The sequence below is a fragment of the Amborella trichopoda genome, chromosome 10 (assembly GCF_054954075.1).
Source record: "Amborella trichopoda isolate Santa Cruz 75 chromosome 10, AtrichopodaSantaCruz75HAP2 v2.0, whole genome shotgun sequence".
NCBI classification, from domain to species: domain Eukaryota; kingdom Viridiplantae; phylum Streptophyta; class Magnoliopsida; order Amborellales; family Amborellaceae; genus Amborella; species Amborella trichopoda.
This window is the reverse complement of record NC_142345.1, coordinates 43611186-43683274: the sequence shown is the minus strand read 5'-3', so window position 1 is coordinate 43683274 and position 72089 is coordinate 43611186. Positions and strand designations below refer to the sequence as shown.

The window sequence follows — 72089 nt, the reverse complement described above, 5'->3', positions numbered from 1 at the left end:
GAATAGGTCATTTTCTTCCCTAGCAACTGATTACTTTTTCGTATAAATACTGTATATTTAACTGCATCTATAAATCGTAGGTCTTCCCTATGAGTTCGAGTGTCAATAAGAATTCAGTTGGTGAGAAAAATGGAGCAATTAGTTGCTTCGGTCAGTTTGGAGGAAGATTTTAGATTTTTTTTTAAAAAAAAATCTAATGTAAAAAAATTAGATATTTTAGATATTTATATATACAAATAATGGAAAATTAAAAATAAAAATTTCAAAAAAATAAAAAATACTTTTATATAAATATTTCTTTTGTTAAGCTAAAGCTCCGATCAAATCCGACCGAAGTGGCCTGAAGCAAAGCGAAACGACAACACCAGACTTCACTTGGCTTCGGTCTAAGCCTAAAATCCAAAAGCTTTGGCCAAAACAAAACGAATTTGACAACACTTATTATTCTAATTCTTACTCATGAAGTGTTAGAAGTGGACAATGGGATTCATCTCCATCACTTGGTGTTAAAATTGAAGTGTTAGAAGTGGACAATGGGATTCATCTCCACCACTTGTGTTAAAAATGGAATGTGAATATGACATCTAGTAAGCAAAAGTGGAAGTAGCTCTATTGCATCATCAACATCATCATCATTTTGCTTTTTGCCCATTATACATGAATTTTGGTTCTCCATTATATTCTATCAAGATTCATGATGGGTTTTAGTAAAATTTTATATTAGCTATCTATCTAACACAATCTTACCCTTTTACCCAGGCATGGGATAGATTAAGTAAAAGTTTAAGGTCATCACCCTTATTAGACCGCAAAATAACTCTACTACATACTTCCATTAATTTTGTAAGACAAAAGGGGGAAAAAAGCATGGGAGAGCAATAACAACAATAACAATAGTCATGAAGTCCAAGATTTTTTTTTTTTTTTTTAAAAAAACTTTGTATCTAATCTATGACACTCTTACAACTACCCATTTTGAAATTTAAAGGACAAGAATGATTGTGACCTCTTTATATAAAAAAATAAGTAGTCTCTTTGTAGGTAATCCCAAAACAATAATAATAACAATAGTCGAAAATATCATTAATTGGTCAAGACGCCTCTAAAACTCAAGGACGTACTTGCTTAAATCGCACATTTTTTATTAATGAAAGCAGCTACTTTTTGGGAAATTTTATGAAGTTACCCATAAAAGATTAATAATTTAAAACTTTGCCTATTTTTTTATTTAATTTCAAAATACCCATAAAATAATTATAATACTTCTAAAAGGATAAATTGTTAAATAATCCATCTCTTGTGGGTATTTTGACGAACTTCCCTACTTTTTAAAAGTCATTTGACTTGGCGCTTAATATTTTGCTAAAAAATCCAAATTTCTCTTGCTTTATGTTTGTAACTAGACCAAGTCAGAGCACTTCGATAATTTTGCCCACTTAAGTCATTTGAGCTGGATGGTTAAGGGTAAGGTTTGCATAAGGTGTCAAATTTATACCATTGAAGTAAGTCGCAGTTCAAAACTATACTAAAAAATGCAATTTCGGTGCCAAAAAGCTCGATGACATAAAAATCTATAGTTATCTCTAATTATGAAATTTTGAGCCTAAAAATGATGCATATCATGCAACACTTAGTTTTTTTAAAAAAAATAGACTGTCCAAATAATGTGTTACAAGATATATTACTTTCATGACTTGAAATTTTTTTTTTCTTTTCATATTCTACGTTTTGAGCTTGATATGATCAATTTGAGGGTTTTTTAACACAAATATCTTTTTTTGTTATAGATTTTTAAAGTGTGCCTTCAATAGTATGAGGTTGCACCTTATATAAACTATTTCCAATAGTTAAAAGAAAAAAATTCATATAAGGTTGCAATCTTATATTGTAGAAGTAAGGTGTACTTCAAAAATTCAGTAAAAAGAGTGTTTCGGAGCTAAAAAACCTTACAATTGATCATTTCGACATCGAGATGTATGGATATAAAGAGAAAAAAAAAATTCAAGTCCAAAAAATAGTATATATTATAACAAATTATATGGATCGGTTTATTTCAAGATTTTCAAGTGCTTATAGATCTAATCGATCCGCAATATTTTTATAGTTTTAAATTTAATAATTAAGGTTGAGCATGGATTTTCAAGCCATTGTAGCGTTCCCAACACTAGAACTACATCTTCTAGCAAAATTGAAAGGTGCACCTTACTTTAATAGTATAAGGTGTATACCTTATATAAACCTCACCCAATTTTTAGGTATCCATTTGCTTCTAAATTAAAAATATTTATTTTTACTATAAATATTATAATGAACACAAAGATATTTTTTTTCTTATAGCATATTGGTTCTACTCCTGCTGTCCAAAGACCTCTTTGGGAGTATTTTTCTGTGTTTAAAATTTTAGGAACACTTAAGAGCTATTAGATGTTTATTCTCACATAAAAAAAGGTGTTTGAGTTTTTAACACTTAGATTTCACTATCTAAAAATTAGATGATCTCTATTCAATGTCGAGACAATATTTTTTTAAAATACATTATTGATATTTATTGAGGTTAATTTATGAGTTGGATATGTGACATCCCTAAAATTTATAATTCAAAAATTAATTCTATAAGAGTATTTTTTTTATTGGGTAAGTAAATGGGGATTTAGGCTCATACTCATTTAGTGAGAATAGAGTCCCGGCTCGTTGAACACTCTTTTCTTATAAAGAATTAATAATTTCAAATCCATAAGAAGTGGAGGGGTTCATTTAGCCCCTAATGATAATCATCAAATGCAATAATGTAGTGGTCAATTGACAACGAGATTTTTGACATTTCGAGTAAGTGGGGGGGATGTCTTTTCATTTTATTTTATTTATTTACAAGACGTCTTTTCATTCTTTTTGGGTGATAGACTTTTCAAAAGTGAGATAAGGTGCGTCACGATTAGGATTTGCCTCGAATCACATTTGTAGTTGATTCATTGCTTCCAACTCACAAATCCTCTCGAATTAAAGAAGGGTGTGGTTTGTATAAGGCCGCGGCCCTTAACTATCAAAGTAAGTCGTGCTTTTATATAGCGTTGAAAGATATATGATTTGAAATTTTATTTTTATATTTAATTATAAAATTTAAAATTTTAAAAAATAGAGTAGATTGATTAAATTTATAGTCACTTGAAAATCATGAAAATTGACGGCCCAAAAATGCATTATAAGATGTATTATTTCTAAAATTTATTTTTTGTCATGTCCATTAATCTTGAGCTTAAGATGATCAATTTGAGGATTTTTGGGCATTTAAACAACTTCTTCTAGTGCATTTTGAGATGCACTTTACTGTGATTGTTTAGGGCTTCTCCGTTATTTAAATTTTTTCCAATAAATTAAAAAGTTATTTGAAGGTACGTCTTAATTGGATTGTTTAAGGTTGCAACCTTCTAGAAACCACAACCTTTGTATTATGATTTTTGTGGTTTATAGATAAAAGAACAACAATTTGTAGACTGAATTTGCCACTAACGGCTATGCATCATTTTATTCCTTTGAATGGACAAAAAAGACGCCTAGTTTTGTTTCATATACGATGTGTACGATGAACTTTTCCTTGGATGAGGCCTTGGTCCTGGTTTATATTATTGGCATTGGGAATGGATATGCTATCGAATAAGTGATGGGTATAATCAAATTAAAATCACTCTAACTAAAATAGTCCTAAGAGTGTTTTACGTCAAATGAAAATAGTTAAATTAAAATTAAAATTAAAATCAATCTAACTAAAATAGTCCTAAGAATGTTTTAGGCCAAATGAAATTAGTCAAATTAAAATAGTCAAATAAAAATAGATTTTCAGATAATCTTAAGAATGTTTTACGCCAAAAATACATGTTATGATAAAACTTGGATGTACGTCTTAATTGGATTGTTTAAGGTTGCAACCTTATAGAAACCACAACCTTTGTTTTATGACTTTCCTAACTGGTTTATATAAAAAAGAACTAACAATTTGTAGACTGAATTTGTCACTAACGGCTAGGCATCATTTGATTCCTTTGATTGGACAAACGATGCTTAGTTTTGTACAATATACGATGTGTACGATGAACTTTTCCTTGGATGAGGTCTTGGTCATGGTTTATATTATTGGTATTGGGATGGTATCTGCTATCGACGAATAAGGGAGGAGTATAGTCCAATTAAAATCAGTTTAACTATTGGTCAAGTGGGTCAATTGAGTTTAAAATGATAAAATAATAAAAAAATTTATAAAATATAAAATATATTAAAAAAATTATTTAATTTTGTTTCACCAGTTTGATCAACCTCATCCAATTTGAATAACCAAAAGTGATCACATCTTGGTTTTAACTTGGTTTTTATAAACCAATTTGATTAAATTATGCAGGCGCTAGTTGGTTATCCAATTGAGTGGACCTGCAAGTCCAAACCAGTATTGGTAACAAGTATCGAATAACAATGTGAAGGCTTATAAATCCATTTCCCCTCCTTATTGTGGAATTTAGTGCTCTAAAAATGGTACAGATTTGGTCACTTCTCCTCCTTATTGTGGAATTTAGTGCTCTAAAAATTGGTACAGATTTGGTGAATATTTGATGATTTGAAATTGGCAGTCTTGAAGAGTGTGGCATGATAAACTACTCTTAGGGGCTGTAACTAATTCTTTTTGGATCCATATTTGTCGAGGAGGAAATTATGGATCCGTAGAGTTTTTGGTATCAAGACCAGTTTTTTCAATAAAATGTGGACCACAACCATATACAGTCATGGCCCTGTTACTTTTGTGTTGAGAACAGTGCTCGCATACTCGGCCGGTCCAATTCGGAACTAGCCGGTCAAACCGGAACTAGGCATTAGCCGATTCGGTTTTAGCCGATTTGGTGGCCTAGCTAGGTTTTTTAAAGTATTTTTTTTTTTAAAAAGGATTTATTTGTAATGTATTTTTAAATGTTCTTTCTATTCATTTTAGCGAGTATTGGAAAGTTTTTTGGCCATGCATATTTATTTTCATATTTTTTATCTTTTTTAAATTTTTTTGAAAATACTTCTAGACACAAATCGGTTTCTTAAAATTCATTTTTCAATGATTTTACAACTTCAATTGGATGTGCTTTGTTTAATCAAACCTTTCATTTTTTTTTTGTATTTTTTTATTTTTTTAACACCTTTTGGACCTGTCGGGACATAAACAAACAGTTTACCAATGACTCGGACCTGGTCCTTGGTCGGTTTCCAAGGCCGATTTGATTTTTCAAATACTGGTTAAAAAAGTACATGATCAATCTGATCACTTCAGGCACAAGGAAGCCACAAACACCCTAATACTTAGATGTGAAACCATATGACTAGGCTCATCCTTTGGTTATATATAAAGTTCAAGAAATTATTTATTGAAAATCGGTTATTGGTAACCATCAAATCGAATGGCTCAGAGTGACTGTACCTTCTTGGCAAATAGTCTCATGGTATACAAGCCCTTTTGTTTCCTAATGTTCAAAAGGAGATCACAATAATATATTCATAATGGGATATTCTGTGCGTCCCAAAGGCATGTCATAAACCCTTCACCAAAAAATCGAATGGATAAATGAATTTTGTATTCCTTAACATACGGCCCATGAAGGGCCCAATAGAGAAGCACACGTAACTTTGTCAACAAATCATGCCAAAAGTAAATCAACCAAACACGATAATGAAGACTTATGCCAGTATCGCTTTCAAATTGATTCAATCCCTTATTGTATATGACCCACCTATTGGTATAAGAATATAAGATTATTCACTTGGCATACATGGACTGAGTATAAGAAAGAGTCAGGGGAATGATAGCTTAACTCAGTGTTTAAAAACTCAGAACCGATCGATCACCCACCGGTCCAGGTCGACCAGCCGTGTCGTCTAGACCAGATCCAAACGCCCGCCTGCCGCCCAGGCCCATTATCAGCCCTATTAGAGATTGAAGATGCATTGACTTAAACAGAGTTAAAAAACCAATGACATTGAATGCATGAAGTAAAATAAGCAATGAATAAATAATAATATAATGGATTTGTACACAATAACATCATCTATTTTTGCTATATGGAAGTCACCATCACTTTTAATTGGAGATATGATTTAATGACTTGAAAATGTCTTTTGGCGATCAGAAATTTGGTTGCTAGATACAGAGTTTTTTTAAAACTGCAGTATTTCCCATTTTGGCGACCGAAAATGCTACATTGTAAGGAAGTCCACATTTTTCATAAAGGAGAAATGTGGACTTCCACAGCCCCACATGAAAGAGTAAATTGCTCAAAAATGGGAAATGTGGATTTAGATTTTTTGGATTATTTTGTCAGTTTTTAAATGTATACTAAACTTCAAATTTTCTTATTTTGAAATCAGATTGAGATAAACTTTAGAAGATAGGTGCGCCTAATTGAGTAGTTTTATAAAAAAAATATAAAAATATATTTATTTAAAATAAAATGACCAAACTACCTCTTGACGTTTCAAGGGAAAATTAGTGACTTTATTTTTAGGAAAAAAAATTATGGGTGCAAATTATGTAGATGTATGGAGCACACAATTTCAGATCTATCAAATTTATAAAAATAAATAAAATTGAACTACTCTGAACAATCCAATCAAGATCTAAATATTGCGATCGAAAAAGTTTAGATAGGGAGTTTCATATTGCTTCAGTTATTCTATTTTTCTAGAAAATATTTTACATTTTTTACAACTTTATGCGGGGGAGAATCATAGACACCCAAATTTTTAGCCCAATCCCATGCATAGAAAATAAAATAAAATGGAAATACTCAGATGTGCTGTTGACCGTTAGGATATCTGAACCATTGTAAATTTTCCAAATCATTTTTATATTATTTTTGGCTGTTGGGTGGTAAAAAAGTACATAATCCAATCTGATGTATAGAAAAAAAAAAAAAAAAAAAAAAAAATTCACTTAAACCTAGAAAGGAGAGAAATTATCTAAAACAGCTAATGATAAAACTACACAAACGTCATATGGTATGGGAACGATAAAATTTAAATGGAAAATTATAAAAAAACACCTTAAAATATACTATTTATGTAACTTACCCCCACTTTAATCTTTTCCCTTACGTTTTCTCCCAAAACAACCTTTTTTCGTAAAAACCCCCAAGATAAGAAGTTGTTATTTATTTTTTTGACGAAAATACCCTTCCCGTACAAACCAAATCAATTCACGGGTCCCAAGTAGCGTACTGCTGAAGCACGTATTTGCACTGCCGGAGTGCGTTCTATAATGCTGGAGCGCTGTGGCTCAGACTTGCATTGCTGGAGCATACATTCAAAATGCCAGAACGCTTGTTTAAACTACTGGAGCGCGGTCTTCCATTGTTGGAGCGCTGTGGCTCTAGATACTTCATTGTTGGAGCATGTCTTTGCACTACTGAAGTGAGTTTTTATACTGCCGGAGCGTTGTGGCTCAAACCTGCATTGCCGGAGCACACATTCAGACTGTCGAAGCACGTGTTTATACTGCCGGAGCACATGTGAAAACTGGAGAGAGAAGGCCGTGTGAAAACAAGCAAGGATAGTTTAGTCTTATTTCATGCTACTTTTAGATTTGGGGGTTATTTGCGAGGAAAGATTGTTTGGAGAATAAAAGTGAGAGAAAAGATTGAGTTGGGGGTAAGTTGCATGGATAGTCCATTTTAACGTATTTTTTACGATTTTTCCAAATTTAAACATCATTGAGCACATATAACTCATTTCAGCTGGCCAAACTTTTTATGTATCATTATGAATATCATTTCCTATGTATTGGTAGTAATGCCGAGCCTTGGGGTAACCTCCTCGATTTCTTAGCATGGTTGTCTCCCCCACTTCTAAATCCTCCCATTCAAACAAATAAGAACACGTATATATATACTGTGTTCCCCTCGGGCATATAGTTTACTTCTACTGAGTTTTTTTTTCAATCTGAATTTGGGAACTACTTAAGAATTAGTAGATGATTATTCTAAAAAAAAGAAAAGAAATTGAAGTTTGAATTTTCTAACACTTAGATATTACCATCTATGACTTGGATGGTCTTTATTCAATCTCGAGATATTATTATTTCAAGTGCACAGAGAGTACAATTAGGAAATTGTTTTTGAGGTTAATCTATGTGTTGAAGAAATTACATCCCCAAATGTTGGCGTCCTCAAATTAATTCAAGTTGGGGTTTTACCAGAGCGAGTAAATGGACATCCAACTTAGATGGTCTTTGAAGTTTGGGGAAGCTACTTAGGCTACATTGTCAAATTCCTCAGGTCTTTAATAATGTTTGAATCACCTCGTATGTATCCTAATGTTTGGATGTTCGGACTCCCAATTCCATTTGGAATCCTTAAAACCATTCCTAATTCCGTCAGAAGAATACTTAGATACACTTAAATACGTAAAACATTTTTTATTTTAGGAAAATTATAAATACCCCCATGAGCATAGATATGTTACCCCTAATACTTTTTAAATCACACTACCAACCCCGATCATATTTTTGAACCGTCCCATAAGTTAAAAAGTAGGTTTTTAAAGGATAAAAATACCCCCAATTTAAATCTATATTCCTCTCCATCCCTTCATTCACTCTCAAGACTTTCATATTTTTAGAGAATTTGTCTCCCTAAAAACTTGAAATTTGAGATACTTTCACTAATTTTTTTTAGTTTCTCTTTAAAATTCGAAATTTGTGATACTTTATCTCTTTAGAAAATTTTTGATATTGTTTCTCTCTAAAACTTTTGAGATAGTTCTCTCTCTAAATTTTTTTTCGATGATTTTGAAATTTCAAATTTGAAGTTTTTAGAGAGAGAAACTATCTTAAATACATTAAAGGTACTTTTTTAAAAAAAAAAATATTTTTTTTATCAAGGGGAATATCTAAAATTGTCCCTTTATTTTTTGAGATTTCACTGAGTTCTCCTGTAAATTTTCCCTTGTCCACTGTTTACAAGCTTCTTAAGTCCAAAGATCAGGAACCTTCTATACCCATGTATCTCTTGGGAAAGGTTTCTATATTTCTCCTCCGATTCAGCTGTTCAATTTAGATCAAGTGAGTCAGTTACCGTTTGATCGAGATCCAATGCCTCAAAATATTTTAATTTAATTTTTTTTACAAATTATATAAAAATAAAATTTGGTACATGCTATATTCTCAATTGGTCGCACCTAAAAACGATATTAAAAATGAATTTTTGATAAAATATAATGACCAAAATACCCCTAAAGATTTCAGGGGTATTTTGGCCATTTTATTTTATTGGGGATATTTTTTATATTTTACAAGTGCAAGTTTAAGAGAGTTGTGGCCGCTCAAAATTTGGTGTCAAAATAATTTGTATAAAAAATTAAAAATAAAATAGTGTAGAGACGTAACATTATGATTGGGGCCATATCAGCCGTCCATTCAGAATGGGTGGTTGGATAGCGGGAATTATATAAGTTTTATGCATCAAGGGAAGCATAGAAAGCTTGCCCGTATCTCTTAATCCAAGATACCTAAGATTAATAAGGTGACCCACTTCATTGGGTCAACACTCTTAACATAAATGCCTTCTAGGTCCAAGGCCCTTAGAAATGTGGAGTCAGAGAACAAGTGAGCCAACCATAATGGTTGCAAATCGTTTATACTGAAGGCACACAGTAAAACGGCGATCGAGACTGCTAATTCACCAATCCAAACGAGTTTTTGGGGTGCTCGATTAAAGTAACAAATCCATTTTTTAAATCACTGTGCTCGACAGTAAAATGCATGATGCAACATTTTCATTTCTACGTGCATATATGACATCTTTTTGGACTGAGACATGCTGGCGTCTATTAACGAATTTGCTATTTTTGCTATCATGAAATGCCTTGATAGTCTATTTTTCCAAACTAAGAGACCAAGCTTTGCTGCACAACATGCATTGACATGCCTCTTCGACCAATATTTTCTATGTAAATCGAACTTCAATCTAATGGTTTTTCTAAAACAAACCCAAGTAACTTCCTCTTTTTTTTTTTTTTTTTTGAATGTTCCAAGTTACTTCCCCCTTTGCCCTACCGACCTTTTATGAATATCTGTGAAACCCATAACCTAATCAATTTCGAACGAGAAATTTCATAGTCCTCTAAAAATAACGAGCACAAAAAAAAAAAAAAAAAAACAAAGATACCTTGGAGAGGCGACACACCCATAAAGTTTAGTGCCAAGACAGCTCTCACTGCTTCATGGTGGGCATTTGCCGAAGTAGATATTGTTCGGGGTTGTTTAGACATCATACCACCTACAATAAGAGTTGCAAACAAAAAACTAGAGTTGGCAATGGGTTGAGTGGCATGACCCAATGTTAAAAGGTACGGTGGCCTGAGGGCCAGACAAAGACCGGACCACCATAGCCCAAAGTGGCAGGGTGGGGGTGTCTGTGTCCGCCCTGCCCCGACCGCTCAAGCCTGACCCACAAATTATTGCCTTAGTTCTGCCTAGGCCTGGTAGTGGGGGCAGCACCTAGTCGAGGCCCGGGCCAAGGGTGTCTGAGTCAGCCTAGGGCCTAGTCGAGGCCAGGGCTGACCCAAACATGCTTCCCCCGCCCCAAGCATAGCCTCGCCCTATGCTTTTCTTTGTTTTTATTAATTTATTTATTAGGCCAATCTCGTTCTCACCCTTAGGGAATACTATGACAATCTTAAACAAGGAGTCTTGCTTCTTGTTTCATGTCTGAAGGAGAAGTGTCTCCATCTGCCATCCAAAATGCTTCCTTGCAGAGTAGGATTATGCATCATATTCTTAACTCATAAATTGGTGAAGAGACATCCCCTTTGCATTCCTTAAAGCTGGAAATGAATAATCGACCACTTTCCACACTTCTTCATCCCATGCATCATCCAACATTGCAATGCACTTCTTATCACCTAAATTCATGTGGAGCATTTCTTGTAGTTTTTTATCTTCCATCTCCTTCTCATGTCTTTGAGAAACCCTGCTAGGATATTACTTAAAATCTCTTTCACTGTTGATGAATATGAAAAACTAAGCCAAACATGAGAATCAAAGTGTTCATTAATGGTGTGTCCATTAAGGGTAGTCTTCCACCATCTGTCCGTGCCCAAGATCGTGATTACCTTTAGTCCGAGGAAATGATGATGGAAGATCGTGATTACCTTTCAAAGGGAAGAAGATGACGGGACCTGCTCGAATGTCATGGCTCAAAGAGGAAATGATGATGGAGATTCCCTTGTAGCCATGGCATTCGAGCAGGTCCCGTCATCTTCTTCCCTTTGAAAGCTCGGCCGATTCTTTCTCTTAGCAGGGTCATCAGCATGTTCTGTGTCTTGGTTCCAAAGTGATGGTTGAGTTTAGAGTTCCCCAACCAAGTGAGCTAGCAGGATCAAGCACTCTTCGCATCCGGTTTGCCATTGTGTATTCTCCATTTACGAAGTGAATTCGTTGAGGGTATCCTCAGCATCATAGGCTGGCCAATATGCTATACAAGCACATTTCTTTTTCTAGTATTTGTTCCTTCACATGAAAAACATCATTTAAAAGCGGTCACAACCCTTCACAAAATCTTTAATGGGTAAAAGATATCCCAATAATCTTTAATGGGTAAAAGATTTCCCAATTACCAGTATTGGGCTTACCTTCTACTTATTATTTCAATATGGTTTATCTTCAAAAAATACCTCTAAATAATGCCTTAAATGCCAATCTTCAGGTTTAGGGCTTGGAATTTAGGGTTTTAAGAATTTTAAAAATTAACCAATCTCAAATTGGTTGTCTACGTATCTTATTCATGCCATCACTTATTCCATTCCTATTTGCACGCAAGCATAATTATAGTTGAGCCCCCCAAAACAAGTCATTGTAAACATCAAGTTAACAAATTAAAATAAAGATTGTTTCAAACCGTTTTAAGCACTCTAGTACTTATTCAACTATTCTGTTAGCTGCTCAAAATGATTATATTTTGCATTTAAAACCTGAACAAACAATCCTATTGTAATATAATTTAGTACATTAATAGTTCCAACAGGCCCGTACCGAAAGATATAACCACCCTGTCTAATTTCAGGTCCGAACTAAAAATGTGTTCTTTTTTTAATTGAAATCTCTTGATCCATACTTCTTATTGGTTAATTCAGTGGTAGGAATTGAATTTGATATATCAATGCTAACATCAACAGCTAACAACTCAAGCTCAACTGGCAACAACTCAAGCTCAAACCCGATTCAAGCCAAACTCAATCCCTAAAAATTCTCAAATTGGACTAATAAAAAATCTATCAAAACAGAAAAACAAAACAAAAGAAAAGAATCTACAGGAACTAAAAAGGAATTTTGGAGTTTAAGAAACATGAAATATCATGAAAAAAAAAATACTTCAGGAAAAAAGTGGTTTTAGGATTGAATAAGGCCGATTCCCTATATTTTTTGAAAACCGGTCCCCCCACCACTGATTTCCAATTCGGATAAGCAATTCTCAATCCAAACCTGTGATTTTTTAATAATCCAATGTGACGGAACTATGATTCACTCAGCACCATGACTTCATGTAACCATCACACAATACTAAGCTAAAGAGTTTGAGAGAGAGAGAGAGAGAGAGAGAGAGAGAGAGAGAGAGAGAGCAGTAGCAAGTTGAGGCCAAATCAGAATTCATTGAAATTCAAAAAAAGAAAAGCACTGAAAAAAAATTTAACAGCTAAAACTCATGCAACCTCCCTTTCAAAGTTTCAGGTGTCGGTCATATTACAATTTTCTCATCCTCAATTTATCATATAGAAGAAATTCTATCTTTACAAAAACCCCATAGAATTTCCACAAAAAAAGAACAACAAAACCAGCGGACAATGATTCTGCATCTTCCACTGAATTTGGTATTAACACCACCCTCCCAACAACCATAAAACAAAAAAATACCAACAAAACCGAGATAAAGGAAAAAAAAATATTATTAGAGTTACAAGAAATAACCAGGCCTTCTTGAGTCTCCATTAAAGAAGGGATGGGAAAGGGCCTCCCTTGCCTTGAGCCTCTGTGTGGGTTCATAGCGAAGGAGGCCCTGCAAAAGATCGATGAGATCTCCTGCAGAGTGGTCGACATGCTGCATAACCAGATTCTGCATATGCATTTTAGAATTCAGTTATCAGACCAACAATATTTGAAAGAGAGAGAGAGAGAGAGAGGTTTCCTATAAAGAGATCCTCCTAGTAACTTCAATTTATACGTATACTAGCAATAGAACATGCAACTTTAATCCATGTGCTATTTTTACAGATAAAAAATAATATACTGTTAAGAATTTATTGTTAAAAAGAGACTCGTGATTTATTCATTGTTTGAATACTCATGTTCTATCAATGTAAAAATTTTGATGAACACTTTTGGTTTAACTATTCCATGTACGTGCAAATATTTTACAAATGCAAATTTGAAGTTCTCAATGTAAGCTCGTAAGTTGCTAAAAGTAAAAAAAAAATTGACAATGTCTTTCCTTTTCTCTCGAGTCTCAAGTGATCATCTCTCCCTCTCTTTGCTTTCATCTCTATTTGTTTATTCAATGGTGAACAACGTGTCGACTGCTAAATTTCCATTTATCTAAGGGTGGCAACAGGTCGAGTAGCGTCCACGTCGACCCCGACCCCTACCCTACCCCTACCCCAACCCCAACCCTAACCCCAACCCCAACCCCAACCCCGATCTGGACCTGCAAACCCAAGACTAGAAATTTTAAAAAAAAATTAAGAATTCTTTTACGTATTATTTAATAGGGTGTGGTTAGTATAAAGTGAGGCTCAAAACAATCACATTAGAGCCGACATTTAAATAGTGTTGAAAAATGTGGTTTCAATACTGGAAATTTTTGTGATAGGCTTAAAATATATTTTTATCTTTAATTATAAAATTTAAAGCTTCAAAAATAATGTCGATAGTGCAGATCTATAAAAACTTGATAATTGACGGTCCAAAATGGGTTACAATATGCACTATTTCCAAAACTTGAAATCCTTTTTTGTCTCATGTCCATGCATCTTGATGTTGGATGATCAATTTGAGGATATTTGGACATCAAAACAACCTCTTCTAATGAAAATTTTGAGGTAGGCTCAATTTGATTGTTTAGAGCCTTGGCTCTATATAAACTTTTTTCTATTTAATATATATCTTTATATATTTTATATATTTAAAGCTAGGTCAGGATAGGTTGGGTCAACCCGGACCGCACTGGGCCCAACCCGATAGGGGTCCATACGAACCACAGACCCAGATCCGAAACCAACCAGCCAGGTCCAAAACATGGACCCGGACGCACGTCGATCCAATCCCATCAGGTCCACGGGTCAACTTGGCCCAATTGCCACCCCCACTTTCATCTCTCTTCTTTTGGTCTTTGTTTTTTATTTCTCCTCTCTCCCTCTCTTTGCAGATTTTTGTTTGCTCAATAAATCTACCCTTTTTTTCTAAATTTAAGTTTCATAAATAAAACTTAAGCGCATTCCTTTGGTAGCACATTTCAAACACCTAAAAGCTTTATTTTTTTTGGTAGCAAGTTGAGAGAGCATGACAGTCAATTTCTTGAAGGCTTAGAGAGTTCCATGAGAAAGAGTGGGTACTTAAAAGCTAGAAGTTACGCCTACCTGCTTTATATGTGTGTAAAAATCAATAATAAAATCAAACATATACTGTGTATGTGCATGGAAAAATAACAACCTAATATTGAATAGAGACCTGCCAACTTTTGAATAGTCAAATATAAAAGATGAATTAAAGAAAAAGGGATACAAATGTATATGCAAGATAAGATTACACAAAGAGCCAGTTTGGCTTTTCCTACTTCGATGTAACCTACGCTGAAGTACACTTGTAAGGTGATACAGCCAAGCATGCTAATATTCTAAGAAACTATAGGAATGGCATGAGATAAAAAAGCCCATACCCAAATTCACACATCTCTCTATGCCCTAAATCCTCTCTCTCTCTCTCATAATATTACTTTCTAAAATTAACAAAGATAGATGAACAAAAAAGATCACCACAAAGAGGAAAAATAAAATAAAATCTCTCGGTTAGGCAACTCATTTCTCTAACCCCACTTCTTATCTCGTTCTCATTCAAAAGAGTGTACTTCAACTCTCCCTATAAACCATTGTACTATGTTCTCCCTTCGAAACTCATATTTCTCTCTTTGTTAAGAGTGGACTTCAACTCTCACTATAAACCACTGCCCTATGTTCTCCTCTCCTCATATTTCTCTCTCTTTGTTAAGAGTGGACTTCAACTCTCCCTATAAACCACTGTCCTATGTTCCCCCCTTGAAACTCATAATTCTCTCTTTGTTTGTATATGTAGAGTCTATCCCAAGAGGTAAATTTAAATCCTCTCTCTTTAGTCAGATAAAACAATTTCTCTCTTTGTTTGTATGTGTATGTAGAGTATATCCCAAGAGGTAAATTTAAATCCTCCCTCTCTTTACTTCAGATAAAACAATTTGATGGGACAATGAAAATCCATGACAATGGGTCGTACCCCTTGTGGACTCATACCCGGACCCGGACCTGAGGGGTCCAAAAATATAATACCCGGACCTGAGGGGTCCAAAAATATAATACCCGTACCCGAGAGGGTTCTAAGGACCCGGGAAGCGGACCCGACATGCATTTTTTATGTATTAGATTTTAAACCTCCCCCACCCCTTTTATAGTTCTCATACCTCTATGAATTTGTTCACTTCTTCGATGTAGAATTAATCCCACCCACGTATTCTCTCTCTCTACACTTTTTTGAAGCGTATTAAAATCTTTTAAAAGCTGGGAACCATGCCACCCACCGTGCATGTGAAAACTGAAAAGCTTCCAAGAAAAAAACAAAGCATTAAGATAAAGACAACTAGCCTATTGCAAGAAAATGCGCATATAGCCCCATACATCTATACCCATATATGGCTGGCACGTGAAAACTGAAAAAACAACATTTGAGTCATTTTCAAGAAAAGTGCATTGGCCACACGTGGCAGTGAAATCCATACATATAGGTCTCTCTTGTTAAGAGGTCCTCTATTATATATAATAAATACTGGTCTGGGTACCCGCTAGGTCGGGTATAGCCATACCCGTACCCGAAATTGTTCGGGTATCACTTATTGGACCCGAACCCTACTTGTAGATCCAAAACTTGGATCCATACCCGGACCCATGTCGGGTATACTCGTCAGGTCTTGGGTCGGGTCCAGGTACCAGACCTAATATAGTATATACAATAGCTCATAAGAATTCCTACAAGCATTTTACTAAATCTTATGTCTCCAAACACTCATAATATACTGGACCTGAACCCGATTGAGACAAGACGAGTATACCCAACATGGGTCTAGGTTATGGATCCAAGTTTTGAACCCGCGGGTAAGGTCCGGGTCCAACAAGTGATACCCGAACAATTTTGGGTACCAAGATTACAGGTATGGCTATACCCGACCCAGCGGATACCCAGACCCGTATTTATTATATATAATAGATGACCCTCGTAACCAGAGAGACCTATATGTATGGACTTCACAGCCTTCCCCCGCCCCATTTATAGAGGTTACACCCCAATAACTATATACAACTTTTCAATGTGGGATTAATCCCATGGTAGCTTTATAAGAGACTTCACAGCCACGTACGGCCACTGCAAGAGAGAGGTTAGTTGTATCTCTAACATTTTTTCTTGGAAATGACTCAAATGTTGCTTTTTCAGATTTCACGTGCCGACCACATATGGGTATAGCCGTATGGGGCTAAAGGCATTCTCTTGCAATAGGCCGGCTGTCTTTATCTCAATGTGTTTTTCTTGAAAGCTTTTTCAGTTTTCACGTGCACGGTGGGTGAGATGGTTCCCAGCTTTTAAAAGATTTCAATGCATCCCAAAAAAAGTCTAGAGAGAGAGAGAATGTGTGGGTGGGATTAATCCCACATCCAAGAAGTGAACAAATTCATGGGGGTGTGAGAACTATAAAACGGGTGGGGGATGTTCAAAATCTAATACATAAAAAAAAGCTTGTCGGGCACGGGTTTGGGTCCTAGGTCCTTAGTACCCTCTCGGGTACGGGTATTGTATTTTTGGACTCGTCGGGTATGGGTCCACAAGTCTGACTCATCGGGGCACTTCGGGTACGAGTCCGAGTTCAATGGGATCCAACCCATTGCCACCGCTAGTGGTAAGAGATCATGTACCTTTTAGTTCTATGTTATATTATTGATATTAGTTCAATTATATTATTCTTTACCTTATAATATGGACTTTTATATATGAGTGTGGTTTGTATAAGGTTGAGGCCCTAAACAATCAAAGTAAGGGGCAACTTCAAATAGAGTCGAAATATGTGGTTTTAGTATCAAAAGTCTTTATGATGACCTGAAATTTTATTTTCATCTCTATTTATAAACTTTAAATATTAAAAAATAATGTAGATCGAGCAGATCTACGAACACTAGAAAATTGACGGTCTAGATAATACATTACAAGATGCACAATTTCCAAGACTTGAAATCTATTTTTTGTCATGTCCATAAATCTTGAGGTTGAGATGATCAAATTGAACGTTTTCAGCATCGAAACAACCTCATCTTGTGAATTTTTAAGGCAAGCCTTAATTTGATTGTTTAGGGTCTCACCTTTATATAAACAAATTCCTTTAGGTATATGCAATAACCGAACCTACTCCCGAAGCAATAACCAAACCTAGAAAACTTTTAAAGAATGACATATGTGCATGAACCTAACTCAGGCTATATATATATATATATATATGATGCTAGGATCAACCCATTAGCTGATGGAATAAGATAAGCCCAACGGCCCAGATTGTAATTTATAACTCAAAATCCAGTACTATAATTTTAAAATAAGCATTTGGTAATTTTAAAATAGATCCCTCAATTTTTAATTTAAACAACTTCTCAATCAGTCTTTTACTCAAGCGCACAATCATGACGGACATGTCATAAAACTAACTTTTGGCATTTCTCTTACTCACCAAGTAACTCTGGAACAGGTAAGGGCAATAAAAGCTTACACAGTTAATGATTGCATTTTAGTTTCTAATTTCACTAATTTTATGTTAAAAGACCATGAGATCCATTTTTTTAGAATAATAAAATGTTTCGCTAATTTTATATTTTCTTATAATTGTAGGTTATTTAATAAATATAGTGTTTTAACAAAATCCACTAAATTATTTTACAACTATTTAAAAATCCTTTTCAAAAATTTAATAAAAATTTCAATATTTGTGATTTTTTATATAAAACATTAATTTTTTTAAAAAAAATCATAATTAAAATAATTTCATTTATGAGCAATTTTTTAAAAGTTATGTTATTTAAGAAAATATAAGAATAAGATTTTAATATAAAAATTTTGATTTCTCTTAAAAAGAATCAAATTTAATTAAATATTAACTTTAAATCTTAATCAATTATTTATAACTTTATAAGTATAATATTACTTTACCAATAAAATTATAAAATTTTAGTTTTATTTGTTCTGATTCAAAATAAGCTTTTTACCTGATGTTACAGTTGAAAATTTTCAATATTACTTTTCCCTAAGTATCTCTAGAACCACGTTGACACCTAAACTCATGATACAAGTTGAGACACCTAAACTCATTATACAAGTTGAGTACATGGTGGTAAATTACCACCACAGACATAAGACATTGCATGCTCTAAGGAGCAATTTACATAAGATTACTATAAAAAAGGGTTATGTTAGGGTGCTCACACTATGGAGTAATTTATCATTCTACTCAATAATTTTTGATACTTTTATACCCTTGTTTTGTACATGGAGCATTTTTATAATAAAAGTATTTTTGGTCATTAAGAGGGGTGTGATTTCATCCACATGGGGTATGGCATCACCCACATGGAGCATTAAATACCACTAGTGTGCTCTATGTGGGTGATGTCACACCCTATATAGATGATGCCACATCCCTCATAATGACCAAAACTACCCTTATTAAAAAAATGATCCATATACAAAACAAGGGTATAAAAGTGTCTAAAACTTGTTGAGTAGAATAATAAATTACTCCATAGTGTGAACATCTAAACATAACCCATATATATATATATATATATATATATATATATATATATATATAGCGAGAGAGAGAGAGAAAGAATATAATTGGAAGTAGTGAGAAAAGATATGCGGATTTATAGCCTCACTGAAGGTATAACCCTTTACAAAGCAGAATAGAGGATTACGATTCATGTAGCCAACTCAAATAGTTCAGAAAAGGCTATGATGATATATATATGGGAAAGCTTTCTATGTTCTCCTACAACATAGAAGTTCTATCCTCCCCTTATCCAACCGTCCATTTTTTAATGGAGGGCTAAGATCGGCCCAATCACAATGTCACGTCTCTACATTGTTTTATTTTTATTTTCTTTTTCTATAAACTGTTTTGACACCAAATTTTGGACGTCCATTCTTCTATTAAACTCGCACTATCAAAAAATATAAAAAATATATTTTCAATAAAATAAAATGACCAAAATACCCCTGAAAGTTTCAAGGGGTATTTTGGTCATTATTTTTTATTGAAAAATTATTGTTAATATTTTTTATAGGTGCGCCCCAATGAGAAGATGGCACGTGCCAAATTTCATATTCAGCAAAATTGTTTTAAAAAATTAAAAATAAATACTTTGAGACGACGGATCTAAGATCAAACGGTTAGTGCCTCTCTTGATAAAAAATGGACGGCTGGATGATAAAGGGAGGATAGAACTTCTATGTTGTAGGGGCGACATAGAAAGCTTTCCCTCTCTCTCTCTCTCTCTCTCTATATATATATATATATAGGGTGCAATTTGTATAGAGCTGGGGTTCTAAACAATCAAAGTAAAGCCCACATTCAAATAGTGTCGAGAAATGTGGTTTCAATACTGGAAATCTTTCTGATAGCCTTAAAATATATTTTCTTCTTTAATTAAAAAATTTGAAGTTTAAAAAATAGTGTAGATCGAGCAGATCTATGAAAACTTGAAAAATTTAAAAAATTGACGGTCCAAAAATGCGTTACAAGATGAACTATTTTCAAAACTTGAAATTCATTTTTTCTCTCATGCACATGCATCTTGATGTCAAGATAATCAATTTGAGGATATTTGAGCATCAAAACAACCTCTTCTAGTGAACTTTTTGAGGTGGGCTCTAATTTGTTTGTTTAGAGCCTTGGCTCTATATAAACTTTTTCTATAAGTATATACAGGGAAAAGCTTGGGTTAGTCCACCAGCTTACAGCTACATATGAGCCCAACAGTCTAAATTCAATCTGGGCCAATCTGATAGTTACGACCTCATTTTGTATTTTAATTTTAATTTTTTTTTACAACTCCACATAAGTTGAAATTTTAAGCGTTCATTCTTCTCATCAAGGCAAACCTAATAATAATATTAAAAAATAATTCAAAAAAATAAATTAACCAAAATACCCCTGAAAATTTTAGTGATATTTTTATCCATTTAGTTTTTGCAAATTATTTTTTGATATTTTTCTTAGATTCTACTACTTTTACAGAATACACACCCAAAATTTCAAGTGATTTGAATTTTTTTAAAAAAATTAAATTTCAAATACGAAATGAGGTCATGATTGACCCAGATTAAATCTGAGCTGTTGGGCTCATATGTAGCTGTGAGCCAGTGGGCTAACCTCAACCTTTCCCATATATTATATATATAGATGGGTTTTGTTACACTACACCATGTTTGGTGTAAACACTTATCCTGCATACCAAAAAGTTGACCAAAATATACAAAAGGCCCAATATTTTATGTATTGTTTGTGAAGGCATTTTAGTCCTTTTCTACAATTAAAATATTGAGTTGAAAACCTTCTCCAAATCTCCATGCCACGTGGGAGGGGCAATTATAATAACCATTAAAATATTGGGGGCTCTTTTACTCTATAACCATTAAAATATTGGGGGCTATTTTTCTGTTTTAATGATAAAAATACTAAAATGCCCTCACAAACAATACATAAAGGGTGCGGTTTCTATAATAAACAATTCAATTAAGGCACACCTCCAAATTTACCATAATATGCAATTTTGGTGTAAAAATTCTTAGGATTATCACAGAATCTATTTTCATATCAAATTCTAAAATTGTAAGCTCAAAAAATGGTTAAAATCAAGTAGAACTATAAAGATATGAAAATCTTGAAAATGGACAGTCTAGATAATGTGTTGCAAGATGCACTATTTCTATGACTCAATCTTTTTTTTTTTCATATTCATACATCTCGATGTCAAGATGATCAATTAGAGGGTTTTTCAACATCTAAACAACCTTTTCCAATGGATTTTTATCAACTTTTGTTGTGCAGGATAAGCGTTTACACCAAACGTGGTGTAGCGTAACAAAACCATATATATATATATATATATATATATATATATATATATATATATGGCCAATGTTGTTCATGCAACAGTCGTATAATAATATAATGCAACAAACTTCAAAAACCATGCTAGGGCCATTTGTTTGATCTAAAATTTAAAATATACACTCTTTTCAATGTAATGAACAACCACAAAAAAGAAAAATTTGAAAATGCAACCTAGTCTAGTATCTTTTTAGCCCAATTTGGTGAGATATTGAGATGTTTATATCTAGGCCTTAGAATGATCCTTTTTTGTTCTAAATTTTTTAGATAATTTTATTATCATTAGATTAACAATATTAAGGAAGAAAAAAATGATTTTGAATTCAAAAAGGCCTAGATCTTGAAATTTATCCAATAGACAGTCTAAATTCATTGTTGGAGGGGACTCATTTTGACCATATATAGGGTGCAATTTTTATTTTTTTTAACTTATTTTTTTTTATATTGATTATTGAGATGAAGAGAGTGAATGTGCAAAATTTTGGATCATACAAATACCACAAACATGGTTTTTTAGAAGTGTGGTTGCATTATATTATGATACAATCGTTGCATGAAATCACTGCCTTATATATATATATGAAAAAAGTATACAATGAACCATTTATCTTTGGTACAAGGCGGTCATAATTAATCTTGACCATTGGATGTGAAATTGGATGGTTGCATTTATGCTATTAACTAAGCTCGAAGTTCAAAAAGAATTTTTTCGAACTTTGTAACACACTCAAGCTATCAAATTTCATATTGGATGGTTATAAGTAATTGTGACCTCCTTGTATCAAAAGCAAATACGTCTCATTGTATACATTTTCATATATATATATATATATATATATATATATATATATATATAATATGGTTATATTAGAGTGCTCACACTATCGAGTAATTTATCATTGTACTCAACAATTTTGGATACTTATATATCCTTATTTATACATGGAGTATTTTATTAGTAAGAGTATTTTTTGTCATTTGGTAAGGTGTGATTCATCCATGTAGAATGTGATATACCTACATGGACACACTAGTGGCATTTAATGCTCGATGTGGTGATGTCATACTCATGTGGATGATGTCACACCCCTCCAAGTGATCAAAAATACCCCTGTAAAAAAATTCTCCATATATAAAACAAGAGTATATAAGTGTCCAAAATTGTTGCGTACGATGACAAATTACTTCATAGTGTGAACACCTTAACATATATATATATATATAGGATTAGCCCATTAGCTCATATGAACATATGAACCAACGTCCCAGATTGAATTTGGGCCGAACTGACGATCACGGATGTTCTGTAGTGTTTGAATTTTAGTTTTTTTTCTACAAATCCAATTCACTTGAAATTTTAGGCGTATGTTCATAAAAAATAAGTGAATCTTTGAAAAATATCAAAAAAATATTTTACATATATAAATTAACCAAAATGCCCTTGAAAAGTTTTGGGGGGTATTTTGGTCATTTTGTTTTTCGCGAATAATTTTTTTTATATTTTTATTAGGTGTGCCTTGATGAGAATAACACACACCTAAAATTTCTAGTGGTTTGGATTTGTATAAAATAAAATAAAATTCAAGCACTACCGGACATCTACGATCCTCAGATCGGCTCAGATTCAATCTGGGTCATTGAGCTCATATGTTTATATGAGTTAGTGGGCTGATCCCATCTTTTTCCTATATATATATACATATATATATATATGGAAATGAGTACAAATATATATGAAAATGTATACAATGAGACCATTTGCTTTTGATACAAGGTCACAGTAACTATTGTTGATTGCTAGATGTGAAATTGGGTGATTGAGGATATGTTATTGATTGGGCACAAAGTCCAAAATAAAATTTCTTGAATATTGTGATACATTTCAATGTATCGGATTTTACATCCAATGGCTAAAAATGATTGTGACCTCGTGCTAAAGGTAAATGGTCTCGTAGTATATAACCCTGCATATATATATATATATATATATATATATATATATATATATATATGAGATTGTGTACTATGAGACCATTTATTTTTAGTACATAGAGGTCACAATCATTTTAAGCCATTGGATGTGAAATCCAATAGATTGAAGTGTCTCACAAAATTCAAGAAATTTTATTTTGTACTTTGTGCCCAACCAATGCCATCTTCCCAACCATCCAATTTCATATCTCATGAACAACAATAATTGTGAGCTCCTTGTATCTACTGTAAATAGTCTCATAGTATACAATTTCTATATATATATATATATATATATATATATATATATATAGGGAAAAGATGGGATTAGCCCACTAGCTCATATGAACATATAAGCGCAACGGCCCAAATTGAATCTGGGCTGATCTGACGATCACGGATGTCCGATAGTGCTTGAATATTTTTTTTATACATATCCAAATCACTTGAAATTTTAGGTGTGTGTTCTTCTCATCAAGGCGCACCTAATAAAAATATAAAAAAAAGTATTTGCCAAAAATAAAATGATCAAAATACCCCCCGAAACTTTTCGGGGGTATTTTGGTCAATTTATTTCATGTAAAATATTTTTTTGATATTTTTCAAAGATTCACCTATTTTTGATGAACACATGCCTAAAATTTCAAGTGATTTGGATTAGTAGAAAGAAAACTAAAATTCAAACACTACTAGACATCCATGATCGTTAGATCGGCCCAGAATCAATTTGAAACGTTGGGCTCATATGTTCATATGAGCTAGTGGGCTAATCCCATCTTTTGCCATATATATATATATATATATATATATATATGAAAGAGACTATGCAACGCCTATGGGTGAAAATGAACAGTATTTTTGCCCATAGGCTTGGCATTGTCCGATTTTTTCGGACGGTGTGGACTAAAAAACCACCACAACGGTATTTTTTCATGCAAAAAAATATGGGCAACGGCCACGGCTCCTGTAGATCTGTGGCAGTTTTTAAAGCAAAACCACCACAGATTAAGAATTAATAATGTTGCAGGCAAACACTATTCAATTTTGCCTATAGGCATTTTTAAGAGTTTTACTATATATATATATATATATATATATATATATATATATATATAGAGAGAGAGAGAGAGAGATCTCATATAAAAAGAATCTTGTGCCTTATCTATAATAACGTTCTGCAAACCAATCTCATTTTGGAAATTTTCAGCCTCAGTGACATTCTGATTTCATAAACCGGCAACCAATCCTATTTTATTCAGTTGTCCAATGACATTTTATTGAAAGCCAAGAGGGCTTTCATTTTACAAGCATTATCATTAGAAAGAGAAAATACCACTCTTGAAAGAAAATGTAGGATTAATATCTCGAAGTAATATTTTTGTGAAGTATAAAGAGTAGCAGACAGTAATTACTTACCACTCAGAATATTAAATTGGAAACTTCAACTATAAATTACCTGAAGGCGAGGCAACTTCCAGACTGCTCTCATACTTTCTCTCGAAGCAGCTCCTTCAGGCCAGTCTAGTCTCATTCCTTGTCTGAAGTACTTCTCTGCCCGTCGACTGTATAACCACCCACATAGAAGGAGTCATGTCTCTCTCTCTCTCTCTCTCTCTCTCTCTCTCTCTCTCAAACACACACACACATACACACACACAAATGCACACACACAAAGGAACAAGCAAACATACACACCCACAGAGCAAGGTAATAACTCAATAGTCATAAATGATAATAGAAGTGAGAAGTTCCACTAAAACACAAAGGACATCAACCCAGAGAGTTATAATCAGGTACAGTTGAAGCACCAACTCCCTCCCTCCCTCGCAAATACACACACTAGTACACATGCAAAGAGATAGAGATGATAATTTGACATTCAATTGCAGCTAGAGGCAATAAGAACGCTCCACACCAAAAGGTAAAGGGGATAAATCCCATAAAGAGAGTTAAACAAGAACATAGGAATAAGTGTAGTATCAATTTTCAGTCATGTTTCTTATTTCTCTTGAGATGTATACTTTTTTTTGCTAATGGAAACTTGAACGTACTCAGCTCTGATCAACATGTGCTGTGGAAGTGGTCCTAATACCCTTTCCATCATGGCCAAATGTTCCAAGTTTTCATGAGTTTGAAACAGTGCTTCGCCCTGCAAATAAAATAATATAACATAAGAAATGGAGCCAAAAAATTATATATACCAAATAGAATGCAAATGCTGTAACTTTTGTCAATATTTCATTGATGTGGAGGATTGGACAAGATGGCAGCTCAAGGGTAATATGATTGCCTGATTCTTAAAGGGACTTAAGTGAGATACATTCCAATAATACAAAAAGAGTCAGCAAGGAATGAAAAGAACAATTTTAAATAAGTTAACCTATATCAAAATTCCATAAATTCCTAATATACAAAGCATACACCCCAATATTTTTATTCTCTGGGATGATCAATAAAAGAACAAGACAAAAGGTTCTTCAAATTATGGGTAGTCAAACTTCAATAAGTATCACTAAATAGGCGCAAAATAAATTCAGAGACACGCCTTTCAATTAGAATGGAAAAAAGTTCTCTTCTTTTTTTATAAGACAAAGAAACTTATGCTCCTCACAGAGCAACCTAATTAATTATTTTTATAAGATAAAGAAACTCCATTAGATGCAAATATTTAAACTCACTGAGCAAAGCTCCACCAATATACAGCCAACACTCCACATGTCACAAGGGTAACTCCATCCCAACCCTAAAAATCAAGTAAAACAACACATTAATAACATGCACAAAGAAACAAGTTCTAAAAACTTGAAAATAAATGTTCCAAAAGCCCGGAATTAACATTTCACTTGCTTTCAACAAGTCAGGAGAAAGTTACCCAGAATAACCTCAGGTGCACGATAATGCCTAGTAGACACCACATAGCTGTGATCTTGATGTTCATATGTTGTACTGCCAAAGTCAATGAGCTTGATTGCACTTGATCTAGGCAATTTCTTAAAATAGGAACCCTCCCTTGCAGTTCGAGAGGAATACTTAATCACCCAAAGAAGATGGGGGGAAACAAAACACAAGGGAACATCAGCCAACCTTTCACGCTCACAGATGATTTTGAAGATAAGGAAAAACATTCTACTTAATACCCAACATTTCAAGCTTAAATGTTTGTCGTACACGATAACCCGCATTTCAAGCTTAAATGCTTATATCTTCAGGTTTAAGAAGGGTGATAAAAAATATTCAGGGTTCATTTTCATGCCACCCCAAAACATGCTTTGGAGCTGTTGGGTGGCTTCTTAGGTCACGATGTGGTTCAAGTGGTTCCTTTGGCTGCCATATTTGAACACCGTACCGATATGGTTCAAGTGGTTCCTTTGGCTGCCATCTTTGAACCCCGAGTACGGTGTTAGCTCACTCACAAAACACTTCCATTTTGTGAGAGATGAAAATTGCAAATGCCAGTTTTCATCCCACTTGCAGAATGCTGTCATTTTTAGGTTCAATGGATACTGCTAGACCAACATGTACATCGAGAACCAAACTGGGTGTCAGATTTTGAACCAAACTATGGTCCAAAACTCCAAATAAGTTGTATACCATATATTCATTTGAGATTTAGAAAATCATAATTTATTGAGCTTCATAGTTTACGCCAAAATTAACTAAATTTTCAGCTTCAATTCACCCAGAATTCTGGGAGAAAAGAAAAAGGTAGCCATCAATAAAAATGTTAGAAAATTAACTTCAAATTTTTCTTATCAATTTCAGCCAAAATATAGAGAAAGGCATTTAGAAACCTTGTCATACTCAACATATTCACCTGATATACGCCTAATTTCATAAACATGCTTTAAATAGCTTGGAGGCAAAAATAGTATACCTTATATTCTGGCACCTTAACATAATCCGGAGAAACAAGGAGGACATTTTCCGGCTTCAAGTCAGTGTGAATAAGCCGTAGCTCATGCATGACTGTGAACAAGTCCAATAAGATATGAGAAGCACAAAGGGGATATGGTAAGGAGATTAACCAACAAGAACGATAAAATGTCAAAGCTCTAAATATTGGGAGATCCTAGTAAAAGATCGTCTCAACTTCAAAGTAAAATATAGAGAAATAGTTGAAGTATTGTCCACACACATGCTACACACTCCAACATTTGTCTGCCAAGGTCTCGCACTAGATCAATGGGAAATGATTGGTAACTGTTTTTCCGTAGAAAATCGTATAAGCTTGGCCCAAGCTTCTCAAATACCTGTTAAACCATTTACAATTCATCCAAGTTTTAACTCCAAGTAAATGGGGAGTGAGTATACATTGCCATCACAAATTAATAAAAAAACACAAATACTTACAATACAGATATGATTACGATAGTCAAACCAATTCCGTATTTGCACACAACTGCAAAGAGTGAAATTCCTTACACGAAATCCATTTAAAAGAGCTTCCGACCAACAGGTAGCAACAACCATTGGAGAAAGGAAAAATTTTAAACAAAGTACATCTTAAGTCGAAACCCCTACCGAGTGCCTCCTGGATCATGTCTTGCAAGCTGCTGAAGGACATCTATTTCAATCATGGCAGCTTCACGATACTTCTGCATAGAACGCACAATTTTGATGGCCACCATTTCTCTCTTTTCCTGGTCCCAGCATTCCAAAACTTGCCCAAATGTGCCTACAATATTAGCAAAACAGGAAAAGAAAACCATCCAATGAATAAATAATTTCATCGCAAAGTATGGAAGTTATAAAACTTATGCAATTTCGTCATAACTGAACGAGTTTAAAAATAGAAAAGAATAGAGACATAATTCTATTTCCATTTTGACTACAATTCTATTTCCAATTTGATTGCAAATCTAAAGCAGGTAAAGTAACAGTGAATGATGGTTACACCACCCTGTGGTTCAAATATTAAAGTTTTCAACAGTATAACAGGGGGTTCAAAGTGCAGCACAGAGCACCACAAATCAGACAAATTTTACAAAGCAGATGCCCTAAGGTAATAGGAAAAATATTATAAATCCAGCTAAATTCAGTATAATTTGGCCAGTTTTCTCAAAGGCCCATTCTTTTGGGGGTGGGGGAATTTTAAAATATATATGTGTGCATTTTAAATGCATTATGAAGTTTGAGCAAGTTTGGCTAATTTCGGGATAAAGATCCATTTCTAGATAATGAGGATTGGCCAGACTGTTGAACATTAGAAACACCCCAATAATTTTCCATCAATCTAGAAACACCCAAACAGTTCTGAATGCCAGAAGCTGGTTTCATCAGATTTCCATCCAAACAAAGACCCCGCACATAGGAGGATACTTTTGTTGAAAGTAACCGAATTTTTCATATCTGAATGAAACAATACTTAACTAAGGGTCATAGCTATACAGAATTCAGCTGAAGATCGATTATGGTGATCAAGCATAGTAGTAATCAGAGCATGGATGCAAACAAAGATGAAAACAACTAAAAAAGAACTCAATATCTTTGCTTAACAAACAAGAGAATCAGAGCAGTAATCCCACATATAGATATGGAATGGAAGCTAACAACCAGAAAGAACAATTTAAGAAGATGCTAACCTTCACCCATCTTGCTGTGGATCCTATCTGCAATGACACAAAAGAAGCAAGGTATAAGTGAAAAACTAAAAACTATATCAATTGCGATGCAAAAAGAAGAAAATAGAGGGAGATAGATTCCCAAACGAAGAGAAAGAAAATCAGTCTGCACTCTTACTTTTTTAAAGGTATAGAGGAAAGTACATAACTTTTCACTATGAAGGACAAATAGAGAAATTCAAAACTTCAAAATTTTGGCACAAGTGTAATTCGTATAAAAATGCCATGTCAATCTCCAGACCACCCATGGAAACAGGGAATAAGAAGCATTTTTAGAACTAACAAAAGCACTGTAATGCATGCTTCCGATCAGATATGCCAAATTAATGCAACATGCAACAAGAAGTAAATGCAATGCCCTAGCAACTCGCTCTTGACTCAGCTAAAATCCTTCATTAAAGCTAAAATATGGCTAAAATTTTGAAGTATCTTCTAGTCTACACCAGGCAAGAAAATAGATACTAACATGGGTACACAAAACATAAAAACTGAAACAACAGGACAATAAATACACCACACTAAAAGAAAGGGAAAACAATGGGATTATCACGGGGAAAATATTGCAATAGATAATGGGGCCATCACCATTCAATGAGATGATGGACGATGATGGAGAGAGTAGGCACCATGGTTGGGCTCATGGCCCTTTCTGGTGGATTCCATTTTCTGCCCATCACTGTTAATCATTTCAAAGGATGGTGAAAACCAAATGGACCATGATATTTCCATGGTGATTCGGATCGATCATATAATGTATGCTGTAAATGCAAGAATAGCATCAAAATATGGTGATAAAACGTAATTACAGCGTGAGGTTAGGTTATCCCCAATTGCAAAAACGTAATGGCCGTCCTTATCATCAGGTCGCCGAGGAGGGGAAACATTACGAGCCACTCCCTTGAAATATAAAGAAGAATAGATATCGTCTAAGACTGGCCCATGCCCAACTTCTTGCCGACAATATAAACCTGGATACGCCTACACACAACCATTTCAACCCATTTTTCTATAGATCAAATGTCAAGGTAATCACCTTATATTTCACCCTCGTGGTATAAAATGAGGCATTAACAACAATAAGTCTTCAAAAGCATACAATGAATATTCCAAGTTTTTGCCATATAGCCCTTCCGTTTCAAAAAGAAATATGAGAAATAGAAGTTGCAATGACCAGAGTTCAGACCAGTTAGGTTATCAGTTGAGCTCAATTTGGTCAAACGTCCATTTAAAACAGTCAAGATAAGACTCTACTACTGCTCATAACAGGGTATCTAATCAAGGTCATCAAAAAAGAGAATGTACAATCATAGCCCACGAAAAAATAGAGGTCCAAGGTAAACAGAAACAGGAAACAGGTCCTGAATAAATATAATGCATTTTTTAGCCACTTACAAGAGGAATAAATGGGAAATCAATCGATTTATAATGAATTTAACAAGATCTATCGGCATTCGTTGAGAAACCACAATCATATGTCAGTGAGAGAGAGATAGAGATGTCAAGAAGAGATTGAACACAGTGCACCGGCCATGACAATTTCAGGAGAACAAGATATGATACCTGAATGACGAAAATATTGCTATTTTAGCAAAACGAAAAACATTATCAAGAGAATAGCAAAAGATGTTATGAATGGCTCAAAAATCTCCTGTTAATATCAGTTGATGTATTATTTCCAGAAGGTATAAAACTATCCTAATATAAAAACTTAAAGAGAAAGAAAAAAAGCGTGACATCTTCGCAACTTTAGTTATCATTTATCAATTAAAACCATTTGTAATCGGGTGAAAAAAGGATCAAGAAATCAGGGAATAGGTTACTACATGAATTTTCAACCACGACCCAATAAAATAATTAAAATAGATCAAAATGTTCTTTAAAAAGTAAAAATTGGAGTTTCTGGATGAAAAATAAACGCAAACATCAACAAAATACAGATGGAAAACTTTCAATATAAAAATGTAACTCTAACAAAAAAAAATGAAAAAGAAAAAGCAATAAAATAGATTTCTCGGAAATCAAATTGTAATCCCCTGATAAAATGAGATACTTGATCAAACATTCCAATATGCCTCATAAAGGGCAGATCTAAATATACTTTATGCCAATACAATGTGCAAAAAAAAATATTAACACGAGGAGAGGGACTTGGATCTACCTTTAAGGAAGGAGGAGGAACGTCCCAAGTTAACCTAGGCCTTTTCCTAGGGCGCCTGTCCATGTTCGTGTGTGGAAACTCTGTAATCCATTGGGTCTCCATTTAAAGACCGATTCTTGTTGAAAAAGATTGAACAGAGAGAAAAAAATAGTGAGAATTGCGGAGAGATGATAAGGAAAGAGAAAGGAATGGGAGAAAGATAAAAGTTATAGAGATTCTTGAGGGAGGTAATTGAGGCAGGGTGAGAAAAAAGTTAAGAGATTTGCAGAGAGCTGCTAAAGAGAGAATGAACACGACCAATTCTAGAGAGAGAAATAAGAAAAAGAGAGAGAGATTCCGATTGAGAATTTACATAGAGGTACTCCTCTTGAGAACTTAGAGGGAGAGGAGATCAAAAGAGATGCTAATTGAGAGAGAGAGGAGAGAGAAAGAAGAATAAAAGAGGAGCTAATGGAGAGAGAGACCAGGATAGGGAGAGGAAAGAATACAAAAATCATAACGCTACACATTCTAAAGCAAGCCCGGAACGATAAAGGTTTCGTCTCACATTTCTCCCCGGAACTAATTTCTATACAAACACACCCCCAGAAAAAAAACGCTTTTGGGCGAAAATGCTGTTATCGTACACAAAAAACAATTCCCCCAAGAAAAAAAGCTTTTTAGCCGAAAATACTCTTCTAGTATACAAAAATCATTTTACCATGTTCACTTTTGGACCCAATGGTACAATGCTGAAGTGCACAATCACATTGCCAAGAGTGCACAAGTCTTGGGCTACACTACGATAACTACCAAATTGAAACTGAGTACGGCTATACAGTCTGTGTCAGAACCCTGAAATTCAATAACATTTAGTGCTATAGTGCTACTGCTGTACCACACTTTACAAAGTGTCGGAGCACACTTACACAATACTAGAGCACTACTCATTGATCGTATTTACACAGTGCCGGAGCCCCTATTTTAGTGAGATAGATGAAAGAAAAGTGGGAGTAAAGTAAAGGTAAGGCAGGGTAGTGTACATATTTTTAATTTTTTATTTGATTGGGGTATTTGCGTTGAAAGTATATTATGGAAAAAAATGAAAGAGAAAGTTAGGTTGAGAGTAAGTTGTATAGAACATGTAGTTTATGGGGTTTTTTTTTTTTTTTGTTATTTTTCAAAAAGGTGCTAAAGAAATATGCACTAAATTTATAAAAACCAACCTAAAAGGACTATATGCAACTTACCCCATCCCAATCTTTTCTCTCGCTTTTTTTTTCCAAATAACTTTTCATCGCAAATAACCCCCAACCTAAAAATAGCATGAAATAAGACCAAACTACCCTTGTTTGTTTTCATACGGCCTTCTCTCATGTTTTTACTTGTATTTTGGCAGTACAAACATGCGCTCCGGTATTTTGAATGTACGTTATGGCAATGCATGTCTGAGCCATAGCGCTCCGGCATTATGAGAACTCACTCGGGTAGTGCAAATACGTGCTCCAGCATTCCACTCCGACAATAAAGTCTATAGAGCCACAGCGCTCTGGCAATGGAGGACCGCATTCTGGCAGTATAAACAAGCACTCCCGCATTCTGAATGTGCGTTATAGTAATGCAAGTCAGAGCCACAACGCTCCAGCCTTATGACAATGGCGCTCGGGCACTATGCTACTTGGGCCCCGTGAATTGATTTGGTTTAATTGTGACTAAGTTTTGGTCTTCGTATGCACCAAAAAAAAAAAGTTGGAAAAAGGTTGTACGAGGCTCTAAACAACTAAATGAAAGTGCATCTAAAAAATTCATTAGAAAAAGTTGTTTTGATGCTGAAAAACTGTCGAATTTGATCATCTAGACCTTGAGATACATGAACATAAAAAAAGACTTCAACCCTTAAAATAGTGCATCTTGTAATATATTTCAAGATTTTTAAGTATTCACATATATGCTTGATATACACTATTTTTGAAGCTTGAAATTTCATAATTACTTATGAAAATAAATTTTCAAGCCATCAATAAAGATTTTTGGTGCTGAAACATCATCTTTAAATGCTAGTTGAAGATGTGTTTACTTTGATTCTTTAAGGCCTCGGCCTTGTACAAATCACACCCAAAAATAGTTTGGTCTTTGCCATTTTCGCTTTTTTCTCCCTGTTTTTTTTGGTGGGACTTTTAACCTAATTTATCAATTTTGAGTTAAAATGTCGTAAAGGCGCGTTCGCATTGCGAGTGTCGAAATCTGGTGTTGCCCAAACGCTGATTTTTTTGGTCGTTTGAAGTTTTGGACTTTGGAGTTGCCAAACGCTAATTTTTTTTTGTGTTTTGGAGATGCTGGAGTTGGATGCCCAAAAATACTACTGTTTTGTGTTTTTAAGCTGGATGTTGAATCTATTTGAAAATTATGCTTTTATTTTTTCTGGGCTATTCAAATGTTGAATTAATTTGTGTTGAATTTATATGAAAATTATGCTTTTATTTTTTTTGGGCTATTCAAATGTTGAATTAGTTTGAGGGTAAAATAAAACTAAAAACCTTGATGTTCTAGGACATCAATTTAAAAACTCTGATCCGGATCGACAATCCAAACTAAAAAACCAATCATTAAATTTTTTTTTTTTTTAAGAAGGTGGGGCTGGTTCTGAGCAGTTATATGACTGAATTTACTACTTATGTCAAAAAACTTACCATGACCAGCCATTTAATGGGGAAACAAGTCCGTTCCTGATTTTTAGCAAGAGCCAATTTGGCCCCTATAATTCTTGATATAGATTAGACTATTTTAAATTATATGAGTGCTTTTTAAAAAAGTGCCGGTTGTATAGAGCCTAGATTCTAAACAATTAAATTAGAACCTACTTTCAAATTATGTGGAGTAATGTGGTTCCAATATTATAATCTTTGTGGTAGCCTTAAAACAAAATTTCGTCTTTACTTATAAAATTTAAAGCTATGAAAATAGTATAGATTGACAGACCTATGAAAACTATAAAATATTGAAAATTGACAATAAAAAAATGCCTCATAAAATACACTATTTTCAAAACTTGAAATCCATTTTTTTCTATGTCCATATATCTTGCCGTCGAGATGATCAATTTAAGGATATTGGGCATCAAAATAACTTATTTTAGTGAAATTTTTGTAGTAGATTCCAATTTAATTGTTTAGAGCCTCGGCTCTATATAATCTTTTCCCTTTTTAAAATATGCTTTAGATAAAATAATTAATGTCAAGTATCTATAAACATATAAAAATCTTGAAAATAAACTATTTAAATAATATATTGCAATATCTATTATTTTTGAGACTCAAAATATTTTTTCTTTTTATATTCAGAGATGATTAATCAGAGGATTTTCCATCGTAAAAAACAACTGATAGATTTTTGAGGTTCACCTTAATTTTATATTTTTAGGTTGCAACCTCGTATAAACATTTCCTATTTTGAATTCCTATGCAAATTTCACCAAAAGGTCCAAAACGTATTGCAGTAACCGCGGGAGCACGTGGACAATGTCATCTCGTGGAGGAATAGTGTACACGCTATTCGTCGACTACCTTGATTTTTGTTCGGTAAGGTTGAGTAAGGGCTAGTGCCAAAGAGGCCTGCGTGTAAAATCTCCGGACTCCAAAGAAGCAGCTCGCAAAAGTGCAAAACAAGGTGCTTTTCTTGTTCTTGGTTTTTTTTCCTTAAATAAAAGATTCTTTTTATTCTTGCGGTTTTTGGGATTGATTATTGTTCTGGTGAATTAGGGGATCCTTTGTTTGATATGCCTCCATTTAGATTATGCTGTTTTTCTATAGCTTTTGAATGTTTACTATCAATTTTTCGTAAATAGCTTTAGCTATGAAATAATCCTTTATTCCATTTGATCTATAGATTCTGTATCCTATGTTTTTTTTTTCCTATTCCTTTCTCCCTCACTTCTGGTATAATATCTCATGGTTATGTAAGAAATGATTTTGAATCTGGTTACTTTATTTTTGCTGAAATATTTATTGATTTATGTTAGGGTTTCTTGTTTCTTTGGATCAAGGATTATTTTTCTTAGAATTTTTCTTTCAGAATGATTTTTTATTGTGCTTTTTTGTTCTTTCAGAATGATTTTCATGGATTGAATATCTTATTGTATTGGTTATTTGTAAGAAAATACTGTACCGAATTGATTATTGTATTCTGTGATTTATTTGCTATCGCTCTTTTTTCCATCCCTTATGTCATTTCTGATCTATTTGAAACCTTTCTTGGCTTTCAGACCCTTCAAATGCTCTTTAGCTATTATTAAAATTAGCTATTTTTTTAGTTAAGTATATTTCTTGGCTATTTTTACTTTCTGTAACGATTGCTTAATTTCCATTTGCTATAATGATTCTTCAGTGTTCCTGCATGGGTCTCTGAATAAAAACTGTGTAGGCTGAAATTTCTCTGTTTATTGTATGCTTGTTTTGACACTAGCATTCGTGCCCAGTAGTGTGAGTCTAGGTTCTCTTTTTAGGGTCCATTGGACTCTTTCTTCAAAGTTTAATTTCTAACGAGTTTAGGAAGCAACTTTGGAATATAAAGAAGGAATGGATTAAACAACCGAGTTCTACATGAATGGCAAATATAGTGGTCGACTATTCATGATGGCTACCTTTTTTTGTATAGGATTGTTGTAAATGGTTTTTGCATTGTGAGATTCTTGTCTTCCTGGCTGGAAAGATCAAAACTGGTAAGTTGCTTCGATATGTTCTTTTAGTATGATTGGGAAAACAAATTGATTCATTGTGATTGTGTGAGTTATTACAAATATCTGGAAAGAAATTGTTGTTTATGGATCAAACTACCCTTGTATTTGCTACATGTATCAAAACTTTTATTTACAGAAAGAAGGGCTAAAGAAACAGCTTAGTTGCAGCTTTATCCTTTGACATCGTGCCCTTCACTATTGGAGATCCATGGATATGCTTAGATTCATCTTTGATAAAATGGTCTGTCATACACTTTTTATGTGCACGTGAGAGATCTAAAAGTGTTTTAGGTTTAATCAGCTTGACTTATGTTATTTGGATGGTCATCCTGAAATTACGAAGTGTTTTATTGGTGAAGGGGCTATTAACCAGACAACAACCACTACAAGTGAAGCTAGCAAAGCACCACTTTAGCTACAACTACTGAAGCTACCAAACCCAAGATAATCATAGCAACCTAGAGTTCTCGAAACTACAAACAGTTATTGGTCTTCAGACCAATATCTAGATAATCGTATCTACCTAGACTTCATTTAGCTACCTAGTGCCAGCTACCTATTATACCTCCTTTAGCTATAGCTAGAGAAACTATATAGCTCAATAGTAAGGGTGCACATATAGAGCTACCCCTATGAAAGTTACCTATAGCTACTTGCCTACCATACCTTTCCTATAGCTACCTATAATTAAGCAAGCTCCCTTTACGTATAGCTAGAAGAAGTATAGAGAAAAATTACCCGTACTTTCTTATAACTACCTATAATTAAGCTGGCTGCCTTTACATATAGGTAGCCGCCACATCGATCCTTCCCTGCTGGCTGTGAGCTTAGATGTGCTCTTTCTCGTCAGCTGCGGTGAGCGGAGTGTGGCGTATTGCTCTGCTTGTGTTTGAGTGGGTGAGCGCTTGTCTTGCATCTATCTCTGTCTGCTGTGGAGAGTGAGCGGAGTGTAGCGTATCAATCGAGGTACAGCTCCGGGATGCATTGCTTCCTCCTGATCTAATCTCGCTCTGTGGCGAAGAAGCATTCTGCTTGTCTTGGCTTGCGTTGTGCTGTCCGGCCGCACCCTAGGAATTCCCATCCTCATTCAATCCCTCTCTTGATCCTTTTGTGCCTTCGCTTCATTGGTTGGTTGCTTTCCTCGCTTTGCTTAGCCTAGCTTCTCTTGGCCCGGGATTGATTGAAGAACAAATGCCTGCCTTGGCTGGCTTTGGATCAAGGCATATTTGCTTGGTCAAGTTTTTGTTACTTTTTGAAAATGCAAATGTTTCACTACTTACCACAACGATGCTGCTCTTCGTTTTGCATTCTTCAAAGAAATTTGATGCGTTTTTCCTTCCTATCCCTAACGTATTTACGTTAATGTGGGGAGTTAGATTAATATTCTTGTCTAATATTTACATAAAACATTATCAGCACAATCTCCTCCATTTTGTTGCAAAGACATTCTTGGGTCTCTGTCTTTAACCAGATCAACCTCTCTGCTAAACTCGTCCATGAGTTTTTGGCCCAAGTTCTCAATAAAACCCTAAATCACTCCCAAATTCCCTTGGTTTCTTCAATTGGGCCAAGACCCATCAAAGGCTTTGTCATGATTTGAGATCTTACTTCCTCATGTTCCAAATTCTAACAAGGTCAGGAGTCATAGAACCGGCAAGTTCTCTTTTGTTTCACACCATCCGTTTATGGCCAGCTTCTTTGGTATTCAGAACCATTGTTGAAGCATTTAATAAGTTACAAGAGTTCTTCATCCTTAGCCCTTTCTCTTCTTTTAGATGCTTACTCCAGGAAACGAAGGAGTACTGACACTATTGAGATTTGGGAACATGGGACTGCTGTTCGAGTTCTTAGAATTGTGCTAGAGAAGAGATTGTTGCCAACTGTTGGTGGTGAATTTAGTCCAAATGATTGTGTCGCATTAAATGATAACAATTGCATTGTTGTAACCATTAATTATTTAGACTATGGTGTTTTCATTCGCAGACTCTGTAAATTGGGAATGACCGATGCTGCAGAATTGGTTTTTGGGATAGCCCATAATGCTCTAGTTTTCTTGCAAAATGCTTCTTATATTGCTTTATTGAAGGGCTTTTCTAGAGATAAAAGGATTAAGGAAGCCGTGAGAATGTACTTTTTGTTACTGCAAAGAGATATAGCTCTGAATATTTGTGAATGCAATGTTCTCCTGAATGCACTTTTCAAGGAAGAACAATCAGAAGAAGTCAATAAGGTAATTAAAAGTGTGATTAGAAAGGGATTTTATCCAGACCCATTGGCTATTTCTTCACATATATCTTCTCAGTGTAGCAAAGGTGGGTGGCAGGAAGCAAATGAACTTTTGTGGGTCATGTTGGAAAGAGGAGTGATGCCTAATGGGTTTGCTTGTGGTTCATTCATCAGGCATTACTGTGAAGATGGCGGTCTTGATTATGCTCTGTCATTGCATGAAAAGTTGGTGAAATTGGGAAATGTTCTCAATGCACCTTCTTACAACATCCTTTTGGACCAACTCTATAATGGAGGGAAATTAGAGGAGGCAAGCGAGATGTTTGATCATATGAGAAATAAAAATGTGACGAGTAGTGCAAGTTTCATTACTATGATAAGTTGGTTTTGTTGGGAAAAGAAATTTAGCGAGGCCAGAAAGATGCATGATGAAATGTTGAAGAAGGGACTCAAGCCTGATGAAGCTACTTACAAACGTCTCATATCTGTGTTTCCTTGACAAGGCAGTGGCACCCTTTATCTGCCTTTCTTAACAAGGCAGGGGCACCCTTTGATACCATCCTGTTCTGCTAAAGGCAAAGAAAGGGGCTTAAACCTTGATCCCCATGGCATATTTCGAAAAGCGCACAACTTCATGACCTTTAGCCAGGTGGTGCAGATTTGTAAAGGATTGCTCAGTTGGCATTTCTAGTGATTGGATTCTTGTGGAGCTAAGAAAATGGACCTTTATTGTCAATTTCAGAGATCAGGGATCTCTCAATAGGGTGGGTTTTTGGTGATTCTATGTGCACACATATTGGATGAGGGTCCAGAGCTTTCAAGTGCTTATGGCCAGAACTTGCCCAATCATATTAAGCATGTTATGGCATATGAATGAAGTTCATGCTCCCAGCATCAGAAGCAGACACATGATATGACCCAACATGTGGAAATAACGATATAGTATCTGAATAAATCATCCTACATCCTTAGGGGATGCTGTAACACAAATTGGAAATAATTTTGTTGAGTAATTGGTAATCTTAAAGCAATATTTCTCTCTGACTGTACAAATGATGTTAGTCGTGTCTTGCTTTGCTGCTTGACTCTGCCTGAGATCAGTTTTTTGCATTATAACTGATGTTATACTATCTTTATTTTATCATTTATTTTGAGAATATATATACTTTTTTAGTAAAAACAATTGTTAAAAAAAGTATTTACATATCACCCTGTCTTTTTGTTCATGTTCAGTCGCCTTTTATGGTCGATGAGGATCATAGCATAAGAATATTCATTGCAAACTTACAACACTCAAGAATTTTCACACGGTGTTGACTGTGAGTTCTATCTGTCCAATTTATTGCTCTGTAATTTTTGTAATTTTAATTTCATTTTGATAGGTGTAGGTAATCTATTCTTCTTGAAGGTTGATTTGCATAATAGATTGTTGTTGATTTGTTAATTGGAGTCGATGGTTTTTGCATCCAAAAAGCTTTTAACAAAACAAGCATCAATTGATGCATGTGAAACTCTCAAGGCAATTGTGATTATGAATACACCATTTTCCCAATAACAATACAAAATTGTAATAGTGAAATGTTGGAATATTTGACTTGTATTAACTATTATCTACTAGGTTGTTCTTTACATATATCAGAAAATGGCAGCCCACAACCCAGGTGCTCTACATAAAAACAAAAAATGGGATCGGTGGCTCGGTACCATCCCCTAACATCACAAAGGTTGGCCCTTAAGCTCATCACAGAGGGAGAAGTAGATGGGGTGTACAGTCCCATGGCTACAACAAATGTCGGAGCTCAAGAGCCAAGGCTAGGTGACAGGTGACCTCATGGGTCCTTTTTGCAGTACCACTTTAGCGAGAGATTCCACAATACGGTTGGCCTCACTCATGGTGTGTGTGAAGCTGATATGAAGGTGTCTGCAAAGGTAAAATAAGTAGTAAAACAAAGGGACAACTCTCATTACCCATTGAATAGTGTTTTGGTCTCCCTTAATTATGAGGCCAATGGAGTTGCTCCTCATATCGGAGGTCTCTTTTCAAACCTTTGAGTAATGTGATGGATTTGGCCATTGTTTAATCGACAGTGGCAATGTATCGTGACGAGAGAAGAGTATTCTTTACTATCTAAGGATTCCAATTACCACCAAAATTGGGCATTCCAGGGTGGTCGAGGATGCAGTCATTGACATTTAATTTGATGTGTCCCTGGTCCAGGGTTGTCCATAGGGGTGATATTGGAATTGTTGAAGGCCAGAAATAGAGAATCTCTCTCAAATTGGTAGTGAAGTTTCTGGCAGAGCAAGTGTTAGAGGCCTTTTGTAACTTTTGGCCCAAAGGATAGCTGACGATTTGATACTACTGTCTTCAATGAATTGGAGGGTGTATTCGTTACCTTTGAAGTTTTGACTATTCCTCCCCCTTGACGCTCTGCACAAGGATAGGCTAGCCCTTGGCTATGGGTTGGAGAACAAGCCTTAGAAGAGCTGTAGGATTGAATAGGGAAAATGTTATATATATATATATATATATATATATATATATATATAAAAGTTTTCCCAACGCCTATAGGCGAAAATGAATAGTGATTTCGCATACTCTCATCACCGTCCAAATTTTATCGCGCAGTCACGATTGTCCGATTGTGTTTTATTTTTTATTTATTTTTCTAAAAATTGGAATGATCTGAAATTTGAAGGGTATGTACATCTTACTTAGGCGCATCTAATAAAAATATAAAAAAAATTATCCATGAAAGTTTTTTGACCATAATACCCTCGTCAATTTTTTTCATGTAAAATATTTTCTTTTATATTTTTCGAAGATTCCCCTATTTTTGGTGAATACACTCTCCAAATTTTAGGTCATTTTGATTTGTAGAAAAAAAAATGAAAAATGAAACATTACCGGACAATAGTGATCACGCGATGAACTTTAAACGGTGATGGGGGTAGGCGAAATCACTGTTCATTTCGCCTATAGGCGTTGCGTAGTGTTTTCCATATATATATATATGTGTGTGTGTGTATATATATATATGTATGTATGTATGTATCATCATCATCATCATTTTCCCAATTAATTCGGGTCGGCTACATGAATCCTAGTTCTCCATTATGCTCTTCTTCCAACCACGTCCTTTTGGGCCTACCCCTTGCCTTTTTTAGTCATTTCGCTTGAACTAACTCGCACCTCCTAACAGGTGTTGTACTTGGTCGTCGCCACATATGGCCAGCCCACCTAAGTCTACTCTCTCTCATTTTATCTCCTATTGGTGCCATACCTAAATTGTCTCGAATAGATTCATTTCAAATTCTATCTGTTCTTGTCTTGCTATTCAATCTCAACATCCTCATCTTCGCTACACTCATTCTATGAGTATATTGTTTTTTGTCCGCCCAACATTCTGCCCCATAGAGTAAAGTTGGTCTCACAACTGTCCTATAGAACTTGCTCTTCAATCTCATTGGTATGCTGCGACCACATAAAATTCCAGTTGCACATCTCCACTTCTTCCACCCAGTTCTAATTTTGTGTGTGACATCTTCTTCAATCTCTCCATTTTCCTAGATTATCGACCCAAGATATCAAAAGTGAGGTCTTCTTGTACTTCTTGGCCGTCAATCTTGATTACTTCCTCGTTTCTACTCCTATTATTACTAAACTTGCATTCCATATACTCTGTCTTACTTCGATTAATTTTAAAACCTTTGAATTCTAGAGCATCCCTCCAAAGTTCTAACTTTGTGTTGACGATGTTTTGGGTCTCATCAATCAAAACTATGTCATCTGCAAACAACATGTTGTTAAGTTGTCCATAACTAAGACAAAGAGGTACGGGCTCAATGCTGACCCTTGATGTAGAAATATAAGTTTATCAAGATTCATGATGAGTGTTGGGAAAATTTTATGTTGGCTGCCTACCTAACACAACCATGCCCCTTTAATCAGGCATGGGATGGGTTAAGGGAAAGTTTTAGGTCCTCACCCTTCTTAGACCAACTGTTGTGTGTGTATATATATATATATGGGCTGTGATTTCATGCAACTGTTGTATCATAGTATAGTCATGGTGGTAGCACCCTGACACCATAGTTACCACATTGTGGTTTCCATTCCCACCATTAACACCACCCTACTAACACCTTCAAAGAAGATAATTCCTAATCTACTTGAAAAAACGGGTAGGGCCTGTCTTCCCTACTGAATTACCCCCCCAAAAAAAAAAAACCCACACTTCTAGAAAACCATGTTTGTGGTATTTGTATGACCCAAAATTTCGGACACACTCTCTTCTCCTCAATAATCAATCCATAAAAAAAAAACTAATTTGCACCCTATATATGGTCAAAATGAGTTCCCTCCAATAATGAATCTAGACCGTGTATTTGATGAACTTCAAGATCTAGGCCTTTATGAATTCAAAATCATTTTTTTCTTTTTTAATATTGTTAATCGAATGATAATAAAAGTTATCTAAAAAATTTGGAAAGAAAAAAGATCATTCTAAAGCCTAGATCTAAGCATCTCACCAAAATGGACGACCTATGTTAATTGGGCTAAAAAAATACTTTCTAGGTTGCTTTGTCAATTTTTTCTTTTTTGTGATTGTTCATTAGAATGAAAACTGTGTATATTTTAAAATTTGGATCAAACGAATGGCGCTAACATGGTTTTTGAAGGTTGTTGCATTATATTACTATGCAACTGTTGCATGAAATTACTACCCTATATATATATATATATATATATATATATAGAAATGTCTTCCCAACGCCTATAGGCGAAAATGAACAGTGATTTCGCCTATACTCATCACCGTCCAAAGTTCATCTCACAATCACGGTTGTCCAGTAGTGTTTCATTTTTTATTTATTTTTTTACAAATTGGAATAATCTGAAATTTGGAGAGTGTGTACATCTTAGTGAGGCGCACCTAATAAAAATATGAAAAAAATAATTTGCAAAATATAAATTGACCAAAATACCCCTGTAAATTTTCTGGGGTATTATGGTCAATTTATATTTTACAAATTATTTTTTTATATTTTTATTAGATTCACCTATTTTTGATGAACACATGCTCCAAATTTCAGGTCATTCCAATTTGTAGAAAAAAAATGAAAAATAAAACACTACCGGACAATTGTGACCGTGCGATGAACTTTGAACGGTGATGAGGGTAGGCGAAATCACTGTTCATTTTCGCCTATAGGCGTTGGGAGGACTTTTCCATATATATATTTATACATATATGTTTGTGTGTATACACAATGTGTAAAGTGTTTGGCTACGGCTAATATGTTCTTTGCCTCCCTTCATCCATCTTCTTTATTTTGAGTGGATGATGCGGGTTGAATTTTGTGCTTAGTAGAGAGAAAAAAGGGGAGAGATCTCCAACACAAACCCCCCCCCCCCCCCCCCCCCCCCCAAAAACCAAAAACCATGGAGAAGGGCCTTCTCTTTGGTCTAAAGAATCTCAACTCAAACTTGACTTCCATACTCATCAAAGGTGTCTCAAGTAATGTGATTACCAGATATCAAAAAGATAATGCCTTAACATCTTTAACAATATTTAGGATAGGCTGAGTAACCTTACGATTCCATAACGCATTCAAGGAGAGAAGGCCGCAGAGACGTAGAAGCTTTGGCTCGGGCAGGGATCGCAAAATCTTTTGTGACAGTGACATTCTTTAGTGACGAACATTTGGTGCGGGGATACAAAATAGACTCATGTTTTGAATGGGATATCTATTTGTACATTGATTGCTTTAAAATTAATGACGAACTTTTGACATTTCTAAAAAGTAAAGATCTAGAGGTTGCAAAATAGTGTCTTTTGGTTGCATTTGGCTAGGAGATCACTAGATTTTTCCCTGATAATTAACTATTTGCTTTGAAGGAAACTGAGTAACCTTGACAGTAGTAAGAATGAAGTGCATATGGTGATGAATCTATTTATTTGGATAATGTTCTTGGTTGATGGTGCCTTGTATACTGCATTTTGGTTGGTATTCCTGTTCTCGTTAATTGGGCTCTTCACGTGTGGTTATTTCTATGTGCTAGTCTTGCGGAGATGTACGATAACCTCGGTGCCCCACCTGGTATGCAGAGGCAGCCATCCAATGCCCCTCCTAATGCTTTGGGGGGCCCATTCTATGGGCCTGGCTCAGGACTCATTAGAGATGGGTTGGCTGCATATGGAGGAAGAATACTGGGGTCAAGCTCTGAATATCTTCAATCTAATGTAAGTAATACAGTTGCATTTGTCTTTTCCTGTGAAAACTTTGACTTCCGAGGTCAATCAATTCCTTTCATAGTCATACTACAAATGTGTATTAATTTTGCTTCCACATGGATGCACATACTTCATATACGATGCATTTATAGTTCTTTTACATGGTTTGCAGTGATCTGTAGTTTAATTTCTTATGCTCAGCCTTTGATCTTGAGACCAGGTCACCAAGTATTTCTCGAATTCCCAATACTACTTCCAAGTGAATGATCAGTACGTGAGGAATAAATTGAAAGTGATATTGTTTCCTTTCTTACACCGGGTATATGGTTGTGGTTTTTGGTCTTATTCTTAGTGTATATTAGCTATTCTTCCTGAAGACTTAACAATTTTGTTATCTCTTCATTTTCCAGGGACATTGGACTAGGATTGCTGAGCAAATGGGGGGCAAGCTCTCCTACAAACCTCCAATTTATGATATAAATGCACCCGATCTTTACATCCCTTTGATGGCATTCGGCACCTATGTCGTTCTTGTGGGCTTCGCGCTGGGTTTGAATAGCAAGTAAGGAAAATAGCAATTACTAATGTTATTTGGATTGGACTTGAAGTTTCATGTCATATTGATTGGGCAATAGTTATTGTGGGTTTGTAACCGAAACATGAGTGATGCAACCTTTGGGCCCTACAGTTGACAAGTATCTCCATTTATTTGAAAAGTTCGCATGAATACCACAATTTCTTTAAAAAGGGATATTTTCTTAAACATCATGAGATATTCCACTGTTACATATTCAATAAAGAAGTGAACATTTTGCTGTATGAATATAAATTAACAAGTAAACAATCAATTATATATTCGTGGATAACATATAACTTGTAAAAATTATGATCCATCATGCAAACATTTGTGATTTCTTTATTTCCATTTGACCTATTTTCTTGAAGAAAATTTAACATCCTGTACTCTTTCTTTATTTTATTCACCGAGTATCCTCTCACCCAAAATTTTTAAGGAAGTTGCAACAACGTGCAATTTGTTTTCTCAGGTTTAATAAAAAAAACTTTATAGAACTAAATGTAGAGTAGTTCATTGTGCTTCTCTATATTTTCTATTAAGAAACTCTCTCTTATTATTTCTCCTTGATAAGGTACTGACTCTCCAAGATTTCCCTTTTCATGAACCATATGGCCTGTAACCTCCAAGCCTGGAGGTCAATACTCAAAAGCTCAAAATGAAGTTTTCAATAAGCTCATTCCATACAATTATCGTCATGCAGGTTTAGCCCTGAAGCCTTGAGCATGCAGTTCACAAAGGGGTTAGGCGCATGGCTTCTGCAGGTCACTCTGCTAAAGTTCTTGCTTTATTTGTTGGGGAGTGGAGAAGCCGGAGTACTGGACGTTGTGGCCTATGGTGGCTATGCATTTATCGGCATTTCTCTCTCGGTCTTGGCCAGGGCATTGTGGAGCTACTCGTATTATTTCGTGATGCCGTGGACTTGCTTGTGCATGGGGATTTTCTTAGTGAAGACCATGAAGCGGATCTTGTTTGCCGAGTTGAGGAGCTATGATAAGTCTTCGAGCAAGAATCACTATCTGTTGCTCCTTGCTGCACTTGCTCAGTTTCCCCTCTTCTTCTGGCTTGGATACGTTGGTCCATGAGATAACTGCAAAAGTGTTTCTCTGTGGTGGGCTTTCTTTTATTGGTGAATAGGGTGGTTTCAAGCAATAGTGGCTTTGTAGTGTTAATGGACATGCATGTGTACACTGGGCAGAGACTACACACGTTCGGCGTATGGTGGTTCCTCTTTATTTTTGCTTATGCTGTGATTGGGTTAAGAAAGTTAGTGTTGCTCGCTGCTCCTTTTTTGACACTGCTGCATCCCGGGGACACTATCCATGCCTTAAAACTATTAATTGATAAGATCGGTCTTAAATGATAAGGTGCACCTCTAAATCTTGCTAAAGACAACAATTTTGTGTTTGAAATGGCCCAAAAATATACTTTCGTTCTTGATTATGAAACATAAAAGCTCTAGAAATGGTGTAGATCAAACTGATTTATGAATACTTAATTTTTTTGAAAATGGACGGTTTAGATTATTTACTATAAGATGCACTACTTTTGGGATTTGAAATCCGATATTTTTATATCCATACATCATGAGGTTGAGATGATCAATAATAGGGCTATAACAACTTCTTGTGTGCTTTGAGGTGAAACTTGTCTTATACAGAATAAGGTTGGCACCTTATTTATACAATACAAGGTTAGCCTCTTCTAGACACTTTTGGATTTTCAGATTCCAAAATCTCCATAGGAATTTTGGATTATAGGAGCATTTTGGAATTTTTTTTTTAAAAAACAATGAGTTGAATATAAATTTACAAGCAAGGGGAATTTTTTAATAATGATATTTTAAGACGATATCAGCTTAACTCTCTCTTCAAAAATTTGCAGACTTGGCATAAATGCAAATGCCTGATACTGAATAAGGGGTATTCAAGATTAGAAAATCTTTTGGCTATATAAAATAGGTGACTTCGCATAAATGTATAGGCTTGGAGCTTTAAATTTCATAATTAAAGGTAAAAATATAATTTTAAGCCACCATAAAGGTTTCCGAATTTCAGCATGAAAACATCTTTTAGCAAAATAAGTGCTCCTTAATTTGATTATTTAAGGTTGACATCTTATACAAACCACAGCCTTATTTAAATGATCAAACTACTTAATATAAAATGATTTCGGTGGCCAAATCACCTAATTTAATGTTAGGATAGTTGTTTTATAAATTTAATTTTACATATGTCCCTCCTCTAAAACATGTTTAAAAATGCTCAAAGCCTAAATGAGGAGCCTTTTTGTAATTTCATCTCATTTAAGTGGATTGCACCAAATGATGTGAATACATTTCTTTTGTGGCCTCCAAATCTTGAACATATTTTCATATTAAAATAACTTGTTTGGTTCCTAAAACAAGGATATTCACATTTTTTAGCACATGTCAAGATGGCGATTGTCTTTTTTTTTCATTAAAACAAGTAACGGGGATTGTCTACAAAGATATCATTTATTTTTTATATATGGAGGTTATAATTATTTTTATCATTTAAATTTCAAAATGGGTGGCTATAAGAGTGTCATTGAATAGATAAAGTTTTAAAAAACAAAAAATTATCGGATTTTGTAACTCACTTTAAACGATGTAATTTGATATCTAATGAGTGAGAATGATTGTAAGCTCCATGTAAAATGTTCAGACGATCCCTTTATTTTTTATACCCTTATAATTGACTTGTAATAAATGATGCCTCTACCTCGCTTATTTTTGTTTAAGAATTCTAAAATTTCTGACTTTAATTGAAAATCCTTGCGCAAACCAGAACATTATGATCGTTGCCCTTCAGTCAAGGGGCCAAAAACAAGGTGATGATTTTACCCTTGTTCAGGCTAGTAAAGGGATGTCACTTTTCTTCATTGGAAATTCTTGTTTAGAGTTGTAAGCTGAACTAAATAAAACCATTTTTATCGTTTTATTTGGGCCACTTGAGTAAGTAGGGCTAAATAGGTACAATATCCCTGGGCTTCTAAGAAAAGCAAATTGAATTTACGTAAATGAAGAAACTCATCCGATGAAATGAAACTCATAAAGTAACATCAAATGCACGCCATAATTTTTTAATTAATATGTGAAATGCATATATGAACACATTAATACACATTACTTTAGGTTGAGTGGCTGCTGTATAACGGAGTTTAGTGTGATCGTCACGTATCAATAAAGCTGAACGGAAAGTTCTATATGTGAAAGATCAATTTTGTTTTACGAGGCCAAATGTTGGGCAGCTAAAAACAATAAACTTAGGATAAGTACAGCTGAGATGAATTGATTTTACTATATTTTAAAAATATTGAAAAAAATATAAATAATTTTTTTTTTTTTGACAAATTAAAATGAGAGTTGAAAATATATAATATATTAAAAAAAATTGCGTATTTTGTTGTGAGTTGAAGTGCTAGCTGGTCAAACTACCCAGTAAAAAACAGGTCTTGGTGTGAACCATATTTTTGGTACCAAGCACAAATTTTCTCCCAGCACCGATCAGCAGTCCAACTAGCTGGACCAATACCCGGGTCGGGTCGGGTTTGTATTTTCATTCTTAAATCGGGGGCTTTATCGTCATTTATGATTGGTGGTTATACCCTTGCTCTTACCCATCTCTGAGTGCCGGCGCATGCCTAACATTTCCAGAGTGACGAACAAAAACATCTGACAGAGAGCGAGAAACAGCAGTTTCGAGTGAAGGAAAAGCCCTCTCTCTCTCTCTTTACGCTAAACTTTCACCTAAGACATAGAAAAATACTTTCTCTCTCTAAATTTGTGCTAGACCTTGCCTTATATTCTGCTATAATCTGCCCGATGCCATCGAAGCGTTGACACACTCTAATTTCTTCAAAAAATAGCTCTGCATCATCAAATTCCTCTGCTTCCATGGTGAAATTTTATGCATTTTCTCTCTCTTAATCACTGTATGTCCATAAAAAATATCACCAAATACATGGAGGTCTGCCACATTTATCAGCTCCTATGTGTTATCTCTGCAACTCTATGTGCCATAGTTGAAGGGCGAGTCCATGGCTTTTATGGAAGTTCTAATTTGCCAAAAACCGATCTCAATGATTCTTTGGCTTATATTTGGCCATTGCCAAAACAATTCACTCATGGAAACCTGACTGTTTCCATTAGCCCTGATCTTGTTCTTGAAGTTGAAGGGAAAGGTGTGATCAGAGATGCATTCGAAAGGTATAAAAAGCTAATTTTCAAGCATCACGCGAAGTATTCAAGTTCAGAAGTGAGAGAGAATTTCGATTATGATGTACACAGGCTGAAGATTGTTGTTTATTCCGATGATGAAAATGTGAGTTTTTTCTCATTTAGTGATCCCTATTGAGTTTATTGAATTCTTAGTTTCATTTTTCTCTAAATTGTATTTTCTTGTAGTTCATTGACTGGAGGATTTATTTTAGTTGATTTAGTTCTTTTTAGTTGTGCTCATTAAATTGTATTTTTATTAATTCAATGGGGAATTTGTTTGTACGAGTTGAGTAATAAAGAAACATACAAATATACATGTAAATTATTTTAGATCGAGTTATTTGAAATTGACTCACCTGAGTTGTAAGTATATATTTCATTAGAAAGCTATATTTGAATTGCTTGTTTGGAAATAATTTATTTATTGCTATGTAATAAACGAATAGGAATGAAGGTAGAATATGGAAAATGCAGAATAACATTCTCAAAAAAAAAAAGGAAAATGCAGAATATAATGATTCATGATACAAAATGTGAGCATCTAAATAATTTATTTATTTTGTGTAAATAAATAAATAGATAAATAGGAATGAAGCTAGAATACAAAAATCTAGATCGTAATGATTTATGACATAAAAAAGTGTGTATTGAAGCAGAATGCAATCTATAAAAAATGACTATATGGGTGCGGTTTGTATAGAGCCTAGGCTCTAAACAATCAAATTAGAGCCTACCTTCAAATAGTGTTGAGAAATGTGGTTTCAATATTGGAAATCTTTGTGATATCCTTAAAACATATTTTCATATTTATTTATAATGTTTAAAACTTAAAAAATAGTGTAGATCGACAGATCTATGAAAACTTGAAATCTTGAAATTGACTGTCCAAAACTGTGTTACAAAATACACTATTTCCAAAACTTGAAATCTACTCATGTCCATGCATCTTGATGTCGAGATGATCGATTTGAAGATATTTGGGCATAAAAAAACCCTCTTCTAGTGAAATTTTTGAGGTAGGCTCAAATTTGATTGTTTAGAGCCTATATATAAACTTTTCCCTAACCATATATATGAATCTAGAGTGCGTAGTCTATATATTTATTGGAAAAAATTGGATTTAATATGCAAAATATAAATGTTTGTGTATGCTAGTTTTCATAAATTGGTATATACATTAGGCAATTATTTCTATCTTTATTTGTATAGAATTTCATTAACTCCGCCATTGCAGTTCCCAAGCCTGGTTGAGAAAGGAGGAGGGTTGTGGTAGGTTGGCAGCCAGCACAAAACTTTTGCTACGTCCCTATCATGAATCTCGGCTCATGCTAGGGCATTCTTTGTTAGAGCGGAATGGCAGAATATGATTCATGTAGTTGACCCCTCGATAGTCGGGATTAAGGGTCGAATGATGATGATGATTTTTATTAAGAGTTTTGTCACATGGTTATATCCCAAGATTTAGGTTTATGGTCTTGATTTATTTCTATGTTTATTTGGTTGATAACTTTGAAATTTGAATTAATTGTTGTTATTTTGTTGGAATTTGTGTTTCCAGCTCCAACTTGGAGTGGATGAGAGCTATTCCTTATATGTGACCTCTGGACAAGGTTCCTCTATTATTCAAGAAGCAACTATCGAGGTAGGAAGGAAGATTAGGCCCCTAGTTAAGTTTGTTCGATGCAAGTCAGATATGGCTATATGTATGTGCATGTATATATAAGCAATCTATCCTCGACGAATCCTCATGTTTTGAACCTTGGGAATCAGTAAAGATGGTTCCTATAACTTTTTCATTATAATGAATCTCTATGTATGTCATCCTTATGTGTAGTGAATTTGTATTATTTGGAAAATCTCACATGCTTTTAATTAGAGCGGATCTCCTTTTTGTTTTCTTTCAGGCAAATACCATTTATGGAGCTTTGCATGGAATGGAGGTATGCAGTGTATTGCATTTGGTATTCCTGTTGTTTTTTGTCGACTTCTTGTGGTACTTCTACTTTTTGAATCTAGCCTATTTCCAGACAAAATATTTTACTAAGATGGTATGGTTTAAAAATGCCATATAGTATCGTACATTATGACATTGCAGAATGTGACCTGGTTGCATCTTTGATTATAGTCCGTTCTTTTTGTTAAGTCATGCCTACCCATGTTCTTTTCCTTCTCTAGTTCATCTTTTAATTCTCTTTAGTCGTGGTATTGGGTCCTCAAAGTGAGAAACCTTCATGCTTATGTGAAATTGGAACTCTGAGGTTCTTGCCGTTTTCCTTTTTTCAGTTAGTATTCATTCTGGAGCTTTTACCTGATGCTCTGCAATCATCTGGGAAAGAAGTTTTGGTACTTCCTGTTGATATTAAATCCTGACCTACTGATTATGGTGTAAATTTTTTATCTAGACATTCAGCCAACTGTGTGATTTTAATTTCGTAACTAAAAGGGTTGAATTATCAAAGGCACCATGGTTCATTCAAGATGAGCCTCGATTTGCTTTTCGTGGGCTTCTCCTTGGTGAGTCAAATTTCTTTGTTATTCTACTTGACCTCATCCTTGGTTTATTTAGAGCTAGAGTTTTTCCTTTTGTTGCAACGATAATCGTAAACTAAGCCATATTTTGTTTTTGTTTGTAGATACTTCACGTCACTACCAACCAATAAATGTAATCAAGCAAGTCATTGACTCCATGGCATATGCTAAACTTGTAAGAATTTGATTATGTTAAAGTTGATGTAGTTCGTCATATTTACATTTCCTTTCTAGTTTATTGATTAAATTTTTTTTATGAATTATGCATATGCATATTGATGTTGGTTACTACATTCATTAGAATGTTCTCCATTGGCACATCATAGATGAGCAGTCATTTCCTCTAGAAGTTCCCTCCCTTCCTAATTTATGGGATGGTTCATACACAAAGTGGGAGCGCTATACAGTCGAAGATGCTAGTGAAATTGTTGAGTAAGTAGTCCAGTACTTTCCTATTCAAGTTACCAATACTCATAAGATGTTTTCTTTGTAAACAGAAAAATATAAAACTGCTTATTTAGCATCTATTTTGGTTTTTACATAAATGGTGCTAATTGGATTAAACCAATGACTTGGTCATGCAGGAATGTTGCTTAGTAATATACTCCAAATGCCTGTAGCTTTGTGGCCTTACTAAGATCTAGCATTATTGTGTATTTGTCGCACGTGACATGCATATGACTTGGTGAAATTGTAACCTTTAAGAAGACGGGAATGCAATGTGTAAAAATTGTTACAACAATGAAAATAAAAATTCTAGGAATTTTACGGATGAAATGATCTGTCCCTTTATGTATTTGTAATGTAATACAAACCATATGTATAAAATACTCTGTCGTTTTATATATTTGTAATGTATTATAAACCATATGTTATTTGCAATTCATATTTATTATGCTAGTTCAGTGCATTATATAGTGTTAGAAAGAAGAAACACATTAATAATTCAACGCATACATAAGTCTAGAATTTAACTAGTTTCAAGAAAAAACCTGGATTAACTGAGTGGAAATTTCATCAATGACACATAGTATGCTACATTTATGGGAAATCTTGTGAAAAGGCTGCAATGAGGATCATATGTATCAGTTTGTCCAATGGAAAAAGTTTGCGAGCCCAAGTTGTGGGTCAGCTGGACAATAGTGAACAAGGCCCTACCATGCAAGTGGCATTGACAGTTTAGTGAAGTGTTGGATGCTCTATGATCTAAGTGAAGGATAAATATGGTTGAGATAGGGATGTGTTATGATTAACAGATCTGTGCACTTTCAATTACAGTGCATTAGGAACTTTGACTGCTGTAGCCATATTAGTGCGGAATATTAGGTTGAGGGTTTGAATGTGAGCTATCATGGTTGCTACATCCTAAGACATCAAGTTTTTCTTTTTTTTTCCCCATCCCCTGCTTTCTATACCCCCTTTTCTCTCGCAATACTCACTGAGGCTTCTACCTGAGCCAGATGGTCAATGATTTATTTATGCTCAGAGTGGCCTAGAAGCAAGTTTGATGGACTAATGGTTTTCATTCTTGCTATCATTTGCTTGTCAGGGTCCATCAAGAGTAGTGCTCTTGGATCATATTTTTATTGCTTTTGTTTTTGTCTTTACAATGTAATGAGACAAGGAATCCATATTCTATAGATTCTAAAGAAATTATTATTTGCATTCTGCTTATTTTCTCTTGTACAAAGTTTCAGGCAATTAAATTTCATATTATACACACACACACACAGTTATTGAAGCTAATTTATCAAAATGCTGATCCATTCCTTGTTTTCTCCTTCTTTTGATTAATTCTTGATCGTGCTATGAAGGTTTGCCAAGACAAGAGGTATGTTCCATCTCCCAAATATTTTTTAAAGGAACTTACATATTTGCAGTTATGATATATCAGTTTTAGTACTGAGTGAGCTATCTATAATTTCTTACTGTTGTATAAAATGAATACTCCGTCTAAGGAGGAACTGCTTTCTGAGTAAGTTTTTCAAATTGTTGCTCTATTTGGACTTCGGAGTTATTGTCAATAAATTTGGGAACCGAACCTTTTTCTGTCCTTGTGAAATCATAACATACCAACAACTGAATGGAAGTTATGAATTTCAATGTTCGGCGACTCCCTTTTAAGGACGGTCTGTGTTTAAGTTAAATAAGGAGGTATTCAACGATATGGCTGGAAGTAAGTTGAAAAATGACCCCGAAAGATCTTTTACTTTATCAAGTTGGATCATGGTAAACCATGTGACATCCTAGTATTGAAACTGCAAAGTTGGGGTTAATGGATTTCTATATTTTAGTCATGAAATTGTACAGTCACTTTTACTTAAAAGGGAGTCATGAAATTAAGTAGTATGTTACTTGCTGAACTTGGTTCTCCATATGAACTTAAGGTATTGAGAACCTTAAGTTCGAATCATGTCTTAGAAAATGACAACATATGCAGTTTGCAGAAAATTTTTACCGTCAATAAACTAATTGTTATGATCTAGATGCATCAAATTTTCCCTTATGATTGTGAAGATACACAAAATAGCTACTGTTGCATCATATAATGTTACTGGTTACTTTGTTTCTTATTTTGCAGGCATCAATGTTATGGCAGAAATTGATATCCCTGGTCATGCAGAATCATGGTAATGAGCTTTGGTTGGATTGGGATGCTTTTTTTTTGTTTTTTTTCCTTTCTCTCAGGCTAGTTAGTTTGCTGTCCTTGTGGATATTGAGTGTTCTTGCTTGAATAAAAAGCAGGGATGTGCAAGTCTGACTTTCATACAAAGCTGGGTGTCAAGTCCCTATAAAAATGCGAATGTTAATGCTACATCTGTTGTAAGGTGTATTATGATATACTTTGGGCTTTTGACATGTCTCTAGATTGGAGTGCAAAGCTTGAAATGCTGCTCTGCTGAGTGCTAAGGTCTCTCTTATTAAGAAAACTCATCTTGTAGGTCTCTGTTTTTTCTGGAACCTATAAGAGAAACCATGAATAATGTTTTTCAATAGTTTCTGTGGTGGAAAATTTTCATTTAGCGCTGTGATGGTTAAATTGGATTGAAGGACGTTGCTACAAAAAAGAAAAGTCTCCTTTACGGCCACCTTCCAAAGGTTTCCCTCCAAAAATATTGATAAATTGAAAAAATTCCTTAAAATTTTTGCCACTTGAACTTTTTGTGTAACTGTACTTTCACTCATCAATTCCATTTCCATAAAAGCCCATTATAGTCCTGAGCAAGTCTTTTTCAACATCTAATGTGGGTGGAAATCAGAAAACCATCCTAAGATTCAAAATTGTTTTGAGAAGGTCCTTTAAGAAGATCAATATTATTGATCATGGTGAATATATTTGTGCTTGTGTCCCCAAAGACAATTATTCTTTTTAAATAGTAGCTCTTCAAACACTAGCAATATAGGAGAAAATGCCTTTGTCTTTCTACTACTACTACTGAGAGAGAGAGAGAGAGAGAGAGAGAGAGAGAGAGAGAGAGAGAGAGAGAGAGAGAGAGAGAGAGAGAGAGATTTTTCCTTTCTCTAACAGTAGTCTTAAATATAATTTTCCATTTATATCTCCTAAATAAGGTCACTAAAAATTTAATCTTTTTTGAGATTCCTTTTCAAATCTGTTTCAACTAATTTATAATGTTCTGAATATCTCTCTCTCTCTCTGCCCCCCCTCCCCCCCCCCCCCCCAAAAAAAAAAAAACCAAAATGCATCACAGATCTCAGAACTAGTTGTTATCATAGGAAATACACTTGGTTAAAATTGAAAAGTATCCTTTACAAGTTTTTTATTCTCCAACTTACCGAGCATGTCCTCCTTAAATTTTCTGTGCACTTACTCCATGTCCTCCTTAAATTTTCTGTGCACTTACTCGCGCGTTTTCATGATATCAACAATCATTTCTACAGCTCTCTGGTAGCTACATTTTTCATGACACAGATTTTCTGTGCACATAATTAACCATTTTCAACTTAGGTACAGATGTCAGTAGTTAGAACATTGGTGTACCCAATCTCCCAACTAACGTAATTACGTCCCAACAGACAACAACTCTATGGAGGTTTTTGTGGAGACATTACTTGACCCTCAAACGTAGCACAAGACAACCTCTGACAAATAAAGGGAGTTGCACTTTGATCTCACCATCTCACTCTTATGAGCATTTGAGGCCATAATCTTGTAGGTCATGAAAAAAATTGTTAAACTCATTTTTATATTTTTTGGAACTTTATGGAAGGTGTTGGCGTAGTAGATTTTGTTACTGTCTTGGGAACATACACTATTGAGGGAAATATCTGAACTTGGTACAGTGATTGGAATATCTTGTTCTTGATTTTTCTGTAGCATTTTGCTTTTGTGATCATACGTTTTCATTCTTTTATCTTGTATACTTCTTTAATTCATAGTTGAACTTCTTCTTCAGGGGTGCTGGTTATCCTGATCTTTGGCCTTCAGCTACTTGTCGTGAGCCACTTGATGTCAGCAAAAATTTTACATTCGATGTGATTTCTAGTATTTTGGCAGGTCTGCTCCCCTTTGTCAAACTAGTGGCCATCGTATTAGCATGGGGATCACTTGTTAAATGTAGAGTGGTTGAAGGGACTCTATCTCTGACATCTTCTATATTATCTTTCTGTAGCTATACTAAAATGAAAATATGTTTTAGAGGCAAGGTATTGAAGTCATGGTATTAATAAGATACATAAAAAGCTTATGCAATTACTTATTGATAATCCTTCTATCCCCTACACTTAAATGATTGTTTCTCAAGATAAAAGACTCAATTGGCAAAAGTTTGGCTTTATATAGCCTTTAAAGGTGTTAATTCTACTTAGTGAATAGAAAAACGTTGTTAATTCTGCTATCAAGGGTGGAATTTTTACGGGAATGCACTCCATTGAGTTGGTTCTCGTGCTTTCTTTTGATTTTCTGGATCTAAGAGCTCATTAATTTTACGACATACTTGCCATTGCTTCTCTGGTCGAGCCACCTTGCAGTTTGCTTCATGCTAGACTCCAATAGAGCTTCATGAGTTCCTTTCACCAAACTGAGTGCTATTATCTGCTATTAGTCCAAGTTTTACAAATTGCTACTCTTCAATATGTCGTTTCAACATACTCAACAAAGTGAATATTGGAAATTGGACTTGATTGCATGTGTATTATGAATTTTATGTGACTGTTTCATCAGGCATGCTTGTACTAAGAAGATAAGTATTGCTTATACTAAGAAGATAAGTATAGATATCGCAAATGGCTAGTGTACGTTTTCTTATTCTAAGCCTTATTTTCCTGATCAATAGTTCTTATTGTTTTCAGACATGAGGAAGATTTTCCCTTTTGAGCTTTTCCATTTGGGGGGAGATGAGGTCAATACAGGTATATTTTATTGTTCCTTGTTTTGTTGCTTTCATATGAGTTCTCTTAGGAGATGGAAAATTGTCTTTGACATATAGCATTTGTTTTCTTATTATCTTATTTAATTTTTATTTTTAGGATTACGTTTGAATAGACCTTAATGAACAACTATACATTTGGTATGTTGGCCACAACATGAGCCTGACAGACAATCTATTAAGAAATCTCCCAAATGGGTTCAGAATCAAAGGATTCTCAGTCCAATCCCCCAAGAGATCTCCTAAATCAGTCTCAAACTGAAGATCTGTCACCTATCTTTTGCTTCATGTTGTGATTTCTCTTTTTTCTTTTCTTTTCTTTTTGTTTTAAATTAAGGATTTCTCTTGAATAACATCTAAGCCTTCAAAATATATTGTTTCAACAATCATGAAAATTATTAGCATCATGTGCTGTAGATTTACAAATAAATCCCCTATATTTGAAGAAAGCAAATGATGACAAATTGCAATAGGCCATGTATTTGGGCTTCTAATATATCCATCATGGAATCTTAAAGAAACTACAGAGCAGTTGTCAAGGAGCTTATAAATCCCCTATATTTGAAGAAAGCAAATGATGAAAAATTGCAATAGGCCATGTATTTGGACTTCTAATAGATCCATCATGGAATCTGAAAGAAACTATAGAGCAGTTGTCAAGGAGCTTGTACTCCATATTTCTATTCATGATGTGTTCTTCCATGACTTTAAAATCACTCACTGACATGGGTGATTTTACTTGTATTTACTTTGTCAGTAATCATTATTTCAAACTGTAGTCCTGTATCATAATGGTTCTATGTTTTGGCAGATTGTTGGAACTCTACCCCACATGTGAAACAATGGTACTCTCTCTCTCTCTCTCTCTCTCTCTCTCTCTCTCTCTCTCTCGTTCTCTCTCTCTCTCTCACTCTCACTCTCTCTCCCCCCCTCTCTCTCCTTTTGGAAAGAGGTAGGATCTTGGTCCTATCATATAATTTATTAAGCATTTTGATACTTATGGACTGTCTTTTCCTTGTTAAGCCATTTGAAACAGCCTTAATACAAGATGTTAGAAGTTAATGTCAAACTTAAAAAGTGTTTTAGATGGAAGGGAATGGAATTCATTCAGAGTAAATTGCTGTGTAAGTAAAAACCGGCAGTAAACTAATAGAAGATCATTATATGTATATGCAACTTAAAATTTGCTCATATGAAACGAAAACACAATTGCACCAACAGGCAGATTTTTAGGTTCACATGTGTGGGGCCCACAAATGTGTGATTAAAAGGATCAGTTCTGTCATCCTACCATATGTTTAGGTGTGGATTAATCCTACCTAATTTCATTGGCAAAAAGTAATGCTTGAATAAGTTAAGGAACTGACAATTATTCTAATAGACGACTTTTAAGTTAGGACTGCTCCATTTCTAGCCTCCAAAACACTAGTTTATCTGAACTCTGCCTATTTGAGCTCAATGTCCGAGGTTCCAGCCCTCTAATTATCTCTTTTACTTCTCAAAAAACACTAGGTCATCTCAACCTTGACTTTTGTTAGAAAGTTTGTTGTGAAACAATTGATGAGAATTTCTCATAATGTAGCAGATGCAAATACATCTGGTTGAGTTCTAATAATTTACATGCTATAAATGTAAGCCACAGGCCTTCTGGTATGAGGAATTTACTGATTCATGGGTAAGTAGATGTATGTCACTGTCTGTTGATTTCTGATATGATTGATGAAGAATTTTGTGTCAAACATATTAAATAGAATGTTGCTAATGTTGAGGTGATTGGCTTTATCTAGTTTTCTTTTGAACTACATATGTTGTCAGTGATTGCATTGTATTTGAAACCATGGAGATGTAGAGGTACATTTGTCTTGATGACACGAAACCTCTAGACTTCATCTCCCCCCCCCCCTAACCCCCAGCACACACCCAAAAAAAAAAAAAAGCGTAGTTTTTTTTTCAAGTTACAAAAGGATTATAAAGAATTTTCCGCTTCATGTGGTTAGTTAAATATGATGGCCCATATTCTTGGCAAAAATCTTTCTATATTTATAAATGAGACACTGGATTCTGAAGTTTGTTTAGGTTGTTACCAAAATCTTTCGACTTCGATTGCATGCAGGCTGCAAGATCACAACATGACTGCAAAAGATGCATACCAGTATTTTGTATTGAGAGGGCAACAGATTGCAATTGCTCAAAAGTGGACTCCTGTAAACTGGTACTTGCCTGTTTTTGCGAACAATGTAAAGAGAATCTGATATTCATTGTAGCTCTCAAATTGCAGTTGGAGAAAAAAATGCCATGTCCTTATTCATTTCTGTGGATATATTTCGTCATATATCACAGGGAAGAGACCTTCAATACATTCAAGGAAAATCTTAGCCCACAAACAGTGGTGCACAATTGGTAAGTTCTTGTTCTTCTCATATGGAATAGCAATATAATAAATTAGTTTTACTTGTAATATTTAATAATTTCTTCTGAACCATACTTAAACTAACTTGTCAATACTACACTTTATAATGCATGCATCTTAATTTGCAGGTTGGGTCCTGGTGTTTGTCCACAAGCAGTTGCTAAAGGCTTCAAATGCATTGTAAGCAATCAAGGTGTATGGTACTTAGATCATCTAGATATTCCTTGGGAAGACTTCTATACTAGTGAGCCATTAGAAGGGATTGATGATGCTTCCCATCAAAAACTTGTTCTTGGTGGAGAGGTTTGCATGTGGGGTGAGACTGTTGATGCCTCTGATGTTCAGCAAACAATATGGCCACGTGCTGCTGCTGCTTCAGGTATGCAAAAGTGGCATTACTTTCCTTCCAATTAGTTATGGTCGTGTACACTGTGCTCCTGTGGGAGCAGAACGTACAGTTGCTCCCTCGGGCAAAAGATGCACTTAGGAGGATTGGCTTGATCTAAAATTTTGCGATCCCACTTAGGAATCATAAGAACAACCAGTTGAGTTTTTTTTTTTTTGGAAAAAAATAAAGTTTTTGAGTTTTTAAACACCTAGATCCGACCATCCAAAAATTGGATGGTTTCTGTTCATTTCTAGGATGTGATTTTTTCAGGCATTTCTTGAGTGCATAGTGGATTTTTCTTTTTCTTAAGGTTGGTTGCTAGTTTGAGTTCTTCAAATTTGGGGTCCTAAAAATACTCCTAATTAGGGTTTTGGAGTAAATGTACATTTTGCTTCCACAGGAGCATAAGAGCTTTTCACCTCAGTTATTACCTGCCTTTCCATACCACTCTCCTCCCACTGCCCTGCCCAAAAAAAATAAAAAAAGTAAATAATAAAAAAAGAAGGCTACTGATCTTTCACATTTATATTTCTTGTTATGGTGTATCTTTGGTTCTTCATTCTAGCTTGGTCTTTGTATTACAGATGCTTAAAATGAATCAACTTCATTTTATTAAGGGAAAATATACTCTATTATTTATATGATCATATACCAATATGGTCGTGAGGTCATTGTTGTCCCATCAATGTGTTTGACAGTGATGAAAGAAGAGTGGGTCCCAAGAATCCTGTGAATAAATTCAGTTGTATGTCTCATTCTCCCTCCACCATCCAATCCATTGATTGGACAGTGATGCCTCTTAATGACCATGTGACCATGTTCATATGGATCATACGGTCATAGCGAACTTTCCCAGCCTCCAATAAAGTCTTAATGTGCAGACATATAGTTTCTCCCATATATTATGTAGCAGTGCATCACCCTTATGGGCACAGGCTTACAACCTTACATGGTGTGCATTATCTGCATTAGTTTGGGGTTTCTTTGCTTTGGTATGAGACAGTCGGGATGTAATTGTGGCTGCTTAAATATGGCATTTTCAAATAATTAGATGCTTTTCTGCATTAGTTTCAACTAATATCTACATTATTTTTTTAGTTAGTTCTTCCCATTTCAATTTTGTTTTATTTTTTCACGCGAAAATCATAGAGGGCCATCAAATTTAAATTTGCATGAATTTTCCTGTAGAGCGTTTGTGGAGTCCGAGGGATGCCACTTCCACTGGACTTGATACTGTATTACAAAGATTAGAATATTTTAGATGCTTGCTTAATCAAAGGGGAATAGCAGCTGCTCCAGTCGCCAATGAATACGCTAGAAGGCCTCCTATTGGTCCTGGATCCTGCTATGCTCAGTAAGTTGAGCTTATCTATGAATGTGAAATTTCACGTGTATTGTGACTATGTTATGTAAGTCATCTACTCTGTAAATAATGTGGTCTTCCTTGTTGTGCTGATAAGATTATTGCTTTAACTTGGTACCTGGAATTTGTTCCGAGTTTAGTGTGAATTAGTGTTTTCTATGATTATTTGGGTTTGTATAAAAACTTTGTTGGAAAATAATGGTGATTTCAATTCAGGTAGATGTAATGTGTAATCCATATCCAACCTGATTATTCTTTGCGGGTTAAATTATTTTTATGTATTTTATTCAATAAGTAACATGTATCCTCGTGTCAATGCAAATTACTGTGCACACGCAACCCCCTTCCTTTCTTTCTCTACCATTAGAACAGACATTCATTTTTTCTAATGTCTGGATACAAACATAAATTGGGCTCTAGTTTTATCCAGAACCATATATGCCCATATCCCTTTACCTTCCTACCATATCCAACCTGATTATTCTTTGCGGTTTAAATTATTTTTACGTATTTTATTCACTAAGTAACATGTATCCTCGTGTCAATGCAAATTACTGTGAACACCCAACCCCCTTCCTTTCTTTCTCTACCAGTGTTTAAAAAAACGCCGAGTCGAACCGGACTCGCCCGGTTCGACTCGGGAATCGCCATAAAGGGATCGAATCGGTGAAAAAAACGGGAATCGTCCGGTTCTAGAGAGAACCGGACGATTCTACACAGTGACTCTCCGATTCACTGTACCGAATCGGCGAGTCCCGTACAGTGAATCGGCGATGCCGATTCCCGTACGGAAGAAATTTTTTTTTTTTTTTTTTGTTTGTAATTCATGATAGATTTTTTTGTAATACTTGATCGATTTTTTTGTATTCCATGATCGAATTTTTTTTTTTTTGTAATCCATGATCGAATTTTTTGTTTTTTTTTTTTTTTTGTAACCCATGATAGAATTTTTTGTAATCCATGATCGAATTTTTTGTAATCCATGATCGAAATGTTTTTTTTTTTTTTCTTGTAATCCATGATCTAATTTTTTGTTTTTTTTTGTTTTTTTGTAACCCATGATAGAATTTTTTGTAATCCATGATTGAATTTTTTGTAATCCATGATCGAATTTTTTGTAATCCATAATCGAATTTTTTGTAATCCATGATCGAAGTTTTTGTAATCCATGATTGAATTTTTTGAAAATTTGTGATTTTTTTTTTTTAATCCATGATCGAATTTTTTTTTGTAATCCATGATAGAATTTTTTGAAAATTTGTGATTTTTTTTTTTTAATCCATGATCAAATTTTTTGAAAATTTGTTAATTTTTTTTTTTAATCCATATTATTCAAAGATAAAATGAGAGAGATGATGATTCTGAGGTCACCCTATCCCAACCATATTATTCACATATCGCATCCCAACAACAGCAGTGTAGGGATGAGCACGACAGTGTAGGCATGAAGGATGGACAAGCTTCGGGGATTTTGGATTGGGAACACAACAAAACACTAACATTTAGGGATTTGGGAATAGTCAGACGCCTGCTAATATCGATGATTCGTTTTTAAATTGAATCAATGAATTGTCAAACGAATTCAGTCAATGGCACCATCGTGACTAAGAAGAACAACAACGTCGTCTATCGTTTTAATTTTATATCATATGTTACAATTTTATGCTTTATTGTAGTGCATGTATGTTGATATACTTATTCCATGATAATTCTATGTTTATCCTTTTGTGTGATGTAAATTAAATGCTGAATGGTGGTTTATGCAGGGAAAGAACATATCAATATTCGCATATTCATTCAAAAATATGAAAATTCTTAATGGAGTACCTTCATTTCTTATTGAATTCCTAAAAAACAATATTTATAATGAAATTTAATAATTTTTTCGGATTTTTTTGAAGCTTTATTCTGATCGATTCACCCGATTCCCGATCCGGATCGTCGATTCGTCAATCCGAATCGATTTTTTGGGTGCCCGGTCACCGATCCGTTTTTTAAACCATTGTTCTCTACCATTAGAACAAACATTCATTTTTTCTAATGTCTGGGCACGAACATAAATTGGGCTCTGGTTTTATTCAGAACCATATATGCCCATATCCCTTTAACTTCCTACCACACATTCATTGGGCCCTCATCTTATTTATTCTTGTCTTTTACCTACTTTCCTGGTTGAGACTTGATTACCTCTCTCTCTCTCTCTCTCTCTCTCTCTGAAACAACATTTTGCAGGCTCTGATCTGTAGGCTTTGATTTGCTCAGACCGTACTTGCCATGCATATCCGGATTCTTTCTGCCATATAGGTTCTCACACTAGTAGTGACACTGCCCTCCCTCTTTCTCCACGTTCAAGGACAAAAGTAAAGTTTCATTTTCCAAATGTTTCATCCTATGCAGTCGCCCTTGCTGCCATATATCAGTGTCAGTCCCTGCCCAATAAGGGCATATATTACATATTTTTTTTGTGTTTTTTTTAACATTCAAAACTTGATTATCATGATTGAAACAGATTGGCCAGTCCGACTAGTTGGACTATTGACCGCGACCTTGGCCTGTTTGGTCTAAAGCAAAAGTTAGGTTTGATTGAAAATCAGTTAAACCTACATTTGAGTGGTTTTGACGAGAACAATTGATTTTGACGAGTTTGACCTGCTAAATAAAGTTTGACTTTTTTTTTTAAAGATAATGTGTTATAAGAGAAATATTATTTTAGGTGTTGAAACCCCTAAGAAAATTATTAATGATCATAATTAACATTTTAGGGGACATTTGAACTGGATTGGCCAGTTCAAATTAACATGTCAAATTACCAATTTAGGTGTTAATTTGAATTGCATTGGTAAGTTCGGCTGGTTAGTCGGATCGACAATTGGTTCCTTAACTTGTTTGATCCAAAGCAAAAGCTAGATTTGATTAAAAACAAGTTACAATCTACATTGTTTAATCCAAAGCAAAAGCTAGGTTTGATTGAAAACCAGTTACAACCTACATTTGGCCAGAGACTGATTTTAACCAGTTTGACCTGCTAAACAAGGTCAACTCTTTTTTTATAATATATAATAAGGAAAATATTATATAGGTGTTGAAACCTTTACCAAAATCATTAATGATCCTAATTGACATTTGAGAGATTACTTTCTCATTTTCATTTCACATAAGTACTTCCTAAAAAAATACCCTTTAAAAATTCTAAAATGGCCTTTGTTTAGGTGGGGAAGGATGAACAATGATCGGCATTTCATAATTTGACCCTCCATGAGGTACCGACCAAAATACAAAAAATTCACTGCTGGTTTGATATTGCAAATAAGTAACTATTCGGGGTTCCTTATTAGGAACAATTAGACGCAACAATTAGACTCAATGCATTAGAGTGTCAAATGATAAAAATACCCCTAGTTATTTTTCATTATTAGCCTTAAACACTATTTTTTATTTTTGACGTTGACCAAGTATAGGTAATTTTATCATTCGGTTGGGGCTGCTTAGGGGATCAAATTATTGAAGTGCTCCTGATTGTTCATCTTTCTCAATCCTAAACAAATGCAATTTGGAATTTTTAATTTTTCGGGGAGGTACCTAAATGAAATAGAAAAGAAAAACTAACTCCTTAATTACTAATTGAGATAACTTGATCCTAAAATGATGTTGTGAGGGGTTTCAAATGATCATTTGGTCCTTTTGTTAAATTATCTTCTTCTTTTTCTTCCTTCTAAAATCTGATTAAAATAAGTGGTTGAATAAATTCTGATTGAATCAAACCTTAATAAGTGGTTTGAGGACTGCTCCCTTATAGTAATGGTGTTTCAACATGTTTGCATATTCCAACACTACATCACAAATTTTCTCTCATCAATGAAACAATAATGATCATTCATATGCACAATTGATTGCTTTCTCTCATCAATGAAACAATAATGATCATTCATATGCACAATATCAAGCAATCAATTGTGCATGTAAACGTCCCCTTGATATGATGCATATGCACCCACGTGTATATATACATGTGAAGGGTTTCTATACGTGTGTTCTATAAGAAAAATGCAAGCAGTTTTTCAAATATCGGAATTAGGCATTGACTATGAAAATTCCAATTTCTTTGGTCCGACTCAGGTGATTCACGAGTAGGTTTGGGCTACAGTTAACAAAGAAATTAAAAAAAAAAATAGAAAACCCAGAGAATCGAGCAATTCTAGGTTTTTAAGCAAAATTTTTAGTCTGGTGCTCAATATTCCATATTCTTTTCAAAGATTTGTTGGAAATTTATTTGGGGATATTTTGGTTTTTCATAACAAGTCAAGATCTTAGAGAAATATTGTGGACAATATAACATACGTAGTTTTATATATAGTGGCCATTTTGCAGAAGTAAATTTCTGGTGTTCTATGCCATCTATTTCAGTTGGACAATTTCGATCATCGTATACACTTTTTCATGTAATATAATAAGGAAAGTTGTAAAAGTTAGAGAAAATAATTATTGAAAAGCAATGAAGAAACTAAAAATGCATTTTCTTGTAGTTTTTGATATTTAAGTTTATGCGGAAATAATTTTTGTGTTATCTTTTATTATATCTGGGTGAGGTTTGTATAAGGTTACCTCTTTATACTGTAAAAGTAAGGTTTTCTCTAAATCTATAACTTATAATTTTCTTGTGAACTTAAGCATGCAATTAAGGATAAAGTGAATCTTCAAAATCTTTATACATAAGATAAAACTAAGGGAGAAATCTTGCGACACTCAAAGACAAGTAATTTCCCTTTGCAAATCTTGCAAATATTTGGTAGGTTTCAACTGGAAAAAAAAAAGAAAAAAGAAAATAAATTGTTTGCCAAAGTACAATATTTATCTACAATATTTAAAATTCATAGTCTATATTTCGATGGGTGGTGGAGTTGAGTAATTATTCCACTGCTAAAAAAATGAATAGTTAAGAAACGTGGGGAGTCAACTCGTTACCCTCAGTCCATGGATAAATAAAGATAATGGATATTAGGTTTGAGTACCCTATTTCTAGTAAAAAGTAGGCAGTATTTTTTCCTGAAAAAAAAAAAAAAACTATTGCAACTAATTGAAACGGGCTTTTTCATAGTTTTTCCTATTTCCTCATGGTACTTGATTGCTGAGCATCTTGTTTGCCAGGAAAATTGGTCTATTTCCCCCAAAATATCATGTAAATATTGTAAGGCTAGCAATGGGTCGGTCGTAAGCAGGGCCAACCTTGGCCCACTGGCTAGAGGCGCAGCCATGACTGAGCGGAAGGCTCCTTGTCCCAAACCTGACTTGGGTCATGTCAAGGTGGCCCAGCCCTGGCCCGTGCCTGGCTCAGGGCCCTATCTTGGTGGCTCAGTACCAGCCGTGACACCTAGCCCAGCCTTATCTAGGGCCAAGCTGGGACCTCGAGCCAACTCTTGTGGTCCATGCCCAGAGCTTTTCTTGCCAATGCCAGATCGAGCAACCCATTGCCTGTCCTACAAGCAAGTACAAAAAGAAAATATCATGCAAAAGAGTATCGTTTATGCTGCACCTCAGGAATATCCACTGTCCATTTTCATCTTCAGATGGTAGAGATTAACCATATTTCTCATAAAAAGTTATCAACCATGATTAACTTCCATCATCCATCATTTGGAAACGGATGGTGATGGTTCCCAAGTGTATGATAAACCGTACTCCACCGTTATATGAGCTTTTTTTTTTTTTTTTAAAAAGAATTATATGAGATAAAATTCATGAACGTAATTTTTCAATTGTGTGCCCTGTTAAGAGATCATAACAAGACAATTGTACAGTCCGAATGATGGTGGGGCTTGGATATAATAATTCCATTGTGAATACTCCCAAAAAAAACCAAGCTGTCCAACTCCAAAGTAAAACAAAGGAGGTTCACATGCTCTCACACTCTTTTTCTTTAAGTACAAAGAAGAAAATAACTAAATTGCCACATTCTCTCATCCAAATATCAACATCTGCAATGCCCATACTTAAGCCCAACCTCATCTATTCTTCACCACCTTTCCAGGTTGCTATTTGTCATTTTTCTTTAATTCTGAGAAAATTTTGCAGCACTGCCCAAAAAAATACAAGTATTGGGCAGATTCACCAATAAAACATTGGAATAAATGTTTGGTGAAATTACTGGAAGGAGATAAGGTGCACCCTCAAATAGTGCCAAAATTTGTTGTTTAAGTATAAGAAATATTTATGCTGGCCTAAAAATTTATTTTCATATCAAATTATAAAAATCCAAAGTTTATAATATAGTGTAGATTGAGCGGATATAGTGTAGTTTGTATAAGGCTAAGGCCCTAATCAATCAAAGTAAGGTGCACCTTCAAATAGTATCGTAACATGTTATTTAAGTATAATTTTTTTTTGTGATGGCTTAGAAATTTATTTTCATCTCTAATTATAATGTAAAGATTAAAAAAATAGTATAAATCAAGCAGATCTATGAATACTTGAAATCTAAAAAATTGATAGTAGAGATAATACATTAAAAGATACAATGTGTCCAAACTTGAAATTTGTTTTTCTTCATATTTATACATCTTGAGGTCGACATCATCTAATTGAGGGTTTTTGATCATCGAAGCAACCTCTTTCAGTGAATTTTTGAGGTACACTTTACTTTGATTGTTAGCGTCACACCCTTATATAAATATTTTCTTACATATAAATATGGGTTGTGTTAGAGTGAGTACACTTTATAGCATTTTATAGTTGTATTCAACAAATTTTAGACATTTATATACCTTTATTTTGTAATATAATATTTTTTTAGTAAGGATATTTTTTATGAGATATCAAACACATGAGGTGTGACATCACCCACATAGAATATTAAATGTGCTCCATGTAGATAATGTCACACATCTATATCCTTTCTACAAAAATGCTCAATATACAAAATAAAAGTATATAAGTATTCAAAATTTGCTGAGTACAATTACATATAATCCTATACAAATTTGTTGGACAATTATGCATTTATTTTTGCATTCCTTGAAAGTGTATATGTTTTTGTTGTGTTGTGGTTCTAGCACTTCAAAAAACTCTAAAACTATAGTTTCAGCCTCGAAAACCTTAGTAAGGACCTACAAATCTATTTCCTTATCTGACTAAAGAATTTAAAACCTCAAAAAAAATATAAATTTGGCAGATTTGTGAATGCTTTACAAAGTTAGTCTAGAAACAACATTTACTTAGAGATTTCTAATGGAATTTGGTGCATCCTATGGTTATTGGAAATTATTCATTTGTTTTTGCATTTCTTGAAAGTGTCTTTTTTTGTTGGGGTATGTGTCTTGCATTTCAAAAACCTCCAAAAGTTTCGGCCTCGATAAAACTAGTGAAGGCGTGGAGGTAGAGATTTTCTTACACCCAAATTTCCATTTTCAGAAAGATTTGAGGTCTGGCTCTCCATTTCTAGAAAGATTTGAGGTGTGGCCTACATGATATTTGGAGTGAGATTTTAGGTGAGGCTTTATAAAGCCGTGCGCCCACAATTGACTTTCCTTTTTAGAAAAAGTTTATATATCACCTAAAAAAGTAAAGTTGCACATTAAAAACCCACTAAATGCAATTATGATTTCCAAAAATCCCTAAACTGAACATATCGACCTCTGAAATTATGGATTTGGTCAAAAAAAGAGTTTGAAGCCCTTAAAAGTAATGTCTTGTAACGAATTATCTGGACCATCCATTTTAAATTGTTTACGGATAGATCAGATCTACATCATTTTTAGAGTTTTAAAATCCATAACTCCAGGTGAAATAGATTTGTAGGCATCACAAAGAGTTTTTGGCTCTAGAACTGCATTTTTCGGCAAGATTTTGAGGTGTGACTATACCTTTTTATGTAAGACTTTTGCCTTACATGTTTCCTAGGGGTAAGGGTGAGAATGAGTCATGCAACCCAACCCTAAAAAGCTTAAGGCCTCGGCTGCAAAATATGACTCAAACAGTGTTAAAAAATTGAACCGTCCTCAAATACTGGCCAAGGGCTACTACCAAGTAATCGGTGAATCAGCCGGTTCCTGTACTGGGCAAGTCCCAATCGGTTAAAAAATTATTAAAATTAAAAATACAAAAAATTAAAAAATATATTTAAAACATGATTAAACAAAGCACATCCAAATGATATTAAAAAGGCAGTAAAAAATGGATTTTAAAAAATTGACTTGTACACAAGGGTAGTTTTGAGTTTTTTTTAAAAGATGAACAAATACAAAAATAAGTATTCATGACCAAAACACTTACCAATCTTTGTCAAAATGATAAATTTAAAAATGCATTACAAACGAATCCCTTACCTTTGGAATTTTATATATTTTTTAAAAATATCAGGCCGGATCACCAAAACCAACCAAAACTGGAACTGGCCGGTGCCTCGTTCTGATCTAATCGACCGGTTTCGAGTTGAATCAGACGATATTGCAAACACTGGACTCAACTATTGGGCCTGGCCAAGGCCACTGCAGGCCGACCAACTTGACTCTATATTTTCCCTTATTTTTTTTCTATGAATCTATTAGGCCCCAACCTCGCTCGCATTGGTTCAAGACCCCGTCGGCCCGATCAAGACCGGACTAGGCTTAGCCCCGGCTAGCCCGTTCCTAGCCCTACCCCCTCCATCGAGGCCAAATGTTTGGTACCAAGTGCATTTATTGGTTAGGAAAATGGCCAAATGGTTGGTACCAAGTGCATTTATTGTTTGGAATAATATCAGAGTTATAGAGTAGATGATATCAAGCGCGATGTTCGTTGCTTTGAATAGGCAATGGTTTGGATATTGTCTAGTGGATCAAAATATTGATTAAACATGGCCTATGTTTGAGAATGTGTTCCACAATCTACAAAACCAATGTATAGGAAAAGGCATAAATCAGTGGGTTGTATTGGATCCCATTGAAATATTAAAAAAAGAATACAGGGTGACCCATTAGATGGAATCCACGACAACCTAGTGTTGCATTATTTTTTCTATGGGTTGGGACTTGGTAGGCCCCCCATAATTGGTAAAGCAGCCCTTCATATCTTTGTTTGAAAATGTAGTTATAGCTCAATAAACCCTGGTGGTGTATGTTTGAAGCTTCAAAAGTGATGCAGATCTGGTGGGTTTGAGAAGCCTTAAAATGGCCGCTCAAAAAATATATTACGAGATAGACCAATTTTAAAGCTTGAAATACATTTTTTCATCTTGATGGTTGTTGAGGTCAGGATGATAGTTTTGCATATTTTTTGATATCAAAATTATATTTCGAGCAAGATTTGATATGTTATAAGACATTTTTGAAACCTTTACATCAATCCATAATCATCGAGGTCAAGATGATCAATTTTGCATATTTTCTGGCTAAAATGTATTTTCACTCGAGAATATGGTTTCTCATGGAGAAATACAGTATTTTCTCCCTAGTTGAAATGGGAAAAGTTTAAAGAAGGTTGGAACTTTAAAATGTAGAATTTAACGATGCATCTCAAAAATCCATCGGAAAAGGTTGTTTTAATGTTGAAAATCCCTCTAATTGATCATCTCAATATCAAGGTATATAAATATGAAAAAACAAAATTTGAGTCACATAAATAATACATTTTGCAATAGATTATCTGGACCATTCAATTTCAAGATATTCATATGTTTGTATCTCTATTTGATTTTAAATATTATTGGAGCTTAAAATTTTATAATTAGATATAAAAAATATTTTCAGATAATCCTAAAATGTTTTTACACCAAAATTACATGTTATGATAAAATTTGTAGGTTCGCCTTAATTAGATTGTTTAAAGTTGCAACCTTATGGAAACCATACCCATTTGAAACATGTGGGGACATTTTGAGAAATATGAAATGGTGATTTTCAAAATAAATGGCTCTTTGGAAGGACTTTGAAAATTGTTAAATTGGTGGCTTTGGATACCCTGGGATATGCAATTTAGGCATTTTATATGTAAAGTTTGAAATATTGGATCTTCTTTGGGTTGGTTAAAGATTACTTAAAAAAGAGGTTTGGGATTTTTTTAGTAGGTCTACTTGGATTCAAAATTTGGAGTTGTGCTGGGGTCCTTGAGTTGTTGTCATCCTCTCACCCTAATAATACCATAAACAACATGCTTTGAGGCACCCCATTAAACCAAAGTCTGATTGTGCTGGGGTCATTTGAGTTGTGATCCTCCTCTCATCCCAATAATACCATAAACAACATGCTTTGAGGCACCCCATTAAATCAAAGTCTAATTAGAGACACCTCATTTAGCCCTTCCTTTTTTAGTTTCTATATGATCAAGTGACTAATCATGAAGTTTTACTAAATATTAACATTTACGTAAAACAAATTTTAATTTTTTGGTATCAACATAAAATTTTCATGTAGAAGAATTTCAATTGATAAAGGATAAGTATATAGTAAGATTGTTTAATTTTTTTGTAGAAAAAGGTCGTAATTACTATTAACTGTTAGCTCATATAAAATTAGGTAATTGGGAGTTGGTAGAGATTCAAGTCCGAAAATATTTTCGATAAACTTTATAAGGATAAATAAGACCTCCAACCGTTTGATTTTACATCTAACGACTTTAGGTGCTTGTGATCTCCGTGTATAAGAGGTAATGATCTCATTGTACCGGCCCCCTAAAGTAAAAATAATGAAGGATATTTTAATCAAGTTTTATGTTGTACCCATGAAATCGACAAAAGGAATCTCCTTATAATATTCAATTAAAATTCAAGCCCCTGAAAACTCATTATTCTAACACTCCCCACATAAATGAATTGGGTGAAAGTTTTATGACATGCC

At 34.5% G+C, this 72089-nt stretch overlaps 4 protein-coding genes across 18 annotated transcripts; 3 read left to right on the top strand and 1 right to left on the bottom strand.

Annotated features, from left to right (window-relative positions):
* Positions 1-12702: 12702 nt before the first annotated feature.
* On the bottom strand, positions 12703-31936 carry LOC18447514 (serine/threonine-protein kinase AFC1). 4 transcript variants are annotated; one of them, XR_016042262.1, is made up of 13 exons: positions 31212-31936; positions 29860-30031; positions 29015-29041; positions 27954-28107; positions 27783-27831; positions 27568-27682; positions 27307-27398; positions 26305-26461; positions 26111-26175; positions 25484-25581; positions 24889-24994; positions 22483-22572; positions 12703-13127 (listed from the first exon to the last, which is right to left on the bottom strand). XR_016042262.1 is itself a non-coding variant. In XM_088849196.1 (12 exons), the coding sequence occupies exons 1-12, from the start codon at positions 31311-31313 to the stop codon at positions 12969-12971; spliced, it is 1296 nt and encodes a 431-aa protein (XP_088705322.1). In that variant the 5' UTR covers positions 31314-31936; the 3' UTR covers positions 12703-12968. The 4 variants fall into 4 exon arrangements, 3 of the variants coding, with proteins under 3 accessions (XP_088705322.1, XP_088705323.1, XP_088705324.1); XM_088849196.1 differs by lacking the exon at positions 22483-22572; XM_088849197.1 differs by lacking the exons at positions 22483-22572; positions 29860-30031 and having other exon boundaries at positions 31212-31758.
* A 2827-nt stretch (positions 31937-34763) lies between these two features.
* On the top strand, positions 34764-46359 carry LOC18447516 (uncharacterized). 11 transcript variants are annotated; one of them, XM_088849193.1, is made up of 7 exons: positions 34764-34856; positions 35844-35907; positions 39385-39470; positions 44219-44399; positions 44611-44660; positions 44801-44952; positions 45668-46359. In XM_088849193.1, the coding sequence occupies exons 6-7, from the start codon at positions 44828-44830 to the stop codon at positions 46047-46049; spliced, it is 507 nt and encodes a 168-aa protein (XP_088705319.1). In that variant the 5' UTR covers positions 34764-34856; positions 35844-35907; positions 39385-39470; positions 44219-44399; positions 44611-44660; positions 44801-44827; the 3' UTR covers positions 46050-46359. The 11 variants fall into 11 exon arrangements, with proteins under 11 accessions (XP_088705319.1, XP_011628243.1, XP_088705320.1 ...); XM_011629941.3 differs by having other exon boundaries at positions 44611-44709; XM_088849194.1 differs by lacking the exon at positions 35844-35907.
* On the top strand, positions 36757-38650 carry LOC18447515 (pentatricopeptide repeat-containing protein At4g21170). Its single transcript, XM_088850571.1, has 2 exons — positions 36757-36822; positions 37619-38650. The coding sequence occupies exons 1-2, from the start codon at positions 36757-36759 to the stop codon at positions 38648-38650; spliced, it is 1098 nt and encodes a 365-aa protein (XP_088706697.1).
* Positions 46360-48680: 2321 nt separating the features above from the next.
* On the top strand, positions 48681-61503 carry HEXO1 (beta-hexosaminidase 1). Of its 2 annotated transcripts, none has more exons than XR_016042261.1 (15): positions 48681-49310; positions 50766-50849; positions 51112-51147; positions 51610-51721; positions 51841-51911; positions 52038-52168; positions 53551-53567; positions 54318-54366; positions 55772-56252; positions 57047-57106; positions 57935-57968; positions 59237-59335; positions 59464-59523; positions 59662-59912; positions 61110-61503. XR_016042261.1 is itself a non-coding variant. In XM_006857614.4 (15 exons), the coding sequence occupies exons 1-15, from the start codon at positions 48897-48899 to the stop codon at positions 61277-61279; spliced, it is 1689 nt and encodes a 562-aa protein (XP_006857676.2). In that variant the 5' UTR covers positions 48681-48896; the 3' UTR covers positions 61280-61503. The 2 variants fall into 2 exon arrangements, 1 of the variants encoding a protein (XP_006857676.2); XM_006857614.4 differs by having other exon boundaries at positions 56152-56252.
* The last annotated feature ends 10586 nt before the right edge of the window (positions 61504-72089 follow it).

Coding starts and splice junctions, on each gene's coding strand:
- LOC18447514 (XM_088849196.1), bottom strand. CDS start 31,313: ATGGAGACCCAATGGATTACAGAGTTTCCACACACGAACATGGACAGG. Junction 27,832..27,953: donor CATGATCCAGGAGGCACTCG/GTAGGGGTTTCG, acceptor CACTCTTTGCAG/TTGTGTGCAAATACGGAATT. Junction 13,128..24,888: donor GGAAGTTGCCTCGCCTTCAG/GTAATTTATAGT, acceptor ATGCATATGCAG/AATCTGGTTATGCAGCATGT.
- LOC18447515 (XM_088850571.1), top strand. CDS start 36,757: ATGTGCTCTTTCTCGTCAGCTGCGGTGAGCGGAGTGTGGCGTATTGCT. Junction 36,823..37,618: donor CTCTGCTTGTGTTTGAGTGG/GTGAGCGCTTGT, acceptor GTTTATGGCCAG/CTTCTTTGGTATTCAGAACC.
- LOC18447516 (XM_006857613.4), top strand. CDS start 44,229: ATGTACGATAACCTCGGTGCCCCACCTGGTATGCAGAGGCAGCCATCC. Junction 44,710..44,800: donor TGTTTCCTTTCTTACACCGG/GTATATGGTTGT, acceptor TTCATTTTCCAG/GGACATTGGACTAGGATTGC. Junction 44,953..45,667: donor GCGCTGGGTTTGAATAGCAA/GTAAGGAAAATA, acceptor ATCGTCATGCAG/GTTTAGCCCTGAAGCCTTGA.
- HEXO1 (XM_006857614.4), top strand. CDS start 48,897: ATGCATTTTCTCTCTCTTAATCACTGTATGTCCATAAAAAATATCACC. Junction 49,311..50,765: donor TTTATTCCGATGATGAAAAT/GTGAGTTTTTTC, acceptor TTGTGTTTCCAG/CTCCAACTTGGAGTGGATGA. Junction 57,969..59,236: donor ACCCCACATGTGAAACAATG/GTACTCTCTCTC, acceptor GATTGCATGCAG/GCTGCAAGATCACAACATGA.